Here is a 60,948-nt window from a genome sequence, read left to right as displayed (position 1 = left end):
ATGGGACTGGGTAGAGGGCACAGAGAGAGAGTTGGGACCAGGAGTGTGTGGGCATGTGTTACTATCATCACAGGAGCCAAATAATAGGCAGACAGGGGCCCTTCAGGAGCCCCAGCCAAGAAGGCAGCTCACTGTTGGTATGCTAATACTTCATGTGTGTTTCAAAGAGAGGGAGCAAACGTTTACGCTCTCAGTCCTGTACCGCTCGACTGGAAACTTTGCATTTGTAGTCAACAACAAACTCGAGGTCCCCTCTAGAACCATCGGTCTGCCAAAATAAATTAAGAGCCATGTCAACTGACATCATGAAGCTGTTCTTCCTCAGTCTGCTGGTTATTTGTGGGTGAAGAGGGTCATTGTAGCTTTGACAGAAGCACTTAACCCAGATTGGATGAATGAACCCTCCAGCCTCATTAATTGATTTCAGCAGCAAACACTGTCAGTTTATGACATCAGATTTGCAGCCTTTTCAATGGCAATTAATTAGTGATAACTTCTGTTGAGCTTAATGTCCTCCATAGTGTGTCTGGTTTATGTTGAGCAGACAGCATTCCTCAAGAGTACAGATCCAGCCCTAATAAGCCTACATATTAATAAACAAGTTCATTATGAAAATGTGTGTGTAAAACAGCACAGGGATTTCCTGAGATGTCATGTGTCTTTGAGTTATCAATCGATTTGACCGAGTTTTCTCATTGAAACACAGAAATCAAATGGTTCACTATAAACTCCCATAACAATTGCTGCTGAACCAAATGTATTTTGAAACTTTAAGTAGCTTTTAATTTGCTTTTTTTCTAAACTACAAAACACAAAAATATGAGCATGCGTTATTGTTATGCCAAACGCCTCAATATAATACAATCAATACAAATAATGTTTATATCAGTTGTATAATTTCATAACAGTTTATTTAATATGTTCATTCAATTGTATAATAATAATAATAATAATAATAATAATAATAATAAGTATAATAAGAATAATTATAAACAAATTATTAAAAGTTTATTAAAGTATTTAAATTACAACAAAGTTAATACAAAAATACTGTAGATTTGGGTTAACTTATATATATATATATATATATATATATATATATATATATATATATATATATATTCTTAGAAATAATAGCTGCATTGATAGTATTGATCTTGCTTTTATTTTGTCTTGCTTTTATCTTGATCTTGCTTTTATTAAGTAGACTGCATAATATGATGTAAGAATATTAAAAACATGCACGAAAACAGAATGCCAAATATTCATTTTATAATACATAAGGCACAGCCGGCAAGTTTAGGGGAAAGTTTTAAATGAAATGACCTGTGTTTCAATAGCAGACAGTAAGATCCTTTATTTTGATATGCAAGTAAATGTTTCTGTGTAATACATGTAACTCTGCAATATGACATTATGGTTTGTTTTGTCTCTCACAACTCACTCTACAGCAGTCATGTTTGTTAGTACTGTTGTTGTACTTCAGATCTATCAATCAGAATTCAGAAGCAGCCAAATGGTTAGAGAGACAAACTAAACTTGTAATACAAAGGTTGCGGATTCGACTCTCGATACTTGTAAGTGGGGGAAGTGAATATACAGTGCTTGCTTTCACCCTCAATATCACGACTGAGGTGTGACCCTTGAGCAAGGTAACAAACCCCCAACTGCTCCCCAGGTGCCGCAGCAATGGCTGTCCATTGCTCAGGGTGTGTGTATATGTGTGCACTTGGTTAAACACAGAGCACTAATTCTGAGCGTGGGACACCATACCTGGTTATTTCACTTCACTTCTGCCATATTTATCTACTTTGTGTCAGAGGCCACTATGCTCCATTTGGCATCAAATGATAAAAACAGCAAAGAGATGTGATTTCACATCAAACAACAACCCTGGAATTTCAAGCACAAATGCCATTTTGCGCTTGTTTGAGAATGACCCAGAATTTTTTGATGCATACATTACAGGACAAATCATAACTGTCCATCTGCAGTCACGTCAATGCATCAGTACATCAAGATGTACGTTATCTGCAAAAACTCACAGGACGCGTCTGCTTCACTTAACAGCATGAAAAATGTAGCCTGTTATTGTCCCTGGCAGCGTGTGTCTTCAGGCTGTTGTGAGTGGCGTTAATGTGGCCCAGCGCTGAGGCCAAACTCCGGTCACTGACCAAGACGACTTGGGCCACTTTACCAGAAACCAACACAAATAAATTCAGCTTTAAAATGACGGAATCATGTGTTCAGGGTCTGTGAGTGAAAGAAATGCTCAGATATGAAAGATCCCAAGAAAAGTTTAACCCAGATATGAATCCTCATCTAAACGGAGAACGTCTGATCAGAACAGATCATTTCTTAACATGACACACAAGACAACAAAGCCATTGTAAAGTGAGAAGATGAACGGATGAATAGACATGATATCTGTGCCTACAGTTTTGACTCACAAAGGTCAAATCTAGTAGTAAAAAGACATGGGTCTTTAAAAAAGTATTTTCTTTTACTTTCCCTCACTTCTCTCCATCTGGGAAGGGAACCAACCTCCAACAAACATCAGGAGATGAACACAGGGGAGTGATGAGGACCGCCGTGAGAGCACTGGAGCAGATGGAGAAAGAGCGAGAAGAACAGCCACCACTGAAACCAGAGTTAACGCTTCACCCGCCGAATCTGAGCGCGAGTGACAGCACAAAGAGGAATTCAGAGGAATGATGTCAGGAATTTTTGTGACAGATCAAGCGAGAACGAGGGCGACGGACGAGACCCACGAGCAGCGGAGTGCTGGTTAGGGCCCTTAATGAAGAAAAGCCTCCACTTGCCTTTTTAATTACTCAACCAGGCCTGACAAGTGGCCACAAAACCCTTCAGCCATACAGACATGCAGGAACAAAAAAACACAGAAGAACTTGAGCTCACTCCAGTAAAAGCGACTGCGTAGACGTCACGCTCCGCGGCTCCAGCACTGAGCTCTGGTCGTGACCTTATGCCAACAGCAGAGCGGGAACGGCTGCTGCTCACCTCGAGCAAACAATTCTGAAGTATTTGGTAACACTCTATGAGGATTGTGCGTTCGTGTTGGTTTGTTAAACATAATTCTGTCCAGCAGCTGCAGGATTTCAAATCACTCAAGTATTAAATTAATTGTCGGACTATATTTAGAGGCGCATTTGTACTTACACTGGTGCTTTATAACGTGGTATAAGAGCAGAAGTCTGGCTTTAAGTGGCGTTCAGTCATTTTCTAACTCACTGACAGTTTGATTGTTTTCCCTCACAATCTGTTTATGTGTCAACAGGCGGCATTATCTGTTATTGGCTTTTCAGATCTTTATCAAGTGACACATCCTGAGCATCCAGAGCCTAAAGGCACAATCCATCACAAACATCCTCAGCATCTGAGTTTAATGACCGCTGTTGTTTAAATGAAAGGATATGAGATATTCACAAACACAAAATCCACAAAAGCCATTCAGCAACAACGCATTCAGAAGAAAATGTGCTTTACTATGGTTCTGCTGACAACACATTAAATCCAGGAACTCTTATTAAGATGTGAGGCAAGAACTAATGACTTGGAGCTTGTCCTTCATTTAAACATCTTGAGCAACATCTCCCTCTTGTGGGCGGTATGAACAGTGTCAATTAATGAAGAAGTTGTGTGCAAAAAAATCAGTATTTAAAAAGAATACATTTGTTGCTATTTTTACTTTGGATGGGACAGACTTAAAAATATATTAAATGATGTAAAATCTTAAAGGATTCAACTGCTTCAAGCATATCTCCACAGTTTGCGTGTAAGAGTTCAGACACTATAGTCCTGATTTTTTCAAAGCTCTTTGTTACTGCGAGGGATTATGATCTTTCGGTAGGTCCGTCTCTCGGAGATGTTGCGTCTGACTTTGACGACAGGGTGAGGAGGTGTTTCTAACTCCAGAGACGGACTGGAGTGAGATCGCTTCATCCCAGCATCAGCCTCATCCTGCTGCTCGTCCATCACACCTCTCCACAATCCCTCATCAAACACATTCAGTTTGTCTCCAACCGAGGAATCAGACTTCTCCAGCTCCTGCCAGGCCTCCAGAACTTTAAGATAGACTTCATAACGAGACTTCTGTGAAAAGCAGCAGACAACAGTCTTCACTCATACCTTCTACAGTGGAAGTAAACTGAGTTACAGCATGGAAAATTAAACATAGTAAGCTTTCATGACACCTGCGGCCTTTTTTTTGATGAAAATGCTATATGTACACCAGATCTGGCACAAACATTGTAGGTAGTGATGCATGGTGCATACAAAAGCTCTATTCACTATTCTCTATCCTGAAATTATCATTAGCGGTGTTTATCATCTGAATTTCATTTCCATATGCATAGTGACATCCAGAAATGTGACACTACTGCTTTTAACAGTAAAAAAAAAAAAAAAAAATCAAATCAAGAGATATTACTGATTGTTAATAACACACCGCTTAAAATGTCCATGATCACTTTCTTGTTTTTGTTAAAAAAATATAGGGAAAGTTCACCCAAAAAAGACAAATCTGACATCATAGACAACAAGACAACAAGACATAGAACAAGACAGAGTAAACACTGACGGAATTGACATTTTTGGGGGGAACTGAACTGTCCAAATAAACAGATAAATTTTTCTCCGATGCTGAATGTTGACTTGTCTTCAGAACAAGAGCTTCTGTTTTTCTCAGCCCATTGGCAATACTTATATCTCATTAATCTTGTGTGTGTGTGTCATTTATACACCAGGCCTCTGGAGTTTGTAAGTGAAATGCATTGTGTATTATACGAAGGTCCAAACCTCTTATGGTGACAAACACACACCTCGTACTGTAAGTACTCCTCTCTCTGTCTGAGCTCCTCCAGCTCTCTGGCTTTGCTCTTTCTGCTGTCCGGCGCATCCTGCTGGAGAGCCGTCAGGTCCTGCTGAAAGCTGTGCAACATGGCTGCATGGGACTGCAGCTGTTTGTCCTGTGAAAACAACAACAGATGCAAATACACCGATCCACACCCTAAACGACGAATAGATGCTTGACATGCTGAACGACTCTCTAATGAAAGTAGGGAAATTAATGAACAGGTAAGCTGGTGTCTAACTACAGACAAACATATTGTCCTTTGGTGTGGATGGATGCTAATATAGTTATGGTCATATAGTCATGGTTTTAGTTATTGGAGTGTATGTGTATTCAGGGATATTGTCCCTGAATGTGACGGTATCAGACTTTCATGCTGCGATTAATTGCAAATGAATTTTCACTATATTGTTGTATTTAGCGCCATCTGCTGTCAGAGAGTGTATGTGCGCTTTCATTCAGCGCCACATGCCTTGCCTTCTCATCCGAGCTCGTTTACACGAGAGTGGGCAGTGTTTTGCATTGTGACCAGTTGAAATCTGAATAATTTGTAATAAATAATTATTCACGGTTTTTTTAAGTTCATTATTGTGATATATCGCATTACTGAATACCTGGCAAATATCTATCCGTGATGGACAAGTTTAAATGTAGTCAGTCATGTCCACCCACAACTGTTGACTAATGGGCTTGTTTACCTTGTTGTAAAGCAGCATATATGCTGGTTAGGTATGTTTTGAAACATAGCTACTGGTTTGAGCTGGTTCAAGATGGTCCTTAGCTGGTTTAAGCTGGTCGTGTGCTGGTCCTAACCAACTAGCTCCTGCTCAGGACCAGCTCATGACAAGTTAACCAGCGGGAATGCTTCACAAACATACTTAACCAACATATGCTGTTTTTTTCAACCGGACCGAGAAGCAGATCAGAAAGACTGTTACCAGCATGAGGTGTGACTGTGTCGCGGGCAGGATGGGCCGACAGAACTTTCTCTGAGAGCCTACAGCAGCGGGAAACGGTGGTGAGGAGTACAGCGCAGACACCAGGTTGATCCGGCCGATCCAAGAGTTCATCTGCTCTGTGGAACTAAAGAACAAGTGACGATCACTCAGACTGAACTGTTAAATTATTTGGGTTTAAGAATAATCAGACTCACGCAGCCTCAAAGAGGAAAACTCTCCAATCGGCTGTCTGCAGGCGAAACACGTGGGGGCGTTTGGTGTAATTCAGAGCTTGCTCCGCCAGAGCGTGATGAACGCTGACCACTTCCTCTGAGCTCTGACAGTCCTTCACATAATCATCCTGGACAGACAAGAGACACGGGTCACCTATGACCATTTTTACTGACATTTTTTATTGATGCTTTGGCAAGGTTATAAATGCAGGCATGGTAAACACGAAGACAGAGCGTGTGTCACCACTCTGGCTGTCCATATGCATATCTTTACATCTTACTAATATCCAGCGTCAGTATCTGGCAACCAACCTTCTGCAGGTAAAGCACCATTCCCTTCAGCATGGCATAAAATGTCTTCCAGCTTCGTTTTCCCCAAGGAGCTGCAAATCAGTTCAGTTGGTTATTAGTTTGTGTCAAATATTCCCTGTTCAGCGCTCTTGGGATCACGATGGACAACTCATTGATTAAACATTTCAAAAATTACATAATAATGACAAATTAAATTGTGAGCTCCAATAGATTTTTTCTGGTTTTATCTGTGGTGTTTAAAAGGGAATTAATTGGTCTTCTCTACTTGTTGAAGAGAGTCTACTTGTCTTTCACACATACTTGTTTGCAGTGCATATGCAGTGTGGATGTTTTTGCCTGTGCCTGTGTTTTCAGGTTAGGCCGCACTGAGTCAACACATGGCTTTTTGACTAGGTTTAAAGCAAGGGAAAGCACATTAGACAAATGAGGCCTCATAACATATGGCACTCATGGAGGTAGAAAATGTTTGTTTATGACCTGCATAAATATATAAATGCAAAAGAAAAGGCACAGAGGTTGTCTGTTTATCAGGATCTATGTAATAGCCTACTACCTTTAACGTATAAAAGTAGGCTATAGGTTATGTTTAAATGTTTTGCCACTTGCTTGAGCAACTTCATATGTAAATCTATAAGTGAAAGTGAAAGTCGTGACATTTGACAAGTATGGTAACCCATACTCGGAATTGCTGCTCTGCATTTAACACACACAGCAGTGAGAAGTGAACACACCGTGAACACACACCCGGAGCAGTGGGAAGCTGTATCCAGTGCCCAGGGAGCAACTGGTGGTTCAGTGCCTTGCTCAAGGGCACTTCAGTCATGGGTATTGAGGGTGTACGAGAGCGCTGTTCATTCACTCCACCACCTACAACTCCTGTCAGCATGAGACTCGAACCTGCGACCTTCAGGTTATAAGTCCAACTCTCTAACCATTAGGCCACAGCTGCCCCCAAATTAAATTAAATTAAAGTGAATTGAATAATACATTGTTACTATTTATTGTGTTTACACATGACTATGTCTATAAAATATTGAATTAATGTTGTGTTTGTGGATCAGTAGCGGATTGCAAATGCATCCTATGCAAAAGCACAATGAGCCTGTGCTGCTTCTGGACCACATGTATTGTACACGCACAGCACACAGACTGCATTTGGACTGTACCCTGTTCACATGTCAGTCTGTTAGCAGCACAGTAAAAACTACTAAAATCGTACTTTAAATTGTCTGCTGTAAGCAGTAATGTTGTTGATATTTAAACTGTTTTTGGAAGGACTATGATATTTTTTTAAATATAAAATGTAAAGTTAATTGCTATTTGTATTTGTTGAATATTGATCTGTTACGCTACTGAAGGGCTGCATACAGAAATGTGAATATAGCCTCCTAAATACTGACTTCTGTTCATCACACTTGTCTTTATACACACTGTGACTCACTGCGTTTGCCATCAATGTCTGCATGGGCTTTGCGCTTTAAAAAGCCTTTCTGGAACACGGTGGCCTTGGTGTCGTGAGGGAGATCCTGGAATGGGTTACTCTTTGAGCGCAGAAGTCCATCCTGGTCCACATCCTGCTCGAGCATCATGGATTTAGCCAGAACTTCATCCTCTCTAGGAACAGAGATAAACATGATAAAACATCAGATCAAAGTCGGATCAGCACTGCAGGTCAGTTTACTCACATGGCCCAATGCAGCGGATCACTCTTGATAGAGCTGTAGAGACTCTGAAAGAGACAGAAGAAACCAAATTACTACTAAGCTTATAATGCAATACGTGAACAACCCGGGATGAAGATTTGGCGCTCACACCTTCAGATAGTCCTTGTTGAAATTCTCGCCTCCATTCATGCCATCCAGATTTGACACAAATTCAGCTGAAGACATGGGCTTCCCAACATTCTAATGACACAAAAGAGTTACTCTCTCAAATGCTGTAGTTGATCAGTTGACATCTTAATCTTTTTCTATGACTGTTAGAGTAACATGAGACTCACTTGTCCATGCAGGTCTGTGTTAAGCAGCATAATGGCACACGTGAGCGTGAGCACAGATCCCACTGAGGAGAAAGTGTCAGGATTACACTGCTGGAAACGACAGGAGAAGTGCTGCAGGACTCTCTCGCGCTCCTGAGTTTCACCGATCAAAACCACCTCCTTCAGAAATGACCTAAGAATCAGGAAGAGCCCCAAAACTCTTTTAAAAGTGACCTCTTGATGCATCTCCTCATAGTGTGCTCAGATGTTGGGAATGAGAAGCTTACCGGAGTGCTTGCTCCAGATTTTGGTTGGTGAAGTCAAAGAACTTGAGGTACTCCTCCCCAACAGCATGACTGAACTTGTTGCTATCAAAAGAAACAGCTAATGGTAAGATTTGCTGGAAATACAAATACTTGCATGACACTTAATCAATGCTATGTAAAGATTTACTCTTTGTCCAGATGTCTGACCACATCTGTACGCCGAAAACCATCCAATCTGTAGAGCTTCACAGCCAACTGTTGAGCCTTAGCCCTGTCCACGACCTCAATGCCACCGTTGATGCAGGGACTAGCAGTTTTTGTGTCTAGAATAGGCAACTCGTCCTGCATCTGGGGCTCTGATGTCATATCCTGTACATGTTGTGCTATGTCTGTCAGCACTGTAGGTTGGTTCATGTCACTGGATGCGTCTGAATGCTCTGATGGCTCCATCTTTGATTGTGGCGTCTGCTCGCAGGGTTTCTCCTCTTCTGAACACTGGATCTGCTCTGAGGATTCGTTCTCTTCAGGACATCTGAACTTCTCGGGCTGCTCTATCAGCTCAGACACTGCTTGCTCTGGCAGCCCATTTTCAGGTTCAGACTTTTGTTCTGAACCAATGGGTTTTTCTACATATTCTTGGACCTGTGCATCGAATTGCTCTGAGTGGTCCTGAATCTCTTCTGCATGTTGAAAAGTGCCATTATTCTGGTTCATCTCTGTCTCTGTAACAGCTGTGCTTATCTTTTCTGGCTCTTGTGTCAGTATTACTGCCTCAAGTTCCACTGAATTGTCCATAATGTCCGACAGCTGCTCTGGTGGTTCTGTTGGGCCTGTAATCATGGCATCCTGTGAATGATCAGACTGGACCTCAGGAGGAATTGACTCTTCCTTTTCCAGACGTTGATCAGGTCCTTGAATTTGATCCTGAATATCGGTTCTTGTGTCTGATGATTCTCCTTTGGCTTCGGCCTCAGTCCACTCTCTTGCTTGCTTTTCACTGCCTGAATCTGTTGTTTCCTCATGGGCAAAAGTAATTTGAGGAAGGACTAACGTGTCAGGTTCCTTCTCTTCATATGACCGTGAGCTGTCTTGATCCAGTTCAATCTCTGATTCTCGTTCATCCATAAAGATCGGAATATCATCAGAAGGTTCAGAATGCTCTTCATTCGCATCTGCTCTGGAATCTGATGGAAAACAGTACTGATTAATATTTTCACGCCATATTGATTTCTGAGAAAACCCTAAAAAAAAACAACACCAAGTCCAAACCTCAAGGAATGTAAAGGCTGATGGGAAACTCATGTGCATGTGGTCACATTTTAAAGGTTATGCAACAAAACTCAAGAGGAAGAAGTGCAATCGACTAAGTCAGCAAACAGTTCACCATTCACAGCTGACGAACATGGTCACATAATTACAACTACACCCCAATATGATTTAAAGCACATCACCCCACAAAAAACGATCCAATAATTTAGACTTAAAATATTACCATTGACATCTGCAGATGACATGGGAGGCTCTTCATGTAAAAGTACCGGCTGTGTTTCTGACTTCTGAGCATCATATGTCTATTGGAGGGGGGAAAAACTTTAGAACACATACATTTCACTCGAACAAATATACATTTGCCAAATTTGAACAAACTTTTTGTTTTGGAATTTGTTTAACTCCCTTTAAAAAACTGTTCTTTTGCATTAACAAAATATAAATGCACATTAAAAAGTGCACACACACGCAGTATTAAGAAAGCAGGTCACTGGTAACTGATACAAGAACATGTCTACCAGAAAAACCACAAGGCCCTTCCGGTTTTACTGACATACCTGAGTAGATGCAAGTGCAATATCAAGTTGTGCCTCGGCTTCGGGTACGAAATCAACAATGGTGTCCTGATTTGTGCTATAACTGAGGTCTGCAGATGGTAGATCCAATGTCCAGTCGAACCTTGGCTCAGCAATGGAGTTTAATTCAGTCTCAGATGATCCGGGAGGCTCTGTGGGCGTTTCTGGGGTATCCCATTGCACAGTAGCATAAGAGAGAGGAGCACAGGGAACAGTGACGGGGTACAAAGACACACCATCATCTGGCACGTCCAGATCCACACAGCTTTTCCTGGGGATGGTCTCGTTCTCAAGGCTAATTTCATTGTCCTGTTTCATCCTCTCTATGTACTGCATGGCCTCCAGGTAAGGCTCAGATTCCTGATAGTCTACAATATCCTCCATAGTATTCGCATTCAGATGGTCATCGTGAACAGTTTAGGAAAAGCTCATGTCAGTCTTTTTACTCCATGATGAGCAGGGCATCCATTTTGAGATCGTCACTCAGAAACACGGTTTCCTCCCACACCGACCAAAATCTTCAAACTTCAATGTCCAAGAGCCTAAGATTTCAGAATACAATCTATATCATGATCATTTAATATAGCATAAAATCAAACATTTTGAGAATCTAAATGTTCACTTTAGTCTAAAGTGCATCGGTAGAGATAAAACCCTTTCCTTAGCCATCACATCTACGCAGCTATGATACCACAAAACCATGACACTTTACAGCCATGTGCATGAGACTGCTGAAACATTAATTTCATTTTAATTGACAATCCGTGGAAGATGTTTGTGTTCAGCATTTACTCAACAAAGGCAATATAAATAAAGACAACATAAACCATCATGTTGACATGAAATTGTACAAAGAGCATCTGTAGAATCAGTTTTTTTTTTTATAATCATACACTTCTTATGATAAAAGTCCAAACAGGATCAGAGTCAGTGTTTGCAGTGCTTCAATAGTCTGTCAAAAGCACACACAAATGAGCAATAAATTATTTACATCTTATTTATAAGGCAACAGAGTCCTCCATAAGCAACGTGCCTGGTTTGCATGTTCACATTCTCCTAACAATCAGCATATGACTAAATCAATGACTTGATTTATAATATATAATGTGATGATGGTAGAGAATGGAGCTCACCTCAGCCGAGTCCTTCAGTGAAGCCACTTTTAAAGACACACAGAGCGGATGTACTCTGCAATGACTTTTGCTCAAGCAGCACTGAGGCACATTTACACTTCCTGACCACAAACAACCTCAACTGACACACACACACACACAGAGAGAGAGAGAGAGAGAGAGAGAGAGAGAGAGAGTTGAGGGTGCATGGTGAGACGAAACTCAGTGAGTTATTTTCTTGCAGTTAAATCACTCTAATCATCACTGTTAGCACAGATAAACACAGTCTAAGACTGACAGATAGACACTGAGATGAAACATGAACTGACCCTCTAACAGTAATAGATTATAGATCAGCACATCACTTCCTGCTGCTCCTCACATCACCTCACACTTCCTGTGCTGTAGAAAACATGAATATGAAAAAGGCGTCTCATATTTCAGACACTTTCACAGTCCAGTGACATAAACTGTTGCATTACAACACACAGTTTAATCTTCATCTGATCTGTGAAGGTCAGAATGTGTTTAAACAATAACAAAACACTATTCATGACATTCATACTTAAGTTCAAAAGTTAAAAGGGACTGAGAATATGCATAAAGCATGATATTAATATGCTTTCAGGACAAAGTAGTTAAATGGACAGTCTATGACATTAAAGAAAACTTAAAGAAATGTTAAATTATTTGAAATGTGTTATTAGGCTACACACAAAGGAGAGAGCAAACAAATAAAAACAAAAAAACAAATAGCCTACATTACACTAGATCACAGAGTCTCTGTCCTTTTTTTCAACTTCATTTTACGTGAATCAGATGAAATCTGTGCTGCCCGAGTTGATGTGGTGGTTGTTTTCAAAAAATCATTCCCAAACAAGTCTAACAGCATTTTTTGCATTTTACAGTTACAGCTTCGAACCAATGACACACACAACTCAATTCAAATTGACAGTCCACTACCCCAAAGTGTCACTCGGCCAGAATCAGGACGATCTAATGTTTAATTACAAAATAAATGCCCTCCAAAAACTCACACATGACCGGTTTTGTCTGATTTTGGATAGCTCTAAAAAGATCCCATTTCATGCCCAATTCAAATTTACATTTAATCATTTAGCAGATGCTTTTATCTGAATTACAAATGAGGACAATAAAACAATCCGACCAACAAGAGAACAACAAGGGTTAGTCAAGTTTTTTTTTTTTTTTTCAAGATATACAAGAAAAGGTAAGTGCTAGTATTAGTTGGTCAAGTACTGGTGAAAAAGAAGAGTTTTTAGATGTTTTTTGAAAATGAGTAAAGACTCAGCCTTTCGAATTGAGATCATTCCACCATCTGGGAACAGTCCAGGAAAAGGTCTGTGAGAGTGATTTTGAACCTCTTTGTGATGGCACCACAAGCCGTCGTTCACTTGGAGAATGCAAGCTTCTGGCAGAGGAGAATGGCAATTTCAGTTCAGATTAATAATCCACTGCCCCAGGGTGTCACTCCGACAGTCTCAGAACAATCTGATATTGCATTACAAAATAAAACTGGCTGAGTGACACACCAGGATAGTGTACTGATAAATCAGAATTGAAACTGGTGTGTGGAAACAGGGAGTTTCCTTTTTAGAGCTATCCAAAATCATGGGCAGAACAGGTAGAATATGAGTTTTGAATGGCGTTTATTATGTAATGCAACATCAGACAGTCCTGAAATTGGTCAAGTTACACCTTGGGGTAGTGGACTATTAATCTGAATTGAAATTGATCTGTGGAAACAGTAAGTTGTCTTTTTAGAGCTATGAAGGCTTTTATTTTGTTATTTCTCACCAGTTATTTTCATATTTTTTGAAAATTCTACATTTAATATTACTCAACGTTTGAAGCCATTTGTATTTCGTCGTAGCCGTTTTTTAAACATTTGTATTATTTTAAATGTATTTTTTTGTTCTTCGTTACTGCATTCATTCATTATGGAAAGAGAAACTGGGTCAATAAACGAATGCCAGAGATCGGTTCTCCTCTGATCTGAGTTTTTATAGACATCTACCGTAACGCCTGGTATATGCGCGCAAAAGGTGGCGGCTAGAATGACCGTGCTTTTCAAAGTGGAGGCTGGCCTGACCACAGGGGTGTTTTTTTTCTGCGAGACATCCGTGAAAATACTACGAATTGAAAACCGATGCGCGTCTACAGGAAAGTGATCATACGATTGCATGGCTGTTGTCCTCTGAGCGGCTAAACATCTAATGGCCAGTCCGTCAAGACCCTGCGAACAAACATTATCCTGAAATATAGCGTATAATTCACAAACTACACATTTAACTACACAATATAACTTTATGAATTGTTTAGTATGAGTTGTGTTGTCGTCATTGATCCAGAGACAAAGACTATCAAAAAGTAAATGCTCTATACTAGTGAATTGCTTTCAGAACAAATGTTGTCTTAAGTTTTAATAAAGGTACACTACGTATAGATAATTACAGTGAGAAATAAAGCATTATATCAATGAATAATCGCTGAAAAGTGTATCGAAACAAGCAATCAGAGCGGCTGTAATTGTCTTCCAATCCTGAAGGGGCAGTGGTGAGTCCGGCGGCGCTCGGGCTTGTTTCGCGGTCACTGCGGCTCCGTCTATTTGCTGAAATGGCGAAGTTTGGCGATTTAAAAACCTTTCTTGAATCATCGTTAAATGAAATCTTCCGTGCGACCGTCAGTGACATTCTGGATTCAGTAGAGCAGACTGTCGGCGAGTATCAGCGTAAAATTCAGCGAATTGAGTCCGAAAATGAGGATCTGAGAAAACGACTTTGTGCAAAAGAAAAAAGGACAAATTATATCAAAACTGGTGCGTGCAATTAGGAAAATTATTTCATAGTTAATATACACTGTTCTGTTTTTTGGTGCAACGCGTGCAAATGATAGTGTTGCACATTAAAGCTGAGCATTTGAGTTATTCCTTCTGTGATTATCTTTTGAAAAACCATCTGATATAACGTCACAGGTAAATGTAAATAAGGTGTGACAAGGGTTGAAGTATTTGTTTCTGAGAACCAATTCCCTCTAAAATAAAAAAATAAAAAACCAATTCCCTCTGTCATAACAGACATTTAATCCATACAACGAAACTGCTGTCTGTTATCATCTGTTATGTTTTTCAACAAGATATGGTTTTATGTAAACTCTGATTTAATCCTTTGCAAGAGTTTAACTCTTCGGAGATCAGTGTGTTTTTCTTTGTTACTCATGATTTTTGGCATATCAGTAAACATTTGTTTTTGTATGTGTTGCAGAAGATGAAGACTGTGTTGTGGCTCAGCTTGAGTCTTCAAGAGACAATTCCAGCCAGACTTCATCTGCTTGTATGAATGAATACAATGATCAGACGAAGATGGCTGGAGATTTACCGTGCAGCCGTACAAAATCACAAACCATAGACGTCCAGTCGATCCAACTAAACAAAGATTGTGCAACACAATATTTATTTGTAAAGGCCGACCCAGACATGGAGGATGGATGTGCTGTTGACCTTTCAAATCCTCATGCTTCTCCTAAATACTCCAGTAAAAAAATAAAAATAGAGGATACGAATGAGAACTTTGACTCTGAACAACACGCTTTATTTAAACATCCTTTAGAGCCAGAGATCAACTCTAACGACTGTGATGTTAAAGTAACGGTAGTGTCAGACATGCACCTTTATCATGTTGATGAAGGCGAGTGCAGCAGACGTGCAGAGTTGGAGGAGGAAGCGCGGGAGTCACCGGAGCCCGATATCATCTCTGATGAAGAGTCTAATCCAGACAGTGAGGGGTTTTCTGGATTGTTGCATATGACGGCGTCGTCGGCAAACTCCGAAGAGCTGAGACCAAATTATTCCTGTGGTCAATTTAACAAGAGCTCCAAGCATGAAGCGTCGCTCGGCATCCCGTTGAGATCTCAAAGCTCTGAGAAGACGCACATCTGCGGCCAGTGCGGCAAGGGGTTTGACCGAGCCGATCTCCTGAAGAACCACCAGCGCACGCACACCGGAGAAAGACCGTTCGTCTGTAACCTGTGCGGGAAGAGCTACGGCCATCAGGGCCAGCTGCGCATCCACAAAAGGATCCACACAGGCGAGAGGCCGTACTGCTGCCCGCACTGCGGCAAACGATTCAACGAACACAACCAGCTTAAAGTCCACCTACGGACCCACACGGGCGAACGGCCATACACCTGCAACGTATGTAGCAAAACCTTCACCAACGCCGGAAACCTGAGGAGCCACCAGAGAGTACACACCGGAGAGAAGCCCTATGCCTGCGGCCATTGTGGGAAGAGGTTTAACGGTATGGGTGACCTTAAAACACACTACCGCATCCACACGGGCGAAAAGCCTTACCGCTGCGAGCTGTGCACCAAGACCTTCAGCCAAGCCGGGCATCTGACCATCCACAAGCGCATGCACACCGGCGAGAGGCCGTACGGCTGTGGAGAGTGCGGGAAGCGCTTCACGGTGGCCAGTAGCCTGAAACTGCACCAGTTAACACACACCGGAGAGAAACTGCACAACTGCTCGCACTGCGATAAGAGCTTCAGCCGGGCTGGACACCTCAAGAGACACGAGCTGGTCCACTCCAAAGAGAAGCTGTATTGCTGCACGCATTGCGACAGGAAATACAGTGACCAGTCTTCTCTGAAGAAACACCAGAAACTGCACGTGACGGTCGAGAATGAAGGTGACCAGAGCACAGCTGCTGCGCTGGTCACAGAGTAACACTGACCAGACCTTAACATGTTCCTGTCTCTTCATTCATCTTTCCTCATCGTGTTCCTCAGTATCGCTTCTTACAATAAACATGTTGAATCTGCTGGCCTACAGTGACCGTTTGATTGAAATGATGGTTCCTTTGATTGGAAATATACTTTTGACATGTATTAAATCATAACGATTAAAGGATCGTGAGATCTGATGTTTATCCCTAATACTGAATGGTTATTATATTCACGTTTAAGGAATACCATGGCATTATCATGGTAGTTTTTGGCACGTCGCACAGCACATATACTGTGCTGATGTTTGATAATATCGATAGGTCTCCATTGCTTTAGACAGTGTGTTTTCTGTCTGTGATTGTATGAATTATGTTCACTAGAAATGAATGCTGTCGTCCTGTATGTGATCTAGTTTGTTAAATATCAGATATGATGTAAGTACATCTTCGATGAAAAGCAATTTAACTTAAGCACGTTCTGTGTTCTCTATTGTATTGTGAATTAAAGTTTATCATCTCAACTCCTCATAAATATTATCTCAAATCTTCAGTGACAGAATAAAGCTTTGAAAATAGGTCAGTGTCCTGTTTGAATATTTCGATTTTTTACTTGTATTTGAGTTCCAGTGATCATAACTGAAGATCATAAGGTGTCTGTTCATTAAGCTCAGTCATATGAAACCTATAAAGATGCCGTGTCATATTGGATTATGCATTTCTAGGCCTTTAAATTATTAACATGAATCAAATTTAGCTGTTTAACCTGTCGCACACAATCTACTACATCCCTTCTTTCATCTGATTTACAGTTATTATTAAGTTAAAGGTATAATTATATAATTAGTGTAATTGTACAAATGTTCACCTTCTGCTTGTCTGTTTGCTGTCAAATTACTTACTGCTTTTTATCAAAATGTGAGAATAACTGATATTGTTGGAAATATGTCAAGATAAACACTTATTGGACTGAAGCAGTTTTGGTTTGCTTGATTATTCAGACATTTTTTTTTTTTTTTCTGTTAGTCATAAATATGGTCTTCAGGCTTTTGAGGAACGTTTGTTTCCAGAAACCCTTGCTTTCACTGTTTCTTAGCGGAGAAATGATATTCCCAAACTCGAAAACAATAAATGTCATCTTACTAAAACATTTTATTTGGATAATATTTGAATATTATTGCAAATCCAGTTTTTCTGTATTTAGTCTGTCCCAGTTTTTTTTCAGTTTCTTCATGTAATCCTAAAAAGACTGTGTGGAGGACTGGCTGTTATCAGACTCATAAAAAAAACTCACTGCATTATTCCAATTAATGACAAAAGAAATGTTTAAAGATGTTAACTGATTTTTCCTACTGAATATATATATATACACACACGATTTGTCTATAGGATGGATACACTGTTTCTTCTTTAAAAAAAACTTTTTTTTTTTCATACAATTATTTCACTTTACAGTTATAAATGAGCCGCTCGTGTAGTTTCTCGTGGTCACCCAGTGCCCTCTAGTGTTCACTCGAGTAATGGCATTGAATCGCAACATTTCCTCCAATGAATTCAGATAGTATTTACTGGATTTCAACAGCCACAAATGGCTTAAGAATTTGTCTGGCCAACATTTTACTAAGGGAAAATCAGTCTTAATTTTTGGATTCAAATTAGATCAATCCACTTTCAATTTTACACTTGTTAAATTACTAACTGGTAAAACTAGTTTACGCTAAAGCATTTTAGGATTTAAAAATAGGGTTTGGCTATCCATAAATATAACTTTGGATAGTCACAATTGTTATTCGGCAGTCATAATGACAATTAGATACAATCTGCAATTATAATTGCACAAGTAAGAAATCGGATTAAACACATCTCTAAATACTTTACGACTAGTCAAAACTCCATTTAAGATATCTGTAATTACTTTATAGATATCTTCAACAGACGCGTCATACATCCGCACATGTAATTAGAAATATCTCTAATTCAGTTTGGACTGAAGCTCCAAGTCGAAATGGTGTTGTGTGACATCAGAATACATTTACTCAAGCTCCTCCCCGCCTACGCTGCTAACTGCTAATAAAATAATAAAAGTCTGCTTTTGTTGTCTTGGGGAGAAAAGCTACTGGATGAAGTGCTTCATGGATTATGAAATCTTGATGCAGCCTTATGTGGTAAAATGTCTCCAGTGTGCATGTATGTATAGTATGTATGTTGTAATTAAATAATGTTGCAAAACGGACCAAATGCAGAGTGATCGCAAACTGCTCATCTTTATTTATTTATTACATATATTTAGACATAATGAAAAAAACAACAACGTAAAAATAATAAATAAATGCATGACGAACAAGAACAATACCTAATCACATGCAGTCAAAAGAGGTGAAGGCTGAATTTAAAAATACAAAAATTTAATGAAAGTTTAACTGACATTTATAAGACATTTATAAGTATGAATTCAGGTTCACTTGTTTCATTTTGGCAGCTTGTTTTGCTGCAAAACGGACCAAATGCTGTGTAATGTTCAATAAAAGGCAGAAAACCACAAACTGCTCATCTGAATGTATTTATATATTTAGACATAAGGAAAAACAATGGAATTATATCACAAAAAAACACATATTTGAAAAATAGTACAAGCAAATGCATGAAGGACAAGAACAATACCTCATAATAAGATGCAGTCAAAAAAGGTAAAGGCTGATTTAAAAAAAATACAATTTAATAATTGTAATCTGTCAGTTTATAATAAAGTTTATAATAAAACGTATATGATCAGTTGTACCGCCTTCGTCAAGGAAAGGTTGACCGTGAGTGAATATGCTTTACATTTCCGCACTCTAGCCGCCAACTGTGGATGGAATGAAACTGTGCTTATCACCTGCTTTCGTCAAGGATTGAATCCTGCCATCAAGTGGCAGTTTATGATGATGTCATCGGCTTAGAGAACTTCATTCAGCGTACCATTCGCATCTCTCAACGTCTCACCGCCTGTGCTCTGGACCAACCCAATGCGCACCCTCTGCCTCCCACACCATATATAAACCTTCCAGCACCTGAGCCTATGCAAATCGACTCATACCATCTCACTGCAGTAGAACATCAACGACGCATTCACAATGGCCTCTGCCTCTACTGCGGTTCCGAGGGACATTTCATTTTGCAGTGCTCAGTGCGACCACCACGCCCATCGGTGAGTACAATCCAGATTCCTCCTATGATATCACCATTATCACGTACTCCAGTCATGATAGTGACCCGTTCCCACTCTGTTTTATCGTATGCCCTCATTGACACCGGCTCCTCAGGGAACTTCATCTCTCACGGACTCCTCAAGAAACTGTCCCGAGGAGAAGGATCACGAAGAAGTTAGAGATTCACACCATCTTGGGTAAACCGCTGGGCCGTGGTCAAGTCTGTCATCAATCCCCCATAGTCTCACTATGCATTTGATGTCTTCATCAGGAGGAGATTTCATTTCTGGTGCTGGAAGGATCCACCGCGGATATCATCCTGGGACGCCCGTGGATGTCAGAAAACTCCCCGCAAGTCAACTGGACCACTGGGGAAATTACGCAATGGGGTGAATCCTGCTCTTTATCTTGTCTACTACCTGTCATCAAGATCTGTCGTCAGAAACCCTCTCCTGATGATTCCCCCTCTTCCTCTCATCTTCACCTCAACTCCACGTCGATCGAAAGTCCAGAATCCAGCCATCCAACAGAGATTCCCCTTGAGTACTGGGCATTCCAGGAAGTGTTCAGCAAACAACAAGTGACACAGTTACCACCTCATCGGCCATGGGACTGCGCCATTGACCTGCTGCCTGGAGCCACACCACCCAAGGGCCGGATCTATCCACTGTCAATCCCGAAGCTGAAGGCCATGGATGAGTATATCAAGGAAGCATTACAACAGCGGTTCATTCGACGTTCCACTTCTCCTGCTGCATCCAGCTTTTTTTTTCGTGGGAAAGAAGGACGGAGGCTTGAGGCCGTGCATTGACTACCGTGCACTCAACGAACAAACGGTCAAATTCTGCTATCCCCTTCCCCTGGTCCCAACCGCTCTGGAACAACTACGTGGAGCTAAAATCTTCACCAAACTGGATCTCAGAAGTGCATACAATCTCATACGCATCCGAAGAGGCGACGAGTGGAAAACTGCTTTCATTACTCCATCAGGGAACTATGAATATATTGTTATGCCCTATGGGCTGTCCAACTCTCCATCTGTATTTCAAGCCTTTATGAACGAAGTGTTCAGTGAGTTTTTGCATCAGTTCGTGATCGTTTATATTGATGACATCTTAATCTTCTCCAAGAGCTTAACTGAACACCATCACCACGTCTGTCAAGTCCTGCAAAGACTCAGAGATCATCAGTTGTTCCTGAAGTTGGAAAAGTGTGAGTTCCACCATACCACTGTTCACTTCCTCGGCTATGTCATCAGCCCACAAGGGATCCAAATGGACCAGAGGAAGGTGGACACCATCATGAACTGGTCACAACCCACCACCGTCAAAGACCTCCAGAGATTCTTAGGATTTGCAAACTTCTACCGTTGTTTTATTCATCAATACAGTATCATCAGTTCACCACTCAACTCTCTCCTCTAGGATCGGCCCAAGTCTCTGTCCTGGAACCCAGCTGCCACTCAAGCCTTCCAACAACTGAAGAACGCCTTCTGTTCGGCTCCCATCCTGGTCCATCCCAATCCGGACCTCCCCTTCGTGGTCGAAGTGGACGCCTCATCGACCGGGGTGGGAGCTATTCTATCACAGCAACAGGGGAAGCCTCCAGTACTCCATCCATGTGCCTTCTATTCCAAGAAACTGTCCACGGCGGAGCGTAATTACGACATCGGTAATCGGGAATTTCTGGCTATCAAGATGGCTTTCGAAGAATGGAGACACTGGCTGGAGGGAGCACACCATCAAGTCAAAGTCATTACGGAACACGTAACCTCAAATATCTTCAAGAAGCCAAACGTCTAAATCCTCGCCAAGCCCGATGGGCCCTCTTCTTCACTCGCTTCAACTTCCGAGTTACATATCGACCAGGAGGCAAGAACCTTAAAGCAGACGCCCTCTCCCGTCTTCATGCGCCTGAGCCCGAAGTATCACCTCGAGAAGCTATACTCCTTCCAGCCATTATCGTTAGTCCCATCGAATGGTCAATGGAGGATCGTATCGGGAAGCCACCCATTCCGAACCAGCTCTGCCGGGAGGTCTAGAGGGAAGGATATTTGTTCCATCATCACTATGACTGTCCCTCATAGACTCAGTTCACACGTCTTCAGGCTCTGGACATCCAGGAAGCCGGCGAACCCTCTCGCTCCTTCGTAACCAGTTCTGGTGGCCTACCATCGCGCAAGATGTCTCCCAGTACGTTCGTGGATGCTCATTCTGTGCCATCTCCAATACTCCACGACGACTCCCCTAAGGGAAGCTGAAGCAACTCAAGCAAACTCATCCCATTAAAAGGTCTTCCCACTGCCTTTGAAACTGCCAACCTACTATTCCACCATGTATTCCATCACTTTGGTCTACCAGAAGACATTGTATCAGATAGAGGTCCCCATCTCCCGAGTCTGGCATGCTTTCTTCAGATTACTCGGAGTCTCAGTCAGCCTATCTTCAGGGTACCATCCTCAATCCAAAGGTCAGACTGAGCGCAAGATTCAGGAGATCAGAAGATACCTGTGAACCTACTGCCACCAGAACCAAGGCAGCTGGAACCGCTTCCTCCCATGGGCCGAGTATGCACAGAACTCACTACGCCAAGACACCACCGGTTTAACACCGTTTCAGTGCATACTCGGGTACCAGCCTCCTCTCTTCCCCTGGTCAGGAGAGGCGTCAGAAGTCCCAGCGGTCAACACCTGGTTCGAAGTGAGTGAGAGGGTATGGGACTCAGCACACATCCATCTCCAGCGAGCAGTGCGAAGACACCAGAGCCAGGCCGACACCAAGAGAGGAGATACACCCCAGTACCAACCAGGTCAAAAGGTCTGGCTCTACACCAGAGACATGTCTTCACCTGCCCTGTCGAAAGCTGAGTCCCCGCTATATAGGTCCCTTCACCATCGAGAGGCAGGTCAACGAGGTCACCTACCGTCTTCACCTTCCCTCACACTACTGGATTGCACCATCATTTCATGTCTCACTGTTAAAGCCCTTCACTGACCCTCTTGTTTCTCCTTCCCCAGGACCTGATGGTGTTGACGTACCTCCTCCTCCCAAAGTCGCAGAGGAAGGGTCAATTCACTGTGTGCAGGACATCCTGGATTCCCATCGGCGGGGCCGTCTCCTGGAGTATCTGCTAGACTGGGAGGGATATGGCCCCGAAGAACGCTCTTGGGTCCCTAGGGACGACATCCTGGACCCATCCCTCCTCACCCAGTTCCACAACTCCCATCCCAACCGCCCTGCGCCGAGAGGTTGAGGCCGACCCCATCGACGGGTAACGCGGGCATCAGGAGCCGCCCGTAGAGGGGGGGGGGTACTGTCATGGAGTCACCAGTAACACCTGCCACACCATCAGAGAGAGTCCAATCACCCGACTCCGCCCATCCGCTCATTATCACCAGATTACTGAAGTCACCACACCTGCACCCGCTCATCACTGCCACTTCTTAAGCCCACACTTCCTTTCACTCTCTGTCTGGTCTCGTCAGAGAATCACCGACTCTACTCTCTGTGCTACTCTTGGAATCATCTGAATACCTGAACGTCTGATCATCCTGCTTACCTACCACCATCTGTCATCCCTGTCCTGTCAGTTCCTCCTGTGTCCACCCTTCGTCTGTACAGCAAGTATCCTCAAGTCATCCTCTTAACATCCCACTCAGCTCAACTATTCCTCTGCAAGATTGTGTAATACCATCTTCTGTCTCCATAATTCCAATAAACATCTACTTACCTGCATACCCTGTTGTCTCTCTCTTCTGTCCGTGACACAAACACAATGTTATAAATTGTATAATTGTGAGATAAAACTTGCTATTTATTTTCTTCTTCATCAATTCATTATTTCTTTATTTACTTTCTGTTTGTTGCTGCTGTGTGTATTAAGTTTGAGCTCCGTCACGTTATTTTTTTATCAATTTAAAAAAAAAAAAAATCTTAAATATTTATTTTATACGCCATAATTTTCATTTCTATAATGTGTGAATATATCCTCTATTGTGTTCTACAACAAAAACAGAGCAAATAGTTTTCACTAGTTTTATTTTGATTTCCTGAATGGGCTATTTAGCTTACAGCCCATTAGCATCGCCAGCGTGGTTGCCGCTAATCCCACTTGCATTGCTAATACTCTAATCACACACATTACAATTGCTTTACTCACTGATACGTGCTTTAATGGTGGATGTATGTACAGGTGGATGTATGCACAGGCCCGGTGGACCCAGGATGCGATCTTCCCAGATGTACTTCACTCCGGTGCAGGAACACCACGGACCCTGGGTGCATCCACAGTTGAGGACACGAGCCAGGCCCCGGGCGATGATTTTTCCCCCTCTGGTCTACGAGATCTACATCCGGAACCACTTCGCTCCCCTCTGCGAGACGGAATGCAACGCTGTGATCATCGGAGACTCCATCATCCCACACAACCATGCTACGCTAGATGAAGATACAGGTTTAACTCATTCAAAATACGTATGCTTAATGTTACACTGTCAGATATGCAAAGGAAATCCATTGTATCTCTTGCTCTGGCTACTGTGTATAGACCACCAGGACCGTATACAGATTTCCTCTCTGACCTTTTGGTTACAGTTAATAAAGTGCTAATTGTCAGAGATTTTAATGTTCACTTTAATAATACAAATGATGCATTAGGACTTGGGCTTACTGTCCTAATGAACTCTTTTGGAGTCAAGCAAAATGTCACCGGGCACACTCTTCGTTTTAATCATACATTAGATTTAATTATATCGCATGGAATCGATCTTCGTTACTGTCTGGACAGAACCATTGTTTCAGCCACCAAAGATAGATTCGCAAATAACCTGCCTGATTTTTTTCAACTGCTTTGTGTACCCGAAAATACACATGAACTAGACATAAACTACACATGTAATGACTGGCAACATGGGCACTATTTTCTCTAATACATTAGAAGCTTTTGCCCCCATCAAATTGAAAAAGGAAAAAAATGTACCGTGCGATGGTATAATAGTAATACCCACTCGGTCAAGAAAGAAACTCTTAGTCTTGAGGGCAAATGGAGAAAATCTAACTTGGAAGTTTTTAGAATTGCATGGAAAAACAGTATGTCCAGCTATAGACAAGCCCTTAAAACTGTCAGGGGCGAGCATATCCACAAACTCATTGAAAATAACCAAAACAATCCAAGGTTTTTATTTAGCACAGTTGCTAGATTAACAAATAACCAGACGCCACCCATTTCAAATATTCCATCAATGTTTAAGAGTAATGACTTTATGAATTTCTTCACTGATAAAATAGATAACATTAGAAATACAATAGTGAATGTAGATTCTACAGCGTCTAATACTTCAGTTACATCCATCGCACCCAAAGATAAACTGCAGTGTTTTACAACTATAGGACAGGAAGAGCTAAATAAACTTATCACTGTATCTAAACCAACAACATGTTTATTAGATCCTGTACACACTAAATTACTGAAAGAGTTGTTACCTGTAGCCGAAGAACTGCTTCTCAATATTATATCGATGTTATCTTTAGGTCACGTCCCAAAATCATTCAAGCTGGTGGTTATTAAGCCTCTTTATTAAGAAACCACAACTAGATCCTAGTAAACTGGCAAATTATAGGCCAATTTCAAATCTTCCATTATGCTTAAAATTTTTTGAAGATTTTGTGTCTGCTTAATTGTGCTCCTTCAAAAAAAAAAAAAAGATCTGTATGAAAAATTTCAGCCTCCACTATAGAAGCACAGAAACTGCACTTGCTAACATTACATATGACTTGCTTCTTGTATCAGATCTAGGCTGCATCTCATTGCTAGTCTTACTTGATCTTAGTGCTGTGTTCGACACCATAGATCATGACATACTCATAGATCGATTACAAAACTATACAGGTATTCAAGGGCAGGCCCTAAGATGGTTTAGATCCTACGTGTCCAATCACTACCATTTTGTTCATTTAAATGGGGAGTCATCTAATTTATTACTAGTAAAATATAGAGTGCCACAAGGATCTGTCCTAGGTCCTCTGCTATTTTCAATATACATGTTGGGCCTTGGTAATATTATTAGAAAATTACGGATTAGTTTCCACTCTTATGCTGATGATACTCAACTCTATATCTCAACGAGACCAGATGAAACTTCTAAATTAATCTAAGCTAACAGAGTGTGTTACATTTTTTAAAGATTGGGTGACCAATAATTTTCTCCAATTAAATTCGGATAAGACAGAGATATTACTTATTGGACCAAAAAACAGTACACATAATCTCGTAGGCTACAGTTTGCTGCTAGACAGATGTACTGTTACTTCCTCTACAGTCAAAAATCTGGGTCTTATATTAGACAGCAACTTGTCTTTTGAAAACCGTATTTCCCAAGTTACAAAAACTGCATTCTTTCATCTTAGAAACATTGCCAAGCTACGAAACATGTTACCTGTTTCTGATGCAGAAAAGCTAGTTCATGCATTTATGACCTCTAGACTGGACTATAGAGATCGCTAATGTGTCGTCATCATGACGTATTCCCAGTGGTGAACGCAAAGCATTTTGGGAATCCGCGGCACAAACATTAGGCGCCTGACTTCTTTGCATGGAGGGAAGAACACAGTGTTCAAGATGCAGTCTACCTGTTGTGTTATAAACTGCAATAGTCGTTCTCACGATAGAAGTGGCATAAAGCTTAAGAACGGAATATCCTTTTATCGTTTTCCAGCGAGGAAAAATAACAGTACAAGCCATGTTTCAGAGGAGACAAAAAGGCGACGAATGGCATGGATAGCAGCGGTAAGGAGGCCGAGATTACCTTCGATGACACTACACCACACATGATGGTGTGTTCAAAGCATTTCTACCAGAAAGACTCGGGAGATAGAGGAATGTACGAAGCATACATTTATTGACAGCTCAGCGAGCACAATTATAAATTTCTTTGGCGGAAGGCCCCGTCCATGGTTCGTAATCCGAGGGTAGCGAATCTGCATTTCCTGCCTGAAGACGAAGGCAGGGGCGCAGCAGACCCCCCCTGGAAGGTAAGGACAGGACCATCCTGGTGGTGGTGGGGAGGGTGGAGGTTGTTGTCGCGTTGGCATCTGCGAACTCAAACATGTGTAAGTACGATCTTTTATACAGGAGTATAAAGACGTGATTGGATAATGATGAAGGTAATTAGTGACGAAGTGATTGAGTCTTCCTGGCAGAACTTAGGCTAAAGCTTCCATTTCTACCAGAAAGACTCGGGAGATAGAGGAATGTACGAAGCATACATTTATTGACAGCTCAGCGAGCACAATTATAAATTTCTTTGGCGGAAGGCCCCGTCCATGGTTCGTAATCCGAGGGTAGCGAATCTGCATTTCCTGCCTGAAGACGAAGGCAGGGGCGCAGCAGACCCCCAAAATTAGGTGGATTATGAGACCTCCAGACGGGGCCAGCCTTCCCCCCCAAAAAAAAGTAGATGAAGTATACCCACCAGTTGTGAATCCTAAGGTTCCTGGAAGAAATAGAAAGAGAGTTAGCATGACCAGTATAATGACGTTAGATTAAACTTCTTAAGTTTTACAGAAATAGGCCAGACACAGATAGCAACGATAGGCAGGACACAGACAGCCACGATAGGCAGGCATGGACAGGCCTCGTTAGACCAACAGAAATAGCCACGATAGGCAGACAAAGACAGGCCCCAATATACCAACAGAAACAGCCATGATAGGCAGACACAGACATGATAGGCAGACACAGACAGGCCTCGATAGACCAACAGAAATAGCCACGATGGCACACACAGACAGGCCTCGATAGACCAACAGAAATAGCCACGATAGGCAGACACAGACAGGCCTCGATAGACCAACAGAAATAGCCACGATGGCACACACAGACAGGCCTCGATAGACTAACAGAAATAGCCACGATAGGCAGACACAGACAGGCCTCGATAGACCAACAGAAATAGCCACGATGGCAGACACAGACAGGCCTCGATAGACCAACAGAAATAGCCACGATAGGCAGACACAGACAGGCCTCGATAGACCAACAGAAATAGCCACGATAGGCAGACACGGACAGGCCTCGATAGACCAACAGAAATAGCCACAATAGGCAGACGCAGACAGGCCTTGATAGACCGTACAGAAATAGCCATGATGGCCAGACACAGATAGGCCTTGATAGACCATACAGAAAAATAGCCATGATAGCCAGACACGGACAGGCCTCGATAGACCAACGGAAATAGCCACAATAGGCCAGACGCAGACAGCCACGATAGGCAGACACGGACAGGCCTCGATAGACCGTACAGAAATAGCCATGATAGCCAACACAGACAGGCCTCGATAGACCGTACATAAATAGCCACAATAGGCCAGACGCAGACAGCCACGATAGGCAGACGCAAGACAGGCCTCGATAGACCATGATTAGCCACGATAGGCAGACGCAGACAGACCTCGATAGGCCGTACATAAATAGCCACGATAGGCCAGACGCAGACAGCCACAATGGCAGACGCAGACAGGCCTCAATAGGCCGTACAGAAATAGCCACAATAGGCAGACACAGGACAGGCCTCAATAGACCATACAGAAAAATAGCCATGATGGCCGGACACGGACAGGCCTTGATAGGCCGTACAGAAATAGCCACGATAGGCCAGACACAGACAGCCACGATAGGCAGACACGGACAGGCCTCGATAGGCCGTACAGAAATAGCCATTATAGCCAGACACAGATAGGCCTCGATAGACCGTACAGAAATAGCCAGGATAGGCAAGACACAGATAGCCACAATAGGCAGACATGGGACAGGCCTTGATAGACCGTACAGAAAAATAGCCATGATAGCCGGACACGGACAGGTCTCGATAGACCGTACAGAAATAGCCACGATAGGCAGACACAGACAGCCACAATAGGCAGACATGGGACAAGCCTTGATAGACCATACAGAAAAATAGCCATGATAGCCGGACACGGACAGGTCTCGATAGACCGTACAGAAATAGCCACGATAGGCCAGACACAGATAGCCACAATAGGCAGACATGGGACAGGCCTTGATAGACCGTACAGAAATAGCCATGATGGCCAGACACAGATAGGCCTTGATAGACCATACAGAAAAATAGCCATGATAGCCGGACACGGACAGGTCTCGATAGACCGTACAGAAATAGTCACGATAGGCAGACACAGACAGGCCTTGAAAGACCATACAGATATAGTAACACCACCACCAGTAATTGCATGAATTTACCTGATTAGTTACAGGAGAGCTTGCTGAGCTTCAATAATGGTTTTGAATCAGGTCTGATGTATGATTCAAATGCTTCGGAAGACCATCTGCCCATGATCTTAACAGCTGATGTAGAGATCCCTCATTCAGCTGCTGAAGTAGCTGCCCCAATTCTGAATGAATGGCCAGTAGATAGACTGCAGCTTTGAGAACAGTGGTTAAGTGAGTTCTAAACAGCCTTGGAAAGGGGGCTCCGTTAGGAAAAATAGAGCTGGTGCGTTTTAGAAATTCTAGGTCGGATTTTTAAGAAATTTCACCATGCAGAGAAGGGACAGGATTATTGATTTTAGAATTGTTAAGGTGACACCAGAACCTTGCACATCGGTTTTTGAGTGCTTGAGGAGAGTGTGAAGAATTTTTGGTCCGAATCATAGATCTGAAGGAAATGCCGTGAGCAGGATCAAATTGATTGGTATGAAGTGAATTCCCCTGGAAGCATAACCTGTAGAAAGCAGATAAACACTGCCTCCAGAAGAATATTGAGGTACTTTGAAGGAAGGCCGTAGCAGATGGAAGTAATTCATTTTGCAATATGGGCAGGGTAATAGGCAGACATTTGTCTTTAATTTGTTGGAAGATTTAGCTAACCCCTCAAGTAGTAATAGAACTGAATAACCAAAAGGCTTGAAAATTTGATTATAAAATTGAGCGTGGATTAGATGCTGGCAAGGAGTCTGCGAATAGAGAAATTAAGATTGCGATTTTTTTTTTTTTTTTGGACAAGAAAGGAGCAACGGTCGAAATTAGAATAGGAACGCAAAAATTGGAAGGAAAAACATTAGAAGCGGACCATGCAAACGTGTAGGCTTGATTGTAGAGGGAGCGACGCCTTAGAAATGTGATTTCCAGCTGACGTAGCACTTCGTTTAGTATTATGTCTGCTAACGGAGGGCAGACTGAAGAATCCGGGTTGGCTGAGGGCACAGCTGTCTGAAAGTTTAAAAGTGTAAAGTGAAAGCCGCAACAGCCGAATAAGAGTGATGAACCAACACCAGTAGATGCGCGAATATAAACAAGCCTTGATTGTAGCTTAACCCCTTAACTGTCACTCCCCAATTTTTTTTTTTTTTTTTCTCTCTTATAATATTAAGTTGAGGTATCAGAGGTTAAGTTTAAAATACGCATAAATCGAATTGACTTACTAGCACACATTGCTAATCTTGGTGTAAACAATTAAACATTGTTTGTCTTAGCAATCTTATCAAATTCTGAATATTTCCACCCTGTAACGAATAATTTTCTGATGACGTCAGTTTGACAGCGTGAGCAGAACCTACTAAACGCGCCCCTCCGGCCGTTAGTTAGTTATGGGTGATGGGCGGTCACACTGCACTTTTCTCTCCATTGACTTCCATTCATACGCATGCGAAAGCGTCGGACCGGAAACGCAAGCTTATGCGAAAAATTTTGCATTTCGCTGCGTTCCAAAGTTCAAGTTTGGTGAACTCTGACCAGGGAATTTGCATAACGTGAGGATGTGGACCAGTAGAAGAGCGATACATTGCTGCATGGCCTCTGTACGAAAATTCAAAGGAAGCGCTATATACTTTAGCTGTTGCACAGCGTCCTAGTTTATAATACATTAAAAGATTTATAAAAGAAAAGCTGCATGGTTTGTAGTGTCGACGGGAACAGGTGATACATTGGAATGACAACGTTTTATATATATATATATATATATATTTTTTTTTTTTTCTCTCTTTCTTCTCCCCCTCCTCCCCTTAGGGTGTATATATTTATAGAGAGATACAGAGTAACGTTACAATATAATAAAACGCTTTCGACGCCGTTGCAAAAGACACAGTGCTAGCAAACATAATAATCCATCTTGTGATAATTGAGGGGAGACTGTTTTATCTTGCTCCCGCCCATATTCGCAGTGGCGTTCGAAATAATTCCGCATGTTTAAAGTCTAGTGTGACCGCGCCTTGAGACGGAGACCAGGAGTGCGAACAAACCATGCCTGCTAATTAATATTCGGTTTAAACTGGAGATATGTCACTACTCTGAAATAAGGTCATCAGCAACTCGTGTCAGGTGGAGTTATATGCCTGCTGACGGAGCATTGAGCCGAATCTTACCTACGACTCAAAAGAAGGGTCCATATACGCATCAGCTTGGTAGATCCAGTGTTCATAATTCGCTAGCCCAAGAGTAAGCCATGTAAAGATGAGGTGAGAGCAGCGGTTCCCTGCATCTGCAACCATAGAATCCCATTAGAGTATGAACTTTCAGGAATAACGCAAATGAAAGACTGAATAAACAAATATTAAAGCATAGGATTAAAACAGCGAATCTCAAGTGTGCTAGACAGAGCTTTTTTTTTTTTAAGAAACGCGAAAAATCTTTATGAGTATAAAGATTGTAGCGTTTATGATGAGCCTTAAAGTGCCTCATTACGAAGAAATTCAGAAAATTGCATGCACTATGATCAACATCTTAATTATGCTGTGCAAGTCAATAAACAAGCACGAAACGCACAGTGTTTTATTTGAACGTGTAAGTATAAATCCTTGCAGAGAATAAATTAATGCCCAGGCGCCGCAAGTGCATAGAACAAAATGATACTTATAATGCTGTAGACTTGTGAAGTGATGGAGGCGAGATGCCGAAGAGACTGGCAGCCTTAATTCTGTCTGCTGGTCCGGAGAAACTTCATTCGTGCAGGTTCACGTGAGCGTACAGATGAATATTTGTTGATTGAGACCAAAGTCTTTTCAGGTGTTGAGACCCAAGCAGCACTGACGCGACATCTCGGAAAGCACCAGCGTTGCCAAGACCGTATATTTTTTTTTTTTTTTTTTTTTTTTTTGTGGGTTGCCTTTTCTGTCCTGGGTTTGAGGTGACCCCAATAGTGTTATATATAGCCCCTAGAATGTGAATTCTACCGATAAATCCCTTTTGAACGCGATTGGGCTATTTTTTTTTTTTTTTTTTTTTTTAAAATAGTAGTAACTGGCGGTTTTGAGAACCTGGCAACCCTGGCCTGGAGGCACACGGAACTCCGCCAATGTTCACATCCTCTGCCGAGAAAAGCTTGTAAATCATCCAACACAAACGACTGCAGATGATCGCCGCGACACGGAGCTAAGCCAACGATCCCGTGTGCATCTTAGAGGAACGTCAAACTCTAGATAGTTTGCGGGGCACGAACTTAATTACAGCAAGGAGATGAATAAACACAACAGCTTGAGCAAGTACAATCGCGTCGGAATCTGTGGTTGTTGTCGCGTTGGCATCTGCGAACTCAAACATGTGTAAGTACGATCTTTTATACAGGAGTATAAAGACGTGATTGGATAATGATGAAGGTAATTAGTGACGAAGTGATTGAGTCTTCCTGGCAGAACTTAGGCTAAAGCTTCCATTTTCACAAAGGTAATTTACAATTACTCTCTGTAAATGTTAAGAATGTCAACTCTACATTTAAAATCAGTTTTAAATGTTGTACATCCAGGCTAACGTTACATTCGTTGCAATTTATTTGGTGACTGTTTGCAGGCAAACCTACGTACCTATGAAATGTTGGAGTGTGATCCAGTTTTGATTACAGGAATAAATTAGTTTAAAATATATTAAAATAGAAACGTCATTTTAAATTGTCATAATATTTCACAATAGTACTGTTTTTTTATCAAATAAATGCAGCCTTGTTTAGCAGAATATGCTTCTTTTAAAAACATTAAAATCTTACTGACCCCAAACATTTGAACGGTGGTGTATGTTGCCCCCTGTGTATAGCTAATCTGGATTCCTTAGGAATAGAGGTTGTTATATGACAATTTCTTTATATTGTTATTGTCAGACACTACACCTGCACCTGAGATGGAAGGTCCTGTGAATCCACCCCCATCGCCGGACACTGTCCACACCGGTCATGAGACTGAGCTGAAGACTTTGCTGGATAATAATTGTGGTTGTGTGCTGTGCTTTGACCAATATGTGTCCAAGTGTTGTTGTGAAGGTGTCATGTTAAATTATACACCATGCTCACATCTAATATGTAAATGTTTTTTTTTTTCCCAAAAGATTTTGTAATGTCTCTTCTCACATGTATTTTTTTTTTAGCCATGTCTGTAAATAAAATACACAAAGATTGAATGAAATTCTGCCTCCTTTATCTGTATTAAGGAAGAATTGTGCAAAATCAGTGTTCTATGGTTGCAAACACAATTACATAACTTATAGTAGTAACAACCAACTTAATTTCAGTTTCTTGACATATTTAACATGTAAATACATTTAGATGAATACATTAACATGTAAATACATTTATATTAATACATTTACATTTATAAAGAGTACATAGAAATGATGAGAAACTGAAAATGTATGAGGTAGGTTGTGGGTGATGAGTCACAGACACATGACTCTTCTCTGGCTGGTGCGCTGCTGAGTCCCACGCAGTCTAAATGGAATCACTGTATAGGACAGTTCTGATTATCGCAAGCAAACATCAAGCTCTTCAGGCTGTCTGCAAAAGCACCACAACACAGCCTTTTCACGAGCCCTTCTTTTGGGCTGGAGGGTGTTACCTTGACCAGTCGCTCTGCTCGTAAGGATCGAGTCCTTTGATTCTCTTTATTTTCTCATCATATCTCATCTTTGCATTAGGATTTAGTTTTAGGCGATATGGTTCGACAATGTTTTCTCTAGCCCGCTGCATTTTGTAGGATTATATTCTGTTTTTCACGCTAATTTTTCATTATTTCCATGCCAGAACACTAGCCTGCTATGCCAGACCATGTCAACTGGCCAAACATACCCATAATTCTTTGCGTTCCGATGATGTTGCCGCCCAGTTGGTCACATTTTTTAGCGATCTCTATTGTAATGCACTTCTAGGTGGTTGTCCTGCATTCTGAGTATACTCTAAAAAACGCTGGGTTGTTTTTTCAACCCAACTGCTGGGTTGAGGCCGTTGGATAGGACTTTGGGATGTTTTAACCCAAGTTTGGGTTGAAAATAAGTCTCTTTTTTAACCCAGTGGGGCTGGGTTGAGGACGTGGACGTAAAGGAGAGCACACACGTCAGATCAAAATCATACGTCTCCAGTGCGAGCAGCCGCCATTTTCTCAGCGTGATAGAAGCGAGTGAAAGACCATGGTAAGTAAATATTCAAAATGTAAAGTTATCTTTTATTGTTTACCCGGTTGTATGAAAGGCGGAAGGTTTTATGAAAGGCGAAAACAAAGGAGCTTAACGTTATATATATATATATATATATATATATTAAAAAGAACGGATGCAGTTTTAGCCTCAGACACGGAGGTCTTAACTGCCTCATGTAACGTTACTGAACGGAGGATGTACTTTTAATATAACGTCTGTGAATGTATTTTGTCATATTTACATAAGATTTTACATTATCTGTACTTTTTGAGGCGTTAACAGACGGTTATGGTCACGGTTACGCTCATGTGAATTTGTCTTTTTTTTTCGCGGTTAAACTGAATGTATGTTTGTCTCCTAAAGGAAACGGCATTGTGTAGTAAAGACTAGCATAGTAAAGACTGTCCTCGCGCTGAGAGTTAAAGACACAGAAGCTGTTTGTGTGAGGAGTCACAGACCTGTGTGAGGATGAGGAGGAGGTGTTCTTCTGAAGAGAGGGACAGACGGTTTAAGGAGAGTAAACTTCAGAATAACATCAAGTTATCTTTATTTTTACTAAGACTAAAATAATGTTTTTTTTTTTTTTAGATGTTGAAATACAGAGACAAGATAACTTCATTCTTTTGAGACTGATGTAAGTTAAGTTATTATTACTTTTTTTTTTTTAGAAAATTAATGTTTCTGTTGTGTCCTGCCTGTTAACTTCACATTTTGATGCAAAAACAGGGTGATTTTATATGTGTGTGTGTATATATATATATATATATATATATATATATATATATATATATATATATATATATATATATATATATATATATATATATATATATATATATATAATATGTATGTATATGTTAATATTTTATTGAAACCATTGATGTCCCTCTTTGCAGAACTCAAACTAACTGGAGTTAAGGACACACAAGTCTGCTTGTGTGAGGAGGTGGTTTTCTCAGCTTCTTCTGAAGAGAGGGAAAGATCGTTTAAGGCAAGTAAACTTCATAATTTCATGTTATCAGTTGTTGTTGTGTTTTACTAAGAATAAAATAATGTTTGCTTTTGTAGATGTTAAAAGCCAGAGACATGGGAGAGCATCATTTCTTTGAGATTTTATGTAAGTTATTTTTAGAAAATACATTTTTCTGTTGTCTCCTGCCAGTTTACTTCACATTTTGATGCAACAACAGTGTGATTACGTGCTCATTTCATTAAGACCATTGATGTCTGTGTTTTTTATTGCAGAAATCAAACCAACTTTGGAGTTGTCTGATTTGGAGAGTCATTATTCTTGGTCTTCGCTCTTAGAGGTAAGGTTCACACAAAAAATCATTTACTTGCCCTCAAGTCATTCCAAACCTATAAGACTTTTGTCTGTCTTTACAACATAAATTAATATATTTTTAGTTTTCTCATAATATTTGTTAATCCATTTATAGTTTAGATAATCAGTATTTTCAAGCTTCATAAATATAGAGTTATTGTAGAAGTAAATTCTGATATTTATATATGAATACATCTTAAATTATATGATAGCAAACATGTATGTTCAAAATAAAATACTGGTCTCCCAGACCAGCAATGGAGGACACAAAAAGAGAATATTAAATATATTCATATGTTTTCCAAAAAATGAGCAGAGTTTGTATGAGTCTGGAAAAACATGGGGAGAGTAAATTATGAACATTTTAATTATTTGGTGAACTAACACCAAATTATTTGGTGAACTATTGTTTATTCAAACAATATCGCATGTCCTCACACTAGTGCTGCCATTATAGCATTCTGGAGCGCTGTGGTGGACTGAGACATTAAATAACGGCACAAAGTGTTGAAACTTTAAAACCGATTATTTACCTATCCTTACGGATGTGAATACACCTCTACCTGAAAATGGATAGTTTAATTAAATGTTAAATTTTTTCAAATGTGTTTCTCTTAGGCCACTGATGAAGAGCAGGTGGTGACTGGGATGAATCCTGGTCAGAGAGGAGAATCTTCTTTCCCCTAAACTGATGCAGCGGTGGTTTTAAAGGAGGACCCTGCCCTGGATGATGTAGAAGATGTCAGATGCTGTGCTGATGGGGCTTCTTCATGATTACATCAGTTATGCTAAAGAGATCATGAAAATTGACCGTGATGCATGATCTGTATTCATGGACTACGAAACAAACTGTAAGTGTATAATTTGTAAAAAAAAAAAAAGTTAAATGCTTTTTCTGTGTTGTTTAGTAGAAGAGTTTACACTCTGTCATTCATACACCTGCTCGCATTCTTTCACACACACACACACACACACACACACACACACACACACACACACACACATGCGTCTGTAAAATGTTATAATATCAAAGTTAATGTTGTGATTTATTTGTGTACTGTCATGCCAGAATAGTTGGAAAAAACCTAACTAATTGTACATTTATTGTATGTGTTTTCGTATATTTTTATACAATATATACAATTGAACAAAGTCCAATTTGATCTTAAGTTATATTCATCAAATGTTCAATGCTTTGTTTATGAACTCTGTAGCTGTTAATGCCATCCTTTTCTGCATTTCTTCTAACATGTTACTTTTTGACTTTTCTCTTGTTTTTAATAAATATTTTCCTTTTGATTAATTATTATTTGTGTGTAAAAGTGATATTTAAAATGAACAACATTTGTAGGTTTAATGCCTAGCTCAATTTGGGTTAATTTTAACATAGAAATGCATTGTTTCCACACATGGCTGCACTCTGCGAGTTTATTTTCTGCCAGCAGGAGGCGCTAAGAGCGGGAGAGGTAGGTTTCTCCGGTAACGGCTGCAGAGCGGTGATGAGCTCACAAACGCTGCCTTATCAAGCACATGCGAAATGATATCGAACATTTTCTACAGTAGTTTTCCTTCTGAAATACAGTGATAAAAAACACCTGCTCTGGTTTTAGAAACCCTGCAATATAGTCATTTTAAACCATAAAAAAGGCAACCCAGCAGGCTGGGTTAAATATGATAACCCAACTGGTTGGGTTAAAATAACCCAGCACTGGGTTCGTCCCTTTTTGACCCAGCGCTGGGTTGTCAAAATAACCCAAGTTTTTAGAGAGTAAACAAGCTACAGGTACAGTAGTCCAAATTGAGCGGCTAGAGTCCTTACAAGGTCAAGAAAATATGATAATATTACCATATTATATGATAAATTTTACTCACTGCACTGACTACCTGTTAAGTTCCATATCAGCTACAAATTATCATTACTTACCTATAAGGCCCTAAATGGTTTAGCTCCTGTGTACCCAACTAGCCTTCTACCACACTACAATCCATCATGCTCCCTAAGGTCTCAAAATGCTGGACTTTTGGTAGTTCCTCTGCACTTAAAGGGTTAGTTCACCCAAATAGCAAAATTATGTCATTAATAACTTACGCTCGTTGTTCCAGACCCGTAAGACCTCAGTTTTTTTTTTTGGAACAAAGTTGAAAATATTTCAGATATAGTCCGAGAGCTCTCAGTCTCTCCATTGAAGCTGTCTGAACGGTATACTGTCCATGTCCAGAAAGGAAAAAAAAAAACATAATCTAAGTAGTCTATGTGACATCAGAGGGTCAGTTATAATTTTTTATGCATCAAAAATACATTTTGATCCAAAAATAGCAAAAACGGTGACTTTATTCAGCATTGTCTTCTCTTCCCTGTCTGTTGTGAGTGAGAGTTCAAATCAAAGCAGTTTGTGATATCCGGTTCGCGAAAGAATCACTTGATGTAACAGGATCTTTTTGAACCAGTTCACTAAATCAAACTTAATCGTTTTAAACGGTTCGCGTCTCCAATACCTATTAATCCACAAATTACTTAAGCTGTTAACTTTTTTTTTTTTTATGTGGCTTACACTCCGAGTTCAAACAAACCAATATCCTGGACTAATTCATGTACTCAAACAGTAAACTGACTGAACTGCTGTGAAAAGAGAATTGAACGTCCACCTCGTGTCCACCAAATACAACTTTTTTCTTTTCTTTGAACAATTAAATTTTGGGCTAAATGTGTGTTGTAACGCAAGCATTACTGAACATGTACAGAGTAAAATATCAATAAAAATTGATTAGTTATGCATTACACTACTGCGGTAAAGCAAAAAGTAATATGTTACTGTAATTCAATTCAATTCAAGTTTATTTGTATAGCACTTTTTACAATACGAATCGTTACAAAGCAACTTTACAGAAAATTATGTTTCTACAATATTTAGTAGTAGCTTATGGTGTTGTCTGTCAATTTGTGCACGTTTGACATGATTTTTAGAAATATTTTTTTTTTTTATAAAAGACGTAGTCAGCTAGACGATGAACATTATTAATATTATTAATTAATAATTGTTATATGATGCAGTCAAACTTGTAGCAATATTTGTTAGTTCTGTTTGTTGATTCAGGGTTAGCATCATATGAGGTCCTCTGAGGGTCAGCATCATCTCTTCTCAGGTGTTCTGGATCCAGACTGGAGCTTGTGTAAATCCTAGTTACCACGGGATGTAAATCCTGTGGCAAAAAATAGAAACAAAATAGAGACATCATTAGCATAGCTGCTGATCCAACAAACTAAAATTAGTTTAACCCAAGCTAATGAATAAAAATACACATTTGATCAGATGCAACTAAACTCACAATTTAAGAGATACATTATTCGAATGCTTGGCGAAAGAGATGAGTTTTTAATCTAGATTTAAACAGAGAGAGTGTGTCTGAACCCGGAACATTATCAGGAAGGCTATTCCAGAGTTTGGGAGCCAAATGTGAAAAAGCTCTACCTCCTTTAGTGGACTTTGCTATCCTAGGAACTACCAAAAGTCCAGCGTTTTGTGACCTTAGGGTGCGTGATGGGTTGTAGATTGGTAGAAGGCTACTTAGGTACACAGGAGCTAAACCATTTAGGGCCTTATAGGTAAGTAATGATAATTTGTAACTGATACGGAACTTAACAGGTAGCCAGTGCAGAGACTGTAAAATTGGGGTAATATGATCATATTTTCTTGACCTGGTAAGGACTCTAGCTGCTGCATTTTGGACTACCTGTAGCTTGTTTATTGACGAAGCAGGACAACCACCTAGAAGTGCATTACAATAGTCCAGTCTAGAGGTCATAAATGCATGAACTAGCTTTTCTTGATCAGAAACAGATAACATGTTTCGTAGCTTGGCAATATTTCTAAGATGGAAGAATGCAGTTTTTGTAACATTGGAAATATGATTTTCAAAAGACAAATTGCTGTCTAATAAGACTTCTGACTGTAGAGGAAGTAACAGTACATCCGTCTAATTGCAAATTGTAATCTACAAGATTCTGTGTAGTGTTTTTTGGTCCAATAATTAATATCTCTGTCTTATCCGAATTTAAATGGAGAAAATTATTTGTCATCCAATCTTTTACATTTTTAACACACTCTGTTAGCTTAGATAATTGAGAAGTTACATCTGGTCTCGTTGAGATATATAGCTGAGTATCATCAGCATAACAGTGGACGCTAATTCTGTATTTTCTAATAATATTACCAAGGGGCAACATGTATATTGAAAATAGAAGGGGACCTAGGACGGATCCTTGTGGCACTCCATATTTTACTGATGATAAATGAGATAACATCCCATTTAAGTAAACAAAATGGTAGCGATCGGACAGGTAGGATCTAAACAATCTTAGAGCCTGCCCTTGAATACCTGTATAGTTTTGTAATCTATCTATGAGTATGTCATGATGGTGATGGTGTCGAACGCAGCACTAAGATCAAGTAAGACTAGAAATGAGATGCAGCCTTGATCTGACGCAAGGAGCAGGTCATTTTAACAAGTGCAGTTTCTGTGCTATGGTGGGGCCTGAAACCTGACTGAAATTCTTCATACAAATCATTTTTATGCAGGAAGGTGCTCAATTGAGCAGACACAACTTTTTCTAAAATTTTTGACATAAATGGAAGATTTGAAATAGGCCTATAATTTGCCAGTACACAAGGATCTAGTTTTGGTTTCTTAATAAGAGGCTTGATAACCGCCAGCTTGAATGGTTTTGGGACATAAAGATAACGACGAGTTAATGATATTGAGAAGCGGTTCTTCGGCTACAGGTAACAACTCTTTCAGTAATTTAGTGGGTACAGTTTCTAATAAACATGTTAGATACAGTGATAAGTTTATTTAGCTCTTCCTGTCCTATGGTTGTAAAGCACTGCAGTTTATCTTTGGGTGCGATGGATGAAACTGAAGTGTTAGACGCTGTAGAATCTACATTCGCTATTGTATTTCTAATGTTATCTATTTTATCAGTGAAGAAATTCATAAAGTCATTACTATTTAACGTTGGTGGAATATTTGAATCAGGTGGTGTCTGGTAATTTGTTAATTTAGCCACTGTGCTAAATAAAAACCTTGTATTGTTTTGGTTATTTTCAATGAGTTTGTGTATATGCTCTGCCCTAGCAGTTTTTAGAGCCTGTCTATAGCTGGACATACTGTTTTTCCATGCAATTCTAAAAACTTCCAAGTTAGTTTTTCTCCATTTGCGTTCAAGACTATGAGTTTCTTTCTTGAGAGAGTGAGTATTACTGTTATACCATGGCACAGTACGTTTTTCTCTAACCTTTTTCCATTTGATGGGGGCAACATTTTCTAATGTATTAGAGAAAATAGTGCCCATGTTGTCAGTCATTTCGTCTAATTCATGTGTATTTTTGGGTACAAATAGCAGTTGAGATAGATAAGGCAGGTTATTTGCGAATCTTTCTTTGGTGGCTGGAACAATAGTTCTACCCAGACGGTAATGCTGAGACATATAGTTAATGTTTCTTCCCCAGCCACCGATCAGGAGAGAAGCAATCGGTTTGAGGAAACCCGCCTGGTCGTGTTTCGCGGGACCAGGGGAGGTCGCCGAGGAGGGAGTGGGCGAGAGGAGGCTCAGCATTGGTCTCCACCATGGCCCCCCTTCGACTCTGGGCTCATGTGGGAGGGATAAGAGCCGCCGTCTCACCATGGCGGATGGAGAAAGCCAGCGCCACTGCCCATGATGGCCACAGGTCCAGTGCCACTGCACAAGATGGCCGCCACCCCAGCGCCACGAGGCAAGATGGAAGCCAGCCCCGCGCCACAGCACAAGATGGCTGCCAACCCAGCACCGCTGCAGTGCATGGCCACCAACACCGCACCACGAGGCAAGATAGAAGCCAGCCTCACACCACAGTACAAGATGGCCGCCAGCTCAGCGCCACGAGGCAACATGGCCACCAACTCAGCACCACAAAGCAAGATGGCCGCCAGGCCAGCGCCACAGCACAAGATAGATGCCAACCCAGCTCCATGAGGCAATATGGACGCCAGCTCAGTGCCAACGCCCAAGATGGCCGCTGACTCATTCTTGGATTATTTCTCCACGCTGTCAAAGATCCTAGAAATTCCCAAGACTGTTCACGTCACGGCTGCTGAGCCAGCGCCACAACCCAAGATGGCCGCCCATCCAGCTCCACCGCACAAGATGGCTGCCAGCCCAGTGCCACAGCGCAAGATGGCCACTCACCCAGTGCCAATGCCCAAGTTGGCCACCGGTCATGGCCCAAGATGGTTGCTTGCCCAATGCCGCTGCACAGGATGACAGTCACAGCTGACCCTCTGGAGTCGAGTCAGGTTCCAGTGGACCCTCCAGAGTCGAGTCAGGTTCCAGTGGACCCTCCAGAGTCGAGTCAGGTTCCTGTTGACCCCCCAGAGTCGAGTCAGGTTCCAGTTAACCCACCGTTTTTCTTTTCTGGTCCTCCATCCCTCCCCCTGAGCCGCCACCTGTCCGCCTCCCTCCTGGTCTCTGTTTTGTGTCTTGTCGTGGAGCGTCTGGGAGCTGCTCCGTAGAGGGGGGGTACTGTCACAGTGTCTGGGTTGTGTTCCCTGGTTTTCCACTAGATCTCCTCCTTTCCCACGGTGTCTGTCACTTTATGAACTGTCTGTACCCTTATTTGGTCACCTTCCTCCTTGTTTGGGTTAATTGATTATTCCCCACCTGTCTCCAGTTCCCTCATTACCTTCTGTAACGGAAACAGGTCCATTTAGCTCAAAGGGAATCATTTAATAATTTTAAGGGAATTTGAACAGAATCACTGTTTCACGGCTCATCACGAGACGCCCTGCCATTCACTGAACAAGCCGTTTAACATCAAATCTGCGCTGGATATTGATATCCAAAGTATAGTGAAAACACTATAAATTAGCACAGTAACAAGATCGGCAGTTTAAGACATTAACTTGTAAGCACAAAACACAAGATACTTCTCTTTTCAATATGAATAAGGCTTTATAAGATAAATCTAAGACATATAAGCTAATCTAACACATAAACGCACGCACTCAAACATTCACACAAGTTGCAGGAAGATCGAAAGTTAGGGAAAGATGAGTTTAAGAGAATGGAAATATGGAATCCCAAGTTTACAGCAATACGTTAAATTGCATAGACATGAACAACCATCAACCACGTAATTAGCCTTCGCATTGAGTTCCTCAGTGAGGTTAAAATTATATTCGATACACCAGTAAAGGTCACAGTCTGGAGGTAAAGTTACTTGCGTCTCCTGTGAAAAAGGAGTCCCGTTGAAAGGGCTATCCCGAGGTCGTTGATTGGCTGGAAGTTCAGTAGTCGCTAAAGTGACGTCTTGGGGAGCTCGTGGTTGGACGTTAGCTGAAGATGGAGTTGTGTAGGCTGGTTGAAGTTGAACGCGCAGACGAGGTTGACGTTACAAAACTTAACTCAGAACACGAAACTCTCAAATGGAAAAGAAAAGAAATAACGTTTGACGAGACTAAGGTGATGTTTCTTCTCATCGTGGCTAAGTAGCAGCAGGCAGGCATGCTGGAATCGCGCTCAAAGAACAGTGATGACTAAACAGCATGGCTAGAAGCTACAAGCTAGCAGAAGCATAGCTAGAGACTAGAAAGCCACGTGACGAATAGCAGCAGCATTGCTAGAGATTAAAAGCCAGATTTTATGGTGTCCTAAGTTTTTAAACTGGCCTGTTGGCCACACCTCAAATGTTGTCTTGACGAGTCAGATATTGTCTTGGCTCGGGGGTATCATAAATCATATGTTTATCTTACCATGCTTTGGTCCGAATTTTCCTGCTCTGGCAGGGTCTAATTTTGGACACGATTCCTATAACACGAATATGATACATGGGACAAATAAATTATTGTCTGTGCTAATTCAAGCAAGCAAATTCGATCACACACATACCAAACATAATTATGAATCGTTAAGCTATGCCATAGTTATTAAAAAAAAACATACACAATAAGTGATTATAACATGATAGTCAAATGTGTGGGTTACACATAAATGAATATGGAGTGAAGCAATGGACTGATTCATTTATAAGTCTTTTTGAGTTCATTCTGGTCCATATATATGTACAAAAAGCAGTTTCTTTGTCATTCTCTGACATAGGGATGTTCTGTGAAGAGGTTCAAAGCCCCTTCCCCCCCTTAGGAATTTCAGTCTGGTTCTGCTAGGTGGGGGGAAGTCAATGGAAGTGTTTAACTCGATCTCATGGGTTTAGGTGTGATGTCCAGCATTGCATTTCCATTACGAACAACATATGACACCAAATTTCTCTTCTTCGAATTGAAATTGTAAATTATTGTTCTAGTGGTGTTAATGTTGAAAGCTGTTGTGTTAACAAGTTGGTTGCTCATCTTGCTTGGGACTTGTGGCACAGAATGTTTTATGACTTCCTGAGGAATTTGCAGAGATGGGACCAAGTCACACATGTGCAGGTCTCAAGTAAGTCTCAAGTCTTAACCTTCAAGTCTCAAGTAAGTCCCAAGTATTTTTTGCTTGGGCAAGTCAAGTCAAGTCACAAGCTGTGTCAAGTCAAGTCAAGTGCAAGTCAAGTCACCTTATTATTGTAATTTTACCTGCAGAATCTGATCTTAATAAAGTTAAAAGACAAGATATAAGTAACTGTCAGTAAATTAAAATAATTTGGATTTGCATTGTAATTTTCTCATGTTCAGTAAAATACATCATGCAAAATTGTAACTTCATAAAATTATTTATTTTTCACTTCTGCCAACAGTGTTTGAAATGTTTTACATTTTCAACATTGAGTCCATAAAACAAATAACAGTTAACATCCAACAGACTCCTCTCTGAACACCCCTCTCTCTCTCTCAAACACAGTTTACATACAACATTAAACTTTGTTACATTTCTCCTTCCTCTCTCTCTCTGTCTCTCTCTCTATCTCTCACACACACACACACACACACACACACACACACACACACACACTCTCTCTCTCTCAGAGTATATCCATAAGTCATTACCTCTATTACAAGGTATTGCACTTGCAAAATATAAGATTCGAGAGAGTCTTGTCGAGCACGATGTGGCCTATCCTACCATGTATGTGCCACCGGTATGCTCACTCATAATGGAAGCAACTCGTTTTTTCCAGGCGCATCCGCATTGCATCGAGTCAGAATGCCGCAAGCGCACCGCAGGTCATGTGACAATAACTAAACAATCAGCTTCATCCTTTCCCTTAACAACGTTGAAAGCTCAGCCAAGATGAAGGAACAGCTGATCATAGCTGTTTATGGATTGCCATTTTGAAATAAATTTAGTAGCAGAGCTACTGCAAGCGATTTTTAGTGCTGCAAATCAATTTATCCTTTGCTGAAAGTTGAAAAAACATCTTCAAGGAGAGAGCGCGTCATGGTTGCTTAGCAATGGCAGACGCCTCAGGGGCGCAACTGCCCAAGCACTTTGGAAAGGAGGAGATAGCGGCGCGACTAGCGTTTTCCACGCGTTTTTAGGTGCAAATTATTGACTACAAAAGCGATGACCCTCGGTCCCCCTGAAGCTGAGATGTTGATGTGATGTGATATTTCTGATCTAAGTGGGCGTGGTGTGCGTAAGGTAGAGAGGGCATGACTGATAGTGTCCTGATCCAGTCATGACAACGCTATTCTCAGCCTGCGCTCCAGATGAGTAATCAATTTTATTTAAAAAAATTATTTATATATTTTATATTTTATATTCAAACTGAAATTGTAATATTAAGTACACTGTACACTGTAAATTATCTGTGTATATTTACATGCAATGCAAGTTGTTCAACAATAAAAGTTAAACTATGGGACTATGGGAAAAATTACATGGATACAAGTCATATATTTTATATTAAATATTATCATATTAGTTTTACATCCAGAAATGCAAGTGATCTGAACCCACCCCCCACATTATCCAGTTAAAGAATACAATTTTATTTAAAATGAAATAATGCAAGAAGGACTGCCTTCAAGCCATATGTGCTTAAGAACTATAGAGTGAGGAAACAATTGTCAGGGATACGCGGGACTCAGATGCAGGTAACAGAGTTTATTAGCCCACACTGGGCAAACAGGAAAAACAGAAGAATGGCTACTCCTCAGAGCAGAGCAAAAGAAACCTCTCAGCGGGGACCAGTCCAAGCGTCTTCTGTGACGCAACGTCAGATCTCATCCACCAGAGCGTTGTTGGGGGACGCAGCGTCAAGTCACACCAAAATCCCTGAAGGAAAGGACAGAGTGCAGAGAGGAGCTGGGGGTCAGGTCTCAGAAGATCCAAAAGAGAGGTGAGGCAGGGACCGGAGGCAGAACCAGTCTAGACTGACAAGAGCAGTACCCGGGGAAAGAACACAAATCCAAAAACACGACAAGGCAGGACTAGGCAGACAGGTTGAAACAATCACACTCGAAGCACAAAACAATCACAACGGTCTGACAAAAGACAGAGCACGAGAGGAACTAAAATAGAGGAGAGCTAATGAGGAAGGAGTGGCTACAGGTGTGACGGAACACAGGGAATTAAGGATAATGAGTGGGAGGGGGAAGAAACACTGACAGCAGAACACATGAGCTGTCAAAACAAAACCCATGTGTTCTGAGACTAGACACACAGACAACAAGACAAAAATATAGCAACACAGACCTAAGTCATGACAGTACCCCCCCTCCAGCAGCGCCACCAGGCGCAACCCGGAGGGTCTCACTTCGTCGCCGGCGGAAGTCCTCAATCAGAGTCTGGTCCAGAATATCCCGAGCCGGAATCCAACTCCTCTCCTCAGGACCGTATCCCTCCCAGTCCACTAGATACTGGAAACCCCGACCACGACGTCTAGCATCCAAAAGCTTTCTCACAGTGTAAACAGGAGTACCATCCACTAGACGAAGGGGGGGGAGGGGGTATGGGGGAAGAGACAATGGGATTAAGGGGGGATCTAAACACAGGCTATCCAGTGCCCGTTAAAAGCCAGAGCCCACAGGCAGACACGTGAAAGACAGGGTGAACCCGACCAAGCGTGGGAGGAAGCTTGAGCCGCACTGCCACCGGACTCAGGACCTTGGTGATGCGACATGGCCCAATAAACCTGGGTGCCAACTTACGAGAAGGCACCCAGATGGGCAGGTCTTTGGTGGAAAGCCATACCTTCTGTCCGCAAACGTACTGGGGAGCCGGAGTCCGGTGACGGTCAGCCGCCAATTTGATCCGTCTGGAAGCCCGGGCCAAGGCCCCCTCAGCCCTCCTCCAGGTGCGCCGACACCTACGGACAAAAGCCAAGGCAGACGGGACCGCAGCTTCGGGTTCCTGTGCAGGGAAAAGGGGTGGTTGATAACCAACAGAACATTGAAAAGGAGACATACCCGTAGACGCCACCGGGAGGGAATTGTGGGCATATTCAACCTACGACAACTGCTGACTCCAGGAGCTCGGACTCTGTGATGCTAGGCAGCGGAGAGCACGCTCAAGATCCTGGTTGGCTCGCTCGGCCTGCCCATTGGTCTGGGGGTGGAAACCTGAAGACAGACTCGTAGAGGCCCCGATCTGTCTACAGAACTCTCTCCAAAACCGGGAGACGAATTGTGGTCCTCTGTCGGAGACCACATCAACCGGAAGACCATGGATCCGGAAGACGTGGTCCACGACCACCTGAGCTGTCTCCTTGGCGGAGGGGAGTTTGGGTAAGGGGATAAAATGGGCCGCCTTGGAGAAGCGGTCCACCACCGTCAGAATAACAGTGTTACCCCTCGACGGGGGAAGGCCAGTGACGAAATCAAGGGCCAGATGTGCCCATGGACGAGAGGGAATGGGTAGAGGCTGTAACAGACCAACAGGAGACTGGTTAGAAGTCTTATTCTGAGCACAAACTGAGCAAGCCAACACAAACTGCCTGACATCTTGGGCCATGGATGGCCACCAAAATCGCTGACGGATGGCAGCCAGCGATCTCCGAACCCCTGGATGACAAGCAACTCTGGACTCATGACCCCACCGAAGGACCTCAGGACGCAGCGCAGCCGGTACAAACAACCGACCCCCCGGACACCCCCCTGGGACCTCCCCCTCCCGCACGGCCTCTCTTACCCGTCGTTCGACATCCCAAGAAAGGGACCCCACCACCACCTCTCTGGAGAGAATGGTACTGGGGCTCACCTCCTCACCGGGATTCTCGAACAAACGAGAAAGGGCATCAGGTTTAACATTCTTTGATCCTGGCCGATACGAGAGGGAGAAATTAAACCGCCCAAAAAAAAGTGCCCAGCGGGCCTGGCGGGCATTCAACCTCTTGGCCGAACGGATATACTCCAAATTCTTGTGATCCGTCCAGACCAAGAAGGGCAACGCTGCGCCCTCCAACCAGTGGCGCCACTCCCCCAGGGCCAGCCTGACTGCCAGCAGCTCCCTGTTACCTATGTCATAGTTTCGCTCGGCTGGGCTCAGACGGTGAGAAAAGAAGGCGCAAGGATGCACCTTCCCATCCTTGGGGGACCGCTGGGACAGGACCGCGCCTACCCCGACATCAGAAGCATCCACCTCAACAATGAATTGCCGTTCCGGATCTGGGAGACAAAGAACAGGAGCAGAGATGAAACGGGACTTGAGAGCACCAAAGGCCTCCTGAGCTTGTACATTCCATATGAACGATACCTTAGGAGAGGTGAGTGCAGTTAAGGGTGCAGCAACCAGGCTAAAGTTCCTGATAAATCGCCTATAGAAGTTGGCGAACCCCAAGAACCGCTGCAACGCCTTCCGTGAGTCAGGGGTTGGCCACTCGGCCACGGCCCTTACCTTAGCGGAATCGGCCTTGATCCCCTCCGTCGAGATAATATGCCCCAGGAAAGAAACCGACTTGGCATGGAACACGCACTTCTCCGCCTTGACGTACAGCTGGTTCTCCAGCAGCCGTTGTAGCACCTGACGGACATGTTGAGTGTGGACCTGCAATGAGGGAGAGAAGATGAGAATATCATCAAGGTACACAAAGACAAATCTGTTCACCATGTCTCTCAACACATCGTTCACCAGGGCCTGGAAGACAGCTGGGGCATTAGTAAGCCCAAAGGGTAGGACCCGGTATTCAAAGTGTCCCGTCGGGGTGTTAAATGCTGTCTTCCACTCATCCCCCTCACGTATACGGATCAAGTGGTAGGCATTACGGAGGTCTAGCTTGGTAAAGACCTTGGCTCCCTGTAACAACTCAAAGGCTGATGACATCAAAGGCAGAGGATACCGGTTTTTTACAGTGATGTCATTGAGGCCACGGTAGTCAATGCAGGGTCACAGGGAGCCATCCTTCTTCTTAACAAAGAAGAACCCAGCCCCAGCAGGTGAGGAAGAGGGCCGGATGAGGCCGGCATTTAAGGAGTCCTGAATATACTTGTCCATGGCCTCTCTCTCAGGACTAGACAGGGAATACAAACGACCCTTGGGCGGAGAAGTGCCTGGGAGGAGGTTGATGGCACAGTCATACGGCCGATGAGGAGGCAGGGATGTGGCCCGGGACTTGCTGAAGACCTGACAAAGATCACGGTACCCCTCCGGGACCCCGGCAAGATCACCCTCCTCAACCTGAAAAACAGGAGACACAGAGCCAGGAGACAAAGCAGAACCAAGACAAGACGCAAGACATGACTGACTCCAAGAGAACACAGAATTGCCGGACCAATCCACATGAGGGTTGTGCTGCACCAGCCACGGGTGCCCAAGGACAACAGGAGCACCCGGGGAATCTAGGAGGTACAACTCAATTACCTCACAGTGATTGCCGGACACAGTCAAACTTACAGGGGTAGTGGAATGGGTGATGGAAGAGATGAGGAGACCATTTAGGGAGCGAACAGAAATAGGAGAAGGAAGAGGAATAGTAGGAATACCCCACCGTGCTGCGACAGAGGCATCCAGGAAGTTGCCCTCAGCACCAGAGTCAACAAGTGCAGAACAGGAATGAAAGGAGTCCTTGTGCTGAATCGAGACCTTTAACATGGTACGAGAGATGGGGGAGTCGACATGAGGAGTAGCACCCACCAGGATCCCCCGGACTACTGATGGGCTCTGGCTTTTAACGGGCACTGGATAGCTCGATGGCCCGGCTTCCCGCAGTACAGACACAGGCCCCGAATCAGACGATCCTGCTTCTCTTTAGGGGTGAGGCGAAGACGCCCCACTTGCATAGGCTCAGGGTCTGTTGACGGTGACAAGGAGGTGGAAGCACTACTAGGAACGCCCTCCACCAGCATCCAGGGGGTCTGAGCACCACGCCGCTGATATCTACGCTGAAGGCGCCCCTCCACACGGAGGGCCAGATCCACAAGGATGTCAAGACTCTGCGGTAGATCTTGAGTGGCGATCTCATCCTGGATGTCATCATCCAAACCTTCCCGAAACCTTGCACGCAACGCTGCCTCATTCCAGTCACAGGAGGCTGCCAGAGTTCTGAACTGGATGGAGTAATCGGTGACTGATTGCCTGCCCTGGCTCATCCGCGCTAACTGGGCAGCTGCCTCATCGCCCTGAGCAGAGCGGTCAAACAGTTTGATCATCTCTGCCCTGAAGTCCTGGAAAGTGGCACAGAATGGAGCACGGGCATCCCACACAGCTGTTGCCCAGTCCCGGGCCTTTCCTTTCAAGAGGGTGATCACGAATGCGACTTGGGACTCCTCAGTAACATAGCGCCGAGGCTGGAGGGCGAAGACCAGAGAACATTGGGACAGAAAGGCACGGCAGGAGTTAGGGTCCCCATCATATGGCGGTGGACAATTGGCATGGGGTTCAGGCTCAGCACGAGTAGCCGATCTGCTGGCCAAGGCTTCAAGCTGGAGCCTCTGAATCTGGAGATTGAGGTCCGCTACCTGGGCTGTGAGGCCCTCAACCTCCCTTGAGGTGGTGGTCAACTGGCTGGAATGCTGTCCCAGAAGAATGCCTTGTTGACTGACTGCGACTCTTACTTGGTCTGCACCTGCTGAATCCATCGTGGTCAGACCGTTCTGTCAGGGATACGCGGGACTCAGATGCAGGTAACAGAGTTTATTAGCCCACACTGGGCAAACAGGAAAAACAGAAGAATGGCTACTCCTCAGAGCAGAGCAAAAGAAACCTCTCAGCGGGGACCAGTCCAAGCGTCTTCTGTGACGCAACGTCAGATCTCATCCACCAGAGCGTTGTTGGGGGACGCAGCGTCAAGTCACACCAAAATCCCCGAAGGAAAGGACAGAGTGCAGAGAGGAGCTGGGGGTCAGGTCTCAGAAGATCCAAAAGAGAGGTGAGGCAGGGACCGGAGGCAGAACCAGTCTAGACTGACAAGAGCAGTACCCGGGGAAAGAACACAAATCCAAAAACACGACAAGGCAGGACTAGGCAGACAGGTTGAAACAATCACACTCGAAGCACAAAACAATCACAAGTTCATTCATGTGCGCTAACTATAAGGACTAACTCCTCTTTACCTTCTCTCCAAGGATAAACTCAGAAGACTCCTCTTCCATCTTCTCTCTAAGGATAACTCCCGAAGACTCCTCTAAGCCCCAACGGTGCGTGTGTGTGGTCACTACCTTCCCGGAACGGATCCTAACACCCATCCACTCCTCACTACCTGCTCCTCTGCTTGTGTCTATAAATAAACACCTACTTCATCTGTTCTCCTCTGTCTCTGAGTGATCCGTAACAGATGACTGGACCTGCACCAAGAGATGCAAGCATGAGCCTCACGGACTCCTTCCAGGAATTAGTTGATGCACTCCGTCGGACACTCATGTCAGCACCCGCATCCCCACCACCAGCGCGCACTTCCGCTGATCCCGTCATCTCTCCTTCACCTGCCTGCACACCAGTTCCATGGCCCGGCCAGCGCCCTACTCTGGTTCGGCGGAGAAATGCAGCGGTTTCCTGCTTCAGTGTTCACTGGTCCTGGAGATACAACCGCTTCATATTCTAGCTTTGTCGAACATTTCCGGGAAGTTTTCGGCAAACCTGCCTGGGACTCCTCGATAGGTGAGAGACTATACAATTTGAAACAAAGGAAAATGTCTGTCAATGATTATGCCTTTCAGTTCAGAACTCTGGCGGCCTCCAGTGGGTGGAATGAACAGGCCCTGCTCCCTACCTATCGTCAAGGACTGGAACCCAGAGTGTGGTTGCATCTCGCTGCATACGAGGATACCATCGGTCTCGAGCGATTCATCCAGCTGTCCATCCGCTTCGCCACTCGTATGCAGTCATGCTTAGAAGAGCACCAGGGCCAGGCGCATTCCTCCACACCGCTCTGCCGACCAGAGAACGTCAGCTCCCCAGAACCAGCCAACGAACCCATGCTCGTGGACTCATACCGCCTCACTATGGAGGAGCGTCAAAGACGGCTGGCCCAGAATCTTTGTCTGTACTGTGCACCCCGTTTGTCCTCCTCGTCCCATGGTGAGTGCCATTCTTCCTTCACGACACCAAATGAAACCACTCACCACTGTTGTGACACTTACTGCGGCTGATGTGTCTCTTCCAGTTTCCGCCCTCCTCAATTTCTGGGTCAGCTGGCAACTTCATCTCCGGTGCCCTCTGCCATCAGCTCAGGCTCCCAACCACGGCCACGCCGGCCGCTTACCAGATCCACACAATCACCGGCAGGCCATTGAGCAAGAAGTATGTACACCACTGCATGGGCCCTATCTCCCTTCAGACATGACTCCTTCACCACGAGGATATCCATCTGCTGGTTCTGGAGGATTCCACCGCTGACGTCATCCTAGGGTGCCCATGGTTGGAGCAGCATTTCCCAGTGATCTCCTGGAAGACAGGAGAAATCCTGAAGTGGGGCGAAGCCTGCTTTCAGTCATGTATCTCCGGCTGTCCTGTCCCAGTGGAACGTCCCCCCCAATCACTACCAGTCTACTCCAACTCCATTGAAAGCCCGGTCGAGAACCAGTCCATCTCCATACCCCAGTGTTACGCCCCCTTGAGTGATGTCTTCTGCCCGAAGCGGGCCTCCAAGCTGCCTCCACACCGACCGTGGGACTGTGTAATAGATCTGCTGCCGGGTGAACCAGTGCCTAAGGGACGGATCTATCCCCTATCCGTTCCGGAGGAGAAGGCCATGGAGGATTACATCAGGGAGGCGCTGGCTCAAGGATACATCCGCCCATCTATCTCCCCTGCTGCTTCCAGTTTCTTCTTCGTGGCCAAGAAGGATTGCGGGTTATGGTCATGTATCGATTATAGAGCCCTTAACAAGATAACTCAGAAGTTCCGATATCCTCTTTTCCCTCGGCCCAGCGGCCCTTGAACATCTCCGTGGTGCCACTGTGTTTACCAAGTTGGACCTCCGCAGCGCGTATAACCTCATCCGGATACGTGAGGGGGACGAGTGGAAGACCGCCTTCATCACCCCTACTGGTCACTATGAGTATTGCGTTATGCCGTATGGGCTTGTAAATGCCCCCTCCGTATTCCAGGACTTCATTCATGAGGTGTTCCGGGATTTCCTCCATCAGTTCGTCCTAGTCTATATCGATGACATCTTGATATACTCCCGGAGCCAGGCAGAACATCAACGCCACGTTGCGGAGGTCCGGCAACGCCTGAGGGACTACCAGCTCTACCTGAAAGCGGAGAAATGTTCATTCCATCAACCCTCAGTGCAGTTCCTTGGATATACCATCAACCACAGTGGCATCCAGATGGACGAGGGGAAGGTAAGCGCCGTCGGGACTGGCCCATTCCTACCACCATAAAGGAACTGCAGCAATTCCTTGGCTTCGCCAACTTTTATCGACGATTCCTTCAGAATTTTAGTACTATCACCAGTCTTCTAACCAACCTCCTCCTTCGTCAGAAGCCCAAGTCCCTGGCATGGACTCCTGCTGCCACCGAAGCCTTCCAGGCCTTGAAGCTGGCCTTCACGACCGCCCCACTCCTTGTGCATCCAAACCCAGAGTTACCCTTTGTTGTGGAAGTGGACGCCTCTACCACCGGAGTGGGAGCAGTCCTATCCCAGCAGCAGGGGACGCCCAGCCACCTCCATCCATGCGCCTTCTTCTCCAGGAAACTCAACCCCATGGAGGTAAATTATGACATCGGGAATAGGGAGCTACTTGCCATCAAGCTTGCCCTGGAGGAGCGGAGACATTGGCTGGAGGGAGCCAAACATCCTTTTCAAGTGCTCACAGACCACAAAAATCTGGAATACCTTAGAGCAGCCAAGAGACTCAATCCCAGACAAGCCTGCTGGGCGCTATTCTTCATCCGCTTCCAGTTTTCCATTACCTACCACCCTGGGGCTAAGAACGTAAAGGCCGATGCTTTGTCCAGATGTTATGCACCTGAAGAAAAGTTAGAGAATCCCGAACCCATCCTCCCAGACAAGGTCATAGTCGCCCCTATCACCTGGTCAGCAGAGACTCTACCTCCAGCCGAAGCTCCCAACAACACCCCGCCGGGTTGCCCACCAGGACACCAATACATACCTAGGACACAGCGCACTCCACTCATCCACTCCACCCATACATCACTTGGCACTGGTCACCCTCTCGTTGCTATGGTAACGCTTCTGGTGGCCCAACATGGCTTCGGATGTCAGAAGGTACGTGAGTGGATGTACAAGCTGCGCCATGTCCAAAAGTCCTCACCATCTACCATCTGGCAAACTCCATCCTCTGCCCGTTCCCAACCGCCCGTGGTCACACCTAGGGGTGGATTTCATAACGGACCTTCCACCCTCTGACAGCAACACATGTATTCTGATAATTCTGGATAGATTTTCTAAAGCTTGTCGTCTTCTTCCTCTGAAGGGTCTCCCCACTGCCATGGAAACGGCAGAACAGATGTTTAACCATGTCTTCAGGTACTTCGGCATACCAGAGGACATTGTGTCGGATCGGGGCCTCCAGTTCATCTCCCGAGTATGGAGAGCGTTTCACTCCCTCCTAGGTGTGGCCATCAGCCTGTCCTCCGGCTACCACCCACAGTCCAACAGGCAGACGGAAAGAAAGGTCCAGGAGATCGGACGCTTCCTCCGTACATTCTGTCATGACCACCAGAACTCCTGGAACCAATTCCTGGGGTGGGCCGAGTACGCACAGAACTCCCTCCGTCAACCCACCACCGGACTCACACCCTTCCAGTGCGTACTTGGCTACCAACCACCTCTATTCCCCTGGTCTGGAGAGCCCTCTGATGTTCCCGCGGTCGACTACTGGTTCCGGGAGAGCGAGAGGGTCTGGGACGCGGCCCATCACGAACTGCAACGGGCGCTCCGCCAACGCAGGACGGCAGCCGACCTTCGCCGTTTCGAGGCCCCCCAGTATCAACCCGGTCAGAAGGTCTGGCTGTCTACCCGGGACATCCACCTGCGTCTACCTTGCCGCAAGCTCAGTCCCAGATTCATTGGCCCATTCACAATCACCCAGCTGATCAATCCGGTCACCTACAAACTTCAACTTCCCCCTGAGTACCGGATTCACCCCACTTTCCATGTCTCACTCCTAAAACCTCACCATCCTTCTGTCCTTCCCTCCACAGAACCTGGCGAGATGGAAGCCCCCCCTCCTCTCCTCCTAGATGACGGTGCAGCCTACTCGGTCAAGGACATTCTGGACTCCCGGGAGCCGTGGTGGGCAGCTGGAATACTTAGTGGACTGGGAAGGATACGGTCCAGAGGAACGTTCCTGGGTCCCACGCAACGACATCTTGGATCCCACCTTGCTGGATACCTTCCACTCCAGACACCCCAACCGACCTGCTCCCGGGGGAAGAGGACGCCCACCACGTCGTCTGGGTCCCCGGCCCTCAGGAGCGGGCCCTGGGGAGGGGGGTACTGTTACAAACACGCCAGGTTCCACCTCCACACAATCACAGCGCACACCCTCACCTGAGTACTAAACCATCACCACCTCATCACCATTCATCCACCACAGCACTATAAAAGCCACACACACGCACCCAGTCATTGTCCGGTCACGTTCACGACAAGATCATTCATGTGCGCTAACTATAAGGACTAACTCCTCTTTACCTTCTCTCCAAGGATAAACTCTGAAGACTCCTCTTCCATCTTCTCTCTAAGGATAACTCCCGAAGACTCCTCTAGGAGCCCCAACGGTGCATGTGTGTGGTCACTACCTTCCCGGCACGGATCCCAACACCCATCCACTCCTCACTACCTGCTGCTCTGCTTGTGTCTATAAATAAACACTTACTTCATCTGTTACTCCTCTGTCTCCGAGAGATCCATAACAACTACAGCACGGTCGCTCGCCTTCATCACAACCGCCATGCTTTCCACAACTTTTTCACTTATTTTTTATGTGACCAGTGAAAATGATTTACTCTGTATATGAATTTTAATCCACGCTGCATGAACCTTTTCATACTGGAATAAATACAAAATTAGAGCCAAACTAAAACTGAAATGAGACATTAATAATAAATAATATAGTGAATAAATGTAATAAGAATAGCTAAAGGACATATGAAGGAACGTATTTCGGCACATTTCGAAATAAGGTGGATTAAAAGTCAATAAATCCTTGATTAATATAAATATTTTAATTAAAAATGTGTCTCCACCTACTATTCAATAGTGAATTTAATCTATTAAATAACAGCAGAGTGAGTTTTTGGATATGGTAAGTTTAAAATAATTTTAGTGAATAAAGTACCACATTTCAGCTTTGTTAGGATGAGCACACAAAATGTTATTTTATCCTTGCTTCTAGAAAAATCCTCATATGCTTTCTAAGAGCTTTACGTGGGGGTAAACATTTATATGTAACGTGGCTTTAAGCATATGCATCGTTAAAGTTTCACTTTCACCGTGACTAAGCTGGTAAATGTGGTGTTTACATATAATTGTAATATGAGTTTACCTCTTGAACCTTAGTCTCTGCATCAGTAGGAAAGCAATAAAATGAGCATCTTCCATCTGAAGACTTCCATCTGAAGACATTTTGGGGCATAACAAAAAAACATTACCGACCAACTATATAAAATGCGGGAGACTATTAATTGGTTATTCTATAATGAATTGTACAACAAATTTTACTACAACTGGAAAATACTATTAATTGATTAACTGTTCAGCATAATGACGTTTGATGTCTCCAACGGCACAATGTAGTCCCATTTAGCAGCCAACTTTTTAAAGAAACGTGTCAGTTAAAAAAAGAATACTACATCAGCAGCCGTTTATGAACACTGTTTATTCATATTAAACATTTAAGCTGAACGTTTCCAAACTTATGATATACACTACAGTCTATATGCTCACATTGTCCCAAACGCAAATAATTTGTATATTTATTTATTTATATTTACATTTTTGTTGTCTATATGGGATTTTGGTATGGAGGTAAAGATTAAGATTATAATATTTTTGGTAGAATTATATTACATTGTGAGTGTATATTAGCACCTTGTGGAAACCACACCCACCTAGCTTGACGGCTGTGACATCAGTGGCCATCCACCATAATGGACATCTTTCTTCAGGTGTCCGCAAGTTTAGCGGATGTTCTGCAAACTTCCATTGATGTTTCGCACAGGCTTAGCCCTAAATTGGGCAATGCATGCCCTCGAACAATAATTGTGATTAAGCATGATCATGTTTGGGCTGACACAAAAAAAATCTAGTGCGCAAACTCAAAATTAGGATAACAGAATACCTGACTCAGAGAACCAAGGAAGCCTGGAACAAACTGTGGCCGTTTGTGAAGAAAGAGGGTTGGTGAGCTGGTTTCAAGGGTCCCTTTGCAATCGTTGATGGAAAGATGTGTGTGGATGATAACTGACTTCTAATAGACATTAGAGATTAAGGGCCCCTTATGCCAGTTATGGATATTGCCATTTTCACTGCGAAAAACCTTGTATTACATTTCATATTCTTTGTTAATAGTGTAGCGATTAAAAGCTTTTTTTTTCTTTCTTGTTCTCTTCTTGTTCTTATGTCATTTAAACTTGTTTTTCTCTTAATGTATGGGGTATTCGTGATTTATCTAAATGTGAAGCTTTATTTCTATTTTGTATGTCACAGAAAATAGATTTTTCTTCAAGAAACACATTCTTCTTTCTTTCAACTTTTTGGCATGATCAATGGGGAGATAATATTTTATTTTGTTATGGGACTAACCACTTTGCTGAGGTTTTGATTTTGTTTGATCGTAATTTTAGCGGTTCTATTCAGTCCATTTCTTCTTCTGAGAGCAGATGGATTATTGTTGTCATTCTTTTGGATGATTTCTTATTTATCTTGGGCAATGTTTATGGTTTTAACAATCATAGTAATACCATTGTTATGGTTTTTGTAATGTCCTTTCTCTATTGGATGCTTATAGGTTTATATGCATGCTGATACTTGTTCATTTTCTTGGTTTAGAGCAGATCTCTTAAGAAAATCTCATTTAGATTATTGGCTTATATCTGATTTCATGCCTCCTTTTATTAAATCTAGTTTTATTTGTCCTGCTTCTCTAACAGATCATGCTTTATTGATCTTATTTTATCTGATTCTGGTGCTAGTAGTCATAGAAACCCTGGATACTGGAAACTAAATTGTTCCTTACTAGGACTTTCCTTACTTAATTGTTCCTTACTAGATGGATTTGTCATTTGAAGAGTTGGATGTTATTATTCATAAATCTCCCCTCTTAAAATTAATTTTGTAGTTGTCTATTGACCCCCAGGACCACTGGGTAACTTTTTGGATGATTAGATGTGTTGCTCTCAACCTTTCCTGAGGATGATACACCCCTAGTTATGCTTGTAGATTTCAACATCCACCTAGATAAACCTCTGTATGCTGATTTCCACACTCTGCTTGCCTCTTTTGATCACAACCGAGTGTCAACTACTGCTACTCACTGATCATGTTCTGGTTACTCCACTGCACAGGTCGGATCACTTCCTCCTCACTCTTAACCTCAACATGGTCCCTGACGCATCACTTACCCCTCCACATGTCATCTTTTGATGTAACCTACGCACACTTTCACCCTCCCGGCTATCTGCAATGGTTTCATCGCGCCGTGAAGCGCCAGTTTCGGCGTCTGGTCTATTTTTTGCGCAAGGCGCGAGCGATCCGCGTCAATTCCGGGGAGGAAGTCACTGTCTGTCTGAGCAGAAGCGCTTGTCGACCGCCGCAGAGAATATGCTTCTGGTGCGAACAGGCAGGCACCTAACACTAGCTTGCTCTATTCTTTTTTTTATTCTATCTTTTTTCTTAATATTCATTATATTATTTAAAAGCCCATGCTACGTGTACTGTGTTAACCTAACTGAGAATTGTTATAGCACTTATATCATTGCTCTTTTTGTTGTTTTTGATTGCTTCCACTGTCCTTATTTGTAAGTCGCTTTGGGTAAAAGCGTCTGCTAAATGAGTAAATGCAAATGTAAATGTATGTAAAAGTCCAGGTCCAGATAGACTGCCTTTTAAATTCTACAGGACCTTTTGGCTAGACATAAAAAGTTTATTTTAGAATTGGCAAATTGACAAAGCCTCTGCCAAGTCTGTACCATAGCGTCCAGTCCCAGAGGAGCTGGATGAACTAGAAAGAACCAGAGGTGACCTTATGATGTTTCCTAAATCGCAAATAGGTCCACCTCGGCCTTTTGCCAAAAAACTCTCCATATTTGCTCCACAACCTCGGGGTGAAGAAACCACTCCCCAGGCCTCGGCCCCTGTCTTGACAGGACATCTGCTCCTACATTAGGATTTCCAGGAATATATACTGCTCTGGGTGAGAGGAGTTTGTCCTGGGCCCACATGAGGATCTGGTGTGCCAACTTATAAAAGGGTCGTGAACGTAGACCTCCCTGGTGGTTAATATAAAAAACTACTGATGTGTTGTCGGTGCACACCAACACATGGTGACCTCTACGGTCTTGGAGGATTTAATTTAATGTCTGAAGCACAGCCAGTATATCTATACAATTGATATGCCATGTTAGATGTCGATCACTCCACATACCACAGGCAGGGTGGCTATTCATGACTGCACCCCAGCCGGTGAGGAAAACGTCTGTCGCTATCGTTACCGATGACAAGGAGCTCCCAGTTCCAGGCCCTGATTGAAGAACCAAGGTTACTTCCACATGTCTAAGACATGGAGGCATCATCGTGTGACCTTGATAGCTCGAAGTGGATTCCCCCTCGGGGAAAATCCCTTGGTCTTGAGCCACCACCGTAGGGGTCTCATGTACAGCAGGCCAATTGATATCGCATTGGATGCAACTGCCCTCAGACCCAACGGTCTCTGAAACTGTTTGACGGTGAGTGGCTGGCCTTCTATGACTCTCTTGACTGCATCTTGATCAAATCCTACACTACACCTACATAGGTGCTTCTCTGAACTGGAGAAAGTACACTTTTCTTGGCGTTCAGTCTTAAACCCAGCTCCCCTGTGTGGGCAAGAACATCATCTCGATATCGAACTGATGTCTCATTGAGCTAAAATCAACCAATCGTTGAAACAGTTTAGCATGCAGAGTCGTAGTGGAGCCATTTGAGTAGCATCCACGCACTTCATAAATTCACTGGGTGAGAGTACACGGCCAGACAGAAGTACTCAGTATTGGTACACTGTTCCCAGCAACCAATCTGTTTTAGAGACCCACATGGGGGCAGCGAGCCTGTCAGCTCCGTTACGCTCTGGGTGGAAGAAACTGAGAGCCCCGCCAGCTGGAAGCCGCTGCGCCCTGGATCTCTGGCAGGATTAGTAGATTGATTTCCCGAGGGCATTGAGGAGAAACCGTGTAATGCATGTAAACAGCGCTCTAACCCAGTAGGGGCAACCCTCTGCAGTCCTGACCAACACAAATCAGGACTCCTTGCCTGAAGTACGGCCCTCAGATCTGGCTTATTCCCTAGCCCAAAGCATTGCTTCGGCCACTGGTCTCAATGCGGGGGAGCACAGGCGGCAATGCTCTGTTGCTGTGCATCCCTGTGCGAGGAGCCCGTACGCAGAGGGGGCTGCTCCAGCCCAGCAGCCCCTGGACCTAGAGAGGAGCAAAGGAGGAACTTTTTTATGGGCCTCCTGGTACCTGCCGAAGACTGAATTGACTTAGAAGAATGTCTTAGCCCACGACCTCGACACCTCGGGGTGGAGGTCCAGAAAAAATGGCAGGCTCCGGCATGAAGGTGGTGGCCTGAACCGCAGGAAGCGTTAATCCAACTTGCTTCGCTGTGGCTCATTTTGACTGTCGACGGGCCAAATGATATTTAACCAGGCTACCGCACAAGTCCCCACCTCCACTAGCTCCTCATACAGGGGTGCAAGACCTCATCTACGCTCTCCATGTCAACCTCCTCAGAGGAAAACAGGCAAAGCGCCGCGGTGCAGGCTTCTGAACCCAGAGATCGGGCAGATCTCATGGGTGAGGAAGTAGATAGGGATGCACCCGTCTCCATTACTTCCAGCAGATCTATCTGCAAAACCCACAAATGTAGCCGCCGCTCCGCGTCAACGGAAGCACTGCCACACGTGCTTTTAAGCTTCCTGGTCAATGATGTCACCAGCCTATAACGTCTCGGATTTCCATTGGGCAGATTACACATGTGATTCAGAGCACGGTCACTCAGAGAGTGTTCCCCATAGCGGTTCTACGCAGCTCGAGTCCGTGAAGAGGAACTCACCAATTCACTATCTCAGCATATTAGAATACTTCATAAGACCAATAAAAACAAAAATCTTTTTTAGTTTTTAGTGAATTGTTGGCCTTCTGGAAAGTATGTTAATT

General features: G+C 43.3%; 2 protein-coding genes across 2 annotated transcripts; one reads left to right on the top strand and one right to left on the bottom strand.

Annotated features, from left to right (window-relative positions):
* Window positions 1-1,342: 1,342 nt before the first annotated feature.
* Window positions 1,343-11,985, bottom strand: LOC113084341 (PH and SEC7 domain-containing protein 1). The gene is made up of 15 exons (XM_026254814.1): window positions 11,886-11,985; window positions 11,578-11,698; window positions 10,427-10,986; window positions 10,093-10,171; window positions 8,788-9,784; window positions 8,622-8,702; window positions 8,356-8,527; window positions 8,171-8,260; window positions 8,042-8,085; window positions 7,798-7,970; window positions 6,357-6,427; window positions 6,027-6,172; window positions 5,812-5,956; window positions 4,842-4,988; window positions 1,343-4,113 (listed from the first exon to the last, which is right to left on the bottom strand). Exons 3-15 carry the CDS (start codon window positions 10,826-10,828, stop codon window positions 3,829-3,831), a joined length of 2,832 nt encoding a protein of 943 aa, XP_026110599.1. The 5' UTR covers window positions 10,829-10,986; window positions 11,578-11,698; window positions 11,886-11,985; the 3' UTR covers window positions 1,343-3,828.
* A 2,128-nt stretch (window positions 11,986-14,113) lies between these two features.
* Window positions 14,114-16,876, top strand: LOC113084327 (zinc finger protein 436). Its single transcript, XM_026254812.1, has 2 exons — window positions 14,114-14,395; window positions 14,841-16,876. The coding sequence occupies exons 1-2, from the start codon at window positions 14,194-14,196 to the stop codon at window positions 16,301-16,303; spliced, it is 1,665 nt and encodes a 554-aa protein (XP_026110597.1). The 5' UTR covers window positions 14,114-14,193; the 3' UTR covers window positions 16,304-16,876.
* Window positions 16,877-60,948: the final 44,072 nt, after the last annotated feature.

The sequence above is a fragment of the Carassius auratus genome, chromosome 5 (assembly GCF_003368295.1).
Source record: "Carassius auratus strain Wakin chromosome 5, ASM336829v1, whole genome shotgun sequence".
NCBI classification, from domain to species: Eukaryota; Metazoa; Chordata; class Actinopteri; order Cypriniformes; family Cyprinidae; genus Carassius; species Carassius auratus.
The sequence above is the reverse complement of the archived record's forward strand: the minus strand, read 5'-3'. Positions and strand labels throughout refer to the sequence as shown.

Bases quoted from the DNA above. Each gene is read 5' to 3' on its own strand.
- LOC113084341 (XM_026254814.1), bottom strand. From the start codon at position 10,828: ATGGAGGATATTGTAGACTATCAGGAATCTGAGCCTTACCTGGAGGCC. The intron at 7,971-8,041 runs GTGAGTAAACTG...CTCTGTTCCTAG, and splicing joins GATCCGCTGCATTGGGCCAT to AGAGGATGAAGTTCTGGCTA. The intron at 4,989-5,811 runs GTAACAGTCTTT...TTGTTTTCACAG, and splicing joins CACAGTCACACCTCATGCTG to GACAAACAGCTGCAGTCCCA.
- LOC113084327 (XM_026254812.1), top strand. From the start codon at position 14,194: ATGGCGAAGTTTGGCGATTTAAAAACCTTTCTTGAATCATCGTTAAAT. The intron at 14,396-14,840 runs GTGCGTGCAATT...TATGTGTTGCAG, and splicing joins GACAAATTATATCAAAACTG to AAGATGAAGACTGTGTTGTG.